Source organism: Sus scrofa, chromosome 6 (genome assembly GCF_054392235.1).
Source record: "Sus scrofa isolate SSC_HxYL_T2T_F1_AM1 chromosome 6, Sscrofa_HxYL_maternal_Yorkshire_Landrace_v2.0, whole genome shotgun sequence".
Taxonomy (NCBI): Eukaryota; Metazoa; Chordata; class Mammalia; order Artiodactyla; family Suidae; genus Sus; species Sus scrofa.
Window position 1 is genome coordinate 73,999,176 of NC_139388.1, and position 69,771 is coordinate 74,068,946.

A 69,771-nucleotide genomic window follows, 5' to 3' on the forward strand; every position below is an offset into this window, starting at 1 on the left:
GAGTGAATAAGTCAGAAAGAGAAAGACAAATATCACATGATATCACTTATATCTGAAATTTAATCAACAGCACAAATGAACCTCTCCACAGAAAAGAAACTCATGGACTTGGAGAATAGACTTGTGGTTGCCAAGGGGGAGGGGGAGGGAGTGGGCTGGATGGGGAGCTTGGGGTTAATAGATGCAGACTATTGCCTTTGGAATGGATTAGCAATGAGATCCTGCTGTGTAGCACTGGGAACCATGTCTGGTCACTTATGAAGGAGCAGGATAATGGGAGAAAAAAGCATGTGTACATGTATGTGTAACTGGGTCACCCTGTTGTACAGTGGAGAATTGACAGAACACTGTGGACCAGCTATAATGGAAAACAATAAAAATCATAAAAAAAATCAGTTGTCTATATATACATGGGTTTATTTTTGGGTTCTTTATTGTGTTCCTTTGATCTATTTGTGGTACCATACTGTTTTGATTACTGTAGCTTCATAGTAATTTTGACTTAGATCATATTAGTTCTCCTATTTCATCTCTCTCAAAATTGTTTTGGTTATTCTAGCTTCTTTGCATTTCTACATAAATTGCAGAATCTGCTTGCCAATTTTTATCCCCCCAAGACAGCCTGCTGGGGTTTTGATTGACATTTTTTTGAATCTATAGATCAATTCAGGGAGGATTAAGCCAAACTTTCATTCCTACAATAAGCTCCACTTGGTCGAGATATATTTTTATCCCTTATAACACTATTCTATTTGCCAAAACGTAGTAATAAGTTTTGTATGTATGTTTATAAGGCATTGATCTGTAGTTTTCTTAGTTTGGTTTTGGTATCAGAGTAATGCTAACTTCCAAAATGAGCTAAAAAGTATTCCTTCCTCTTTAATTTCCTGGAAGAGTTTGTGTCAAATTGTTATTATTTCTTCCTTAAGTGTTTGGTAGAATTCGCCAGTGACTCCATTTGGGTCTGGGGTTTTCTTTGTGGGAAGGTTATTAACTACCTTTCAATGTCTTTATTGATGGAGGACAATACAGGTTATCTTTTTTTTTTTTTTTTTTGTCTTTTTCAGGGCTGCACCCGCGGCATATGGAGGTTCCCAAGCTAGGGGTCTAATTGGAGCTGTTGTCGCCGGCCTATGCCACAGCCACAACCACGCCAGATCTGAGCCATGTCTACAACCTACACCACAGCTCACAGGAACGCTGAATCCTTAACCCACTGAGCGAGGCCAGGGATCAAACCTGCAACCTCATGGTTCCTAGTCAGATTCGTTTCCAGTGCGCCATGACGGGAACTCCTCTATTTCATTTTGAATAAGCTTTGGTACCTAGTATCTTTTGAGGAGTTTGTCCATTTCATCCAAGTTGTCAAATTTTTGGCGGAAACTGCCCACAATATGCCCTTATTATTCCATCGCTTTGCTGTATTCTCTTGGGTAGAAGTGAGTCAGCTTTGTCCAGATCCAGACTATACGTCCACTCCATCAACCACAAATGCACCAGACCATCTTCTAGTTTACTCCAGAGGCAGCTGATGTGTTTGGATGACCCTGGGCTCACCAGCCAACACCATGGTGAGTGTCTGTTTACTGTTTTGATCTTGCACTACTAAGTGGCCCCAGCACCGTGAGACCTGGGCTTCCCTTCAGGACAGGCTTATCTGGGTCCTGGGAAAGGCTGGTGGAGAAGACCTCCGGCTGGGTGTGTGATCTTGGAAGGGAAAGTTAGCCTTCTGGGGAAGAATCACGGCGGGCCCCTGGAACCCCGAATGAAACACTCAGGCTGGATGTAGGACCCGCTGGGACCACACCTTGAACTTCCTGAAGATTCAGTCGCTGCCACAGGGCACTGCAGAGATCCTCCCACATAAAGAGAACGAAGCCTGGTGGGGCCTGCTGGGGGACTCAGCTATCAGATATGTTATAACAACAGTCAGAAAAATAACCCCTGACTTTTGTAAAATGCTTCGTAACTTACCAAGCATTTCCACCTGGTTTATGTAAGGCGACAACCATCAGCCTTAACTCAGAGATGCAGAAACTAAAGCTAAACAAGATTAACTTATTTGCCTAAGGACCAGAAGAGGCAAAAAATTGGGGGTCAAAATAAAGGTGATTCTGGATTTCCGCTGTGGCACAGTGGAAACGAACCTGGCCAGTATCCGTGAGGATGTGGGTTCGATCCCAACCTGCTCAGTGGGTTAAGGATATGGCATTGCCGGTCAGCTGTGGTGTAGGTCGCAGATGCGGCTCAGATCCTGCGTTGCTGTGGCTGTGGTGTAGGCCAGGAGCTATAGCTCTGATTAGACCCCTAGCCTGGGAACGTCCATATGCTGTGAGTGTGGCCCTAAAAAGCAAAAATAAAAATTAAAAAAACAGTGGTTCTAAATGATTTTGGCAATTTTTTTTTTTGACATGCCTCTGCTCGAGACTTGCATTCTGACTCCACCCACCCTCAGCGTGGGCTGGAATGAGTGACTAGTTTCTAAAGAACAGAATGTGGCAGAACGAATGCTATCTATGTGACGTTCAAAGCTATGGGTGTGAGTCTGTCCGCAATTTCGTTTCTCTCTCTTCCTCCGCTCCCGCCTCCCAGGAATCTAGCTACTAAGGTATGATGAAGCCCAGGTCGTGTGTCAATTTTAGCATCAACCATCGGAACGCGAGTAAAGGACCCCTGCAAGGTGCAGTGGGTTAAAGGATCTGGCCTTCCTGCACCTGCAGCATAGGTTGAAGTTATGGCTTGGACCTAATCCCTGGCCCAGGAACTTCCATGTGCTGCGGGTTCAGTCTTTAAAAAAAAAAAAGGCATCCATCCATCACTCAAGTTTTGATGCTGATGTAGAAGCAGAGAATCTATTCTTGCTGATCAATTCTCACAAACCTGCCCATCCCCTACGTCATTCCTCCCAGGGTTAGCGTTGGTGGCTAACCACCCACTTCTCAACCAAATCAGGGACCAAGCATCCCACTGGCTTCCCACTGCTGCCGCCTCGGGCAGGAAACCTCACGGCTGTTACCCTCCCTCAGGACCTGGGGCAGAGAGTTCCCCTCCTCAGAGAAGGAAGCCTTGAAGGGCCACTAAAAGGACGTCTCTTTGGCAGGGAGAGATGGAAGGTGACGGCCAGCATCTGTGACTTCTTCTCCTTTCTCTGGAATCTCTACTTTGTTTCTCTTGGCAAAAATTCGGTTTATCTCCACAAATGTTCGGCCCTTGGTCTCAGGAATGACCTCATAGATGTAAACAGCCGTGAGGAGGCAGATACCCGCAAAGATGATGAAGCTGTAGGCGCCAATGACCTCCTAAGCCAAGAGACCAGAGAACAGGAGGGGGCGGAGGAAGAGAGACACGACAGGGACAGCTCTGGGTGAGGCTTTTGTGAGTCCCACAGGGGTTTCTTGGTGACCAGTTCTACTTTGCTCCCAGAGGACTGGAGTAGCTAGAAAATCGGTTTCTGCTCTCACATCACAAAGGATGCTGCCTTCTAACAACAGGGCCACCATCTCCTCTAAACTTGAACCCCCCCACTCACTCCCTCTCCCTGGCTCTAGCTAGATTTTTTTTTTTTTTTTTTGTCTTTTTAGGGCCGCACCCACGGCATATGGAGGTTCCCAGGCTAGGGGTCTAATCGGAGCTGTAGCTGCCGGCCTACACCACAGCTACAGCAACGCCAGATCCTTAACCCACTGAGTAAGGCCAGGGATCAAACCCGCAACCTCAGGGTTCCTAGTCGGATTCGTTAACCATTGAGCCACGATGGAAACTCCTCTAGCTAGCTTTGACCTTGGCCAACCAGAGCCCCTATATAATCAGCCTTTCAGGGCCTGGCTTCGGGGAGCTCTCTTCAGAAGGCGGGAAACCGGTGTAGTTATAGTTTGGCCCAAGTGGTTCCACGTGTGTCTTATGGACCCTGAACTTGCCCAAGAGCAGTGCCCCGCCTTGTCCCCTCGGCAGTTGTTCCTAGCAGAAGGGGCCCCCCTATTTCCTGAATCTCCTTTGGCTTGGGGCTGGGGCAGGGAGTGGGGGCAAGGGGCGGCCCCTCCCCCCACACTCCCCACGGGCGTCCCCTCACCTGGATGGATGGGAACACGAAGCCCACGATGAAGTTGGTGAGCCAGTGCACAGCCCCGTCCACCAAGAAGGCGGCCGGCCGCGAGGACTGCAGGAAGATCTCTGTCCTCACCACGGAGGGGACAGGACCTCGGGGCAGAGAGCACAGGAGAGTGGACTAGAGAGGGGCACGGAGGGCTCGCGGTCCCAAACCCACGCCCCCCTAGGAGCACAATCTCTTGCAAATGCCAAGGAAGGAAGCGCACATCTCTCAGCCAGCTGCTTTCATCCCCCGGGCTCCTCCGCGGTGCACCCACAGCTTAGCTCCAAGCTGAGCCTCTGAGGGTCTCAAGGTCACACCAAGGCCATTCTCCCCCACATCCTGAAATTCTCAGACGCGGAAGGGGAGCCGAGCTGAACAAGCGCGGGTGCCTGGGAAGTGCTGCCCCCTGTGGTAGATATGGGAATGGCAGGCACCCTGCCTTAGGGCGGTTTCCAAACTTTCTTCATTGCGGAGACTTGCCAAAAATGTTTAAAGCCATTTCCCTCCTTAATCACCAGCCCTCGTGAAGTTTTAATAAGAGAGATATATCTGTTTGTATACAGTATGTCTAGCTAAGTCTTTGTACATAAAAAGCATAAGATTCTGTCTCTTCCCAATCAGTTCCCAGCCCTCAGCAGGAGGGTGGAAATGGCCACGTTGAAAATGCAGTTTCAGTGGGTGGGAAGGGAAAGGGATTCAGAGCCTTGGAATGAGCTGCCCTTGGGCTGTCAAGTGGAAAACGCCTGCAAGCTGGTGAGGAGGGGGCCCTTTCCTCAGGGCTTTGTGTCCAGAGGGGGCAGCGGTGAGGAAGCTACCCATGCTGTCCCCCTCCTCCTGTCCCCCAGGACTGGCAGCCAAGCGGCTCATGTGTCAGTCAGTCCACGATCTGCCCCCAGCAGAGGGGATGAGCCATGTTTTTCCCGGAGGATCCTGAGGCCAGGAGAAGCACAGTGGCTCCCTTCAGTGGGGGCGCAATGGCCCCAAACACACAACCCTGTGCCCAACAGGCTCTCCTGCCTCCACACTGGAGGCATGCTGGGAAACTCCCACTTCAACATCCTTCGACATGACTCTTGGGTGGGTTCATAGCTATATCCCCTGCCTGGCACAGCACAGGTGAAGCAGGTGTTCCCTCAGTGTGTGTTAGTGGAGCAATACCTTTATTTAGGTTTATTGACACCTTCTTCAAAACCAAGATTCTGGAGCTCCCATCGTGGCGCAGCGGCAACAAATCCAACTAGGAACCATGAGGTTGTGGGTTCGATCCCTGGCCTCGCTCAGTGGGTTAAGGATCCGGCATTGCGTGAGCTGTGGTGTAGGTCACAGATGCGCTCGGATCCTGCGTTACTGTGCCTGTAGTGTAGCCTGGCAGCTGTAGCTCTGATTGGACCCCTAGCCTGGGAACTTCCATATGCCGCAGGTGCAGCCCTAAAAAGCAAAATAAAATAAAATAAAATAATTCTGCTGAGAAGATTCTAATCCTAGGAGTCAGAGCTGCCTTTCCCCAAGCAGTGAGAACTGGGTTCAATTCTCAGGAGGACACACAGGGGAGGGGGAGCCTGGGGTCTGGAGGCTGCCTGAGAGCAAGGAGAAGTTCCCTGCCAGCATGTGGACAAAGGGATAAAGCAACAAGGGACTATGGCTGGAGGTGGGGGTGGGGAACCAAAGCCACTTGAGGTGCCCCCCTGGGGTGTGGCTGGCAAGAGTTCCCTCTCTGCAGAGACTCACCTCCTTGCTGGTCAGTGGACCTGAAGCTGGGCACCTCTGGGAGCCTCAGGAAATGGGGGAGGGCAACAGGGCTGTGGCGCTGGTTGGCACTTAGGAAATGTTTTTTTTCTTTTTAATTGTTATTTCCCCAATACCATTTTTTTTTTTCTACTGTACAGCATGGTGCCCCAGGAAGTGTTTGTTGAATGAATGAATGTGGGCTGGAGAAAGGTAAACTGAGCTGAAGGCTGCCGGGTGGGTGGGAACCGGGGAGGAGTGGGGAGAAGGTCATGAGAACACAGTCCAGGGGGAGGGCCGTGGGGGGCAGGTACTCACTGGGCCCTATGGAATGTCCGGCGATGTAGGCGAAGACACAGATGACACTCAGGTATGACAGCTCAGCCACCGCGCTCTGGGGGGAGAGGCAGGGAGGTCTGCAGCCTGGGACTTCTGAGAGTCTGAGGCCAGGACCCCCGTGGGCAGGTGAGCCCACCTTCCTGCCACAGGAAGGAGCCACGCTGGGATTTCTGAGCACCGACGTGGGCCTTCGGAGGGTAAGAGGGGGAGGAAGATGAAGCCAGCATTCTAGCTGGCAGCGGCCTCCGAGAGCCTGATCCAGAGCACCGCAGCAGGAGGAGTGCCGGCTCTTCCGTATTCTCTGCCCTTCACGAAGCTAACCCACCGAACCTTCAGGACACCCCACCCCCACCCCCGGGGATGTCATCCTTTCAATCCTACAAATGTGACCACTGAGAGCCAGAGCACGGGCCAGGAGGACTTCGGGTCCCTCAGGGATCAAGCAATGGCCCACGTCGGATGCTCAGCAGAGACCTGGACTCTACATCATCCCACTGAATCCTTCTAGAAGCCATTGGACCAGGACAGCTGGCAGGCCCCCATCTGTGCTCCCCATCACCAGGGCAGCAGATGGCACAAACTCAGGGCACAGACTTCAACCAAGCTAACTACGCAGGGAACTATTTCATGACAGTTATGAAAAATGCCTAGAAAGAGGGATCGGCAAAGAGCTGGCATCGGAGGTCGACTGGGCATAGCCCCTTCAATGACGTCTCCAAGCAGCAAGATGACAGGTGACCTGGGAGAGGGGCAGCCTCCGGGAATGGGAGGGAAGGATGCTGAATGACTTGGGGCTGCTGAGCAGAGACGTGTGACAAGCTTGGATTCATGATTCAACTGGGACAACTGTGGGCAGAAGCAGGCAGGCAGGGTGGGTCCATTTCAATGCTTGAAGCAAAAGAGGAGATGGCTGTAGCTGGAGGGTCTTCCTGGACCCGGTGCCCCCTGGGCAGCTGCCCAAGACGATTTTTCAGGCAGAGCCCATACGACCGGCCCATAGGTTAGAAGGAGGGAGTGAGAGGAAAAAGAGTGGATGCCACCAAGATTTCCAGAAGGCAACTGGCAATTATCTTTGTGGGCAATCACGAATTTTGTTTACTTCTTTTCACTTGCCTGAAGTCCCTAAACGTTCTAGTTCTAAGAAGAACTTACTTTTTTTTTTCTTTTTTAACCACCCTGAGGCATATGGGGTTCCCAGGCCAGATCAGATCCAAACCACAGCTGTGACCTATGCCACAGCTGGGGCAATGCTGGATCCTTAACCCCCTGTGCTGGGCCGGGAATCAAACCTGCAGATCCCACTGTCCCATTGCACCACAGTGGGAACTCCTTAGGTTGTTTTGTTTTGTTATGTTTTTTGGTCTTTTTAGGGGCATGCGTGGCATATGGAAATTCCCACGGCTAGGGGTTGAATGGGACAGCTGCTGGCCTACAGAATGGCAACACCAGATCCTTAACCAGCTAGGGGAGGCCAGGGATAGAACCTGCGTCCTCATGGATACTAGTTGGGTTCGTTACTGCTGAGCCACGATGGGCTCTCCCTTAGGTTGGTTTTAAAATGAGAACATAAGGTCTTTAGAAAGGAAACTTTGGAGTTCCCTGGTGGCTCAGTGGGTTAAGGATCCTAACTTGTACACCAGGGAGTCGTGGAGACAGACACGGCTGAGAGGGGACCTCCTTCCTCCTCCTCTCTCCCCCTGGCCCCCCCAACCCCCGATCCCTCCCCAGGACCCCCTCGCCCCCCCATGGGCCCCGCCCTTACCCCCCACCCCAAGAGGATGAGGTCAGACCTGGAAGAGCAACGCCAGTGTCAGCACCAGGCAGGCGGAGCCGCAGATGCCATAGCCGACCAGCAGGAGGCGCCGCCGCCCCAGCCGCTCCACAGTACCCGCCTGCAGGGCAAGGGAGGGCAGGGAGGAGCCTCAGTGGCGCGGGACGGGGAGTGGGTGTGCCCGGGATTCTTGGGCTTGGGCCCCCACTCCTTCCTTAGCCCCTTCTGCCCTTGCTGCCTGCTCTGTGGATCACAGGCCGCTTATCCTGATTTCTGTGACCTTGACATTTGTGCCTCAGACTCTGCACCCCTGCCCTTCTGTGTCTCAGGTGTCTGCAGACCATACCTCGGCTCCCTGACACACTGTGTAATAACCATGTTTTCTAGTTAACGCTTTTGATGCTTTGACATCTGGGGGCCTTGCTGACCTGGGAGGGACTGCGGCTCCTACTTTTAGCCAACTTCTAGAAATAGCAAACAACTCAGCCGCAGGCTAGGCCTTCATATGAAACCAACCCAGAATCTACCCCCAACCCCATTGCCACCCCCTGCTCCATCAGGCTTTCATGCCCTGAGCCTGTGTTCTCCTGTCGGGATCATGCAGGGCAGGTACCAGACAACCAGGCACAGCCCTGATGCCCGGAACCCCCTGAAGTCTCTCAAAGTAGCCAGGCCTAAACCTGCTCACCCTGCCTGGCCTGTTTCTTCCCACCAAACCGCAATAAACGCTCTTGTCCACCTAGGTCCCCTCGCCTCCCACCCCCGCCCCCCGGTGCTTCTCCATGTGGCCCTGTGCCCCCTCCCTTGGGGGCTGTGAGCAACAATCCCCCTTTCAAAGGTAACCATCTCCTGATCTGTCATCCTCAGCACACACACAAAATAATAATACAACCTACAGAGTTCCCGTCATGGTGCAGTGGTTAACGAATCCGACTAGGAACCATGAGGTTGCGGGTTCGGTCCCTGCCCTTGCTCAGTGGGTTAAGGATCCGGCGTTGCCGTGAGCTGTGATGTAGGTTGCAGACGCGGCTCGGATCCCGCGTTGCTGTGGCTCTGGTGTAGGCTGGTGGCTACAGCTCCGATTCGACCCCTAGCCTGGGAACCTCCATATGCCGCGGGAGCGGCCCAAGAAATAGCAAAAAAAAAAAAAAAAAAAAAAAAAAAAATACAACCTACATGTTACAGTGGCACCTGCCATGACCTGCAGCTTCAGTTCACCTGAGACCGCCGAGACCCTGGCCTCACACCACGAGGGTCCTCTCACCCACACACTTCCTTTTTCACTTTCAAGACACGCTCCTCCTGCTCAGCCTGCCCCCTCTCGATTATTCCCAGCTCGGGTCATGCTCCCTCCGACCAGCCTCCCTCTCCTTCTCTTTCTAATGCTGTTTTCATTCTACTCCGTGCAGCATCCCCAAGGGCGCCATCGCCAAGGCATCACCTCCCTCCATGCCAGGACCTGGATGGTCCCTTTACACATGCTCCTTCCATTGTCCCAACAACCCTACAGACGGGGATACTCTCTGGCATTCAGTGAGGGCCCCACAGGAGCACGACGGCAATCGGCAATCGCGGTATTGCATAAAAATGTTAGACCTAAGACCAACTTTGCCATCTATGCTGGGTACCCAGACGCTGCTCCTCAGGCAGAGAGGGGGTGCTGGGGGTGCTCCTGTCTTCCTGGCTTGGGTTTATCCAGGTAGGACGAAGAGGAAGAGGTCCCTTGCTGTGCCTGTGGTGTACTCTAGAGGAGGGCTCTGGGGACAGAGGGTGGATCCTGTCCTGGAGGAAAGGGGAGGGGCTAAGGGAATCTGCAGGGGGAAGGGGACGGACAGACTCCAGGAAGGGTGGAGAATGGGGTTAGGAGCCTCACAGCTCCTCCCAGAATCAGATGAGCAATATCTTCTAAAACCCGGTACCTCCTCGGTAACTCAAGGAACAAAATAATGGGGAGTTCCCATCATGGCACAGTGGAAATGAATCTGACTAGTATCCATGAGGACGGAGGTTCGACCCCTGGCCTCGCTCAGGGGGTCGGGGATCCAGCGTTGCCATGAGCTCTGCTGTAGGTAGCAGATGCGGCTCGCATCCCAAGTTGCTGTGGCTGTGGTGTAGACCAGTGGCTACAGCTCTGACTGGAGCCCTAGCCTGGGAACCTCCATATGCCTCAGGTGTGGCCCTAAAAAAAAAAAAAAAAGGCAAAAACAAAGAAACAAAATACTGGTAAGATAACTTAAAAAAGTTCTATAGAAACGGCCATTGTGGTCCCCTGACATTGTAAACCTCCATCAGTTCACTTTTTTTTTTTTTTTCAGCACAGGCATAAGTGGTTCAGATTTGAAATCTAAAACTCTGGCATAATAGTTTTGCGCCACCAATAAATAACACGCACATAGGTGCCATAACCATTGTACAAAGGAAGAAACGTGAGTGTGAAGGTATTTCAGTAGGTTGGTCAAGGTCAGAGAAGTGGTGAGTGTGTTCAAGTCCCTCCAGCAACCCCAGGACCCATGCCCCCCAGCACCTCTCCGTGGCCTGGGGGGTGGGGGGAGGGGACTCCTGTGTGCCTACAGGGCACCAGCTCAGAGATGCCCGGGGGGAAGGACGGGCTGGGCTGCTCACCGAGATGACAGTCATTAGTATGTTGACCACGCCGACCCCCACCGTTATGTACTGGGAGTGAGTGGCCGCCACGCCAGCCGATGCATAGATGGTGTCCGCGTAGTAGTTGATCTAAAACACAAGCCCAAGGGCTGTGAGGGGAGGCGCAAAGGCCCCGCCCATGGCTTACCTTTCCCAACGACAATGCACAGTCCTGAGAGCCTAGGGGACCCTTGGGCCGGAAGGAGGCGGTAGTTGGCAGAAAAGAGCTGTGACCTGGCGCCTCGAGACTCGGCCTGGAGCGGCCTCTCCTCCCCAGCCAAGCCAGCAGCCAGCTCAGCTTCTCTCCTGGCCCAGCCCCAAGGATGTGGGTGACACAGCACTTTGGAAAGCCACCCGTGCTAGGGCTCCTGCCTGGGCTGTGTACCACTCCGTGTCTCCGGTTAAGCGCCCGTGAGTCCCGCAGGCCTGATGCCACCTCTTCCTGACACGTTCCTTGAGCACCAGCTGGGTCACCCATCCAACCTCTGACGTTTCTGGAAGCAGCCCCCCATCCCTGGTTTTGCAGCTCTCCACCCTTCTCCCGATACCATCAACAGACACAATTATAGCAAAAGAACTGTGTTCACAGAGTTCCTACTGTGGCTCAGCAGATTAAAAATCCACCGTAGTTTCCGTGAGGATGTGTGTTTGATCCCTGGACTCGTTCAGTGGGTTAAGGATCTAGGGTTGCCGCAAGTTGCGGCGTAGGTCACAGATGTGGCTCAAATCTGTTGTGGCTAAGACTGTGGCTGTGGCTGGCAGCTGTAGCTCCAATTTGACCCCTAGCCTGGGAATCTCCATGTGCCATGGGTGTGACCCTAAAAAAAAAAAAAAAGGAACTGTTTGCTTTCCACCACTGATGATGGCTGTGCTCCTGACCTGAGCCGTGTGGACCAAGCACCCCCCGCACCCCCCACACCCACCCCCCCGCACCCTCCCTGGGAACTGGAAATGGGTTCCAGGAGGTCCCAGCTCATCTCAGAGGGAAAGGGACTCCTGGCAGGAGATACTTTCTCCGGGGACTGAGAAGCAAGTCTTGCTCTGCAGCAAGAGAAGGACGAGGCTGTTTTGGGAGACAGAGGCTCCCAGGTTTCTTCCCCGCTTCTGGGCTGCTCCCGACCCCCAGCCGCATCCCTGCCCTTCTGTGGTGAGCTGCTTCTGTAAATGAAGTCTGGTTTTGGGTGAGCTGTTTCCAGGGTGCCTCGGTCTTTGCAAAGAGAGAGTGTCCTGGGTACCTGGCGGCCCCGAACCTGGGACCCCGGCTTCTCCCAGCTGCGGCCTTTCCCTCCCACTCCTCCTGGATGCAGGACTCTGCTCCGCATGCTCCGAACTCTGTGATAATACCAACACCACGGTGCTGGTACCAATGCTGCTCGTGAGAGTTGGGTTTGATGGACTCCAGTGGATGGCCGTTCTGAGAGGCAGCCTTGCACGGACATGTCTGGAGCCCCCTCCGGCCTCCACCCCCACCCCGCCTGGCCTGCGTGGGGCACAGGCCGCGCCGTTGCCCGCATCCCTCACCCGCATACCGCATTGATCCCGGAGAGCTGCTGGCCGGCCATGAGCACTATGATGGAGATGAGCTGCCAGCGGACAGGCCGGAAAGTGAAAAGGTTGAGCACGGACAGGCGGCCCTCGGCCTGCTCGGCCTGGGCCTCCACACGCATCTCCTCCATCTCGTCCTCCACATCTGCCCAGCCCCTCAGCCTCCGCAGAGCTGCAGGGAGCAGAACGGGCCTCACGCATCGCTGACAGATGTCGGGGCCCTGCCCCGGCCACAGGTTAACCCTTTTCCCTGGGGTGGAATGACCCCTGGGCCCCAGCCAGGTCCCCAACACTGACAGTGTCCCCGCACCCCGACCCTGGACCAGCTCACAGCAGTCAGCACGGGCCAACCATGATGCTGGCTCTGACCTTGACCATGTTCTCTGAGGGACCACACCCCAGAGCTGCGCTGGGGTCACAGCACCCCATCCCATTGGTGCCTACGTCTTGGAGGGCCTCTCCCCACCCTGGCCCTGCCCGTTCTCTGCTCTGGGCACTAGGGAGGGATGTTTGGCAGGCATGGGCTGGTGGCAGGGAGGTGAACAGGTGAGACACTCTAGGCAGAGCAGCCTATATCTTCAGTACCTTGTTGCGCTGTTTCTTCATCTCTTTTCTGAATCAGAGTGTAACGGGGGCTCTCGGGGAAGAAGGGCAGAGAGAGGAGCTGAAACAGTGCAGGGACTCCCGTGATGGCCAAGAGCACAGGCCAGCCTGGAAGGAACCAACATGGAGAATGTGAGACTAAAGCCGCAGGGAACCCTGGGCTCTGGGCACCTCCCGCCGCCTTCCGCATGTTTGGGCTCTCCTCTTACGGAGCCGCTCACCACATGGTTCCAGCCCTTGGCCAGAGTCAAGGACAGCAGGGACTTAGTCCTTGCCAAGATGGGGCTGCCTAGGACCCCCACAAAGGGGTTCCACATTTGAAAACGGAGAAAAGAATTATAATTTTAAAAAGATTATGCTGTTGGAGTTCCCGTCGTGGCACAGTGGTTAACGAATCCGACTAGGAACCATGAGGTTGCGGGTTCGGTCCCTGCCCTTGCTCAGTGGGTTAACGATCCGGGGTTACCGTGAGCTGTGGTGTAGGTTGCAGACGCGGCTCGGATCCCGCGTTGCTGTGGCTCTGGCATAGGCCGGTGGCTACGGCTCTGATTCGACCCCTAGCCTGGGAATCTCCATATGCCGCGGAAGCGGCCCTAGGAAAGGCAAAAAGACAAAAAAAAAAAAAAAAAAAGATTATGCTGTTATTTCACTCTGCAGGAAGAACTTTGCTTTTCTCAGGAACAATATATGATTTCATAGTGTGATCCCTAGAGAATGTGAAACCATGTCTTGTTCCTCCCTTTATGGATCCATCTCATTAGAGGCTGGGGTCGGGGAGGGGGCTGGAGCCAGCACTGTGGCTGGGTGAGCTCCTTCCGGAAGGTCTGGGTTAAGGGGCAGTATTGCGAGTCAACGTAGTCTTGCTAGCTCTGATGGGAACTGCATGCATTATTTAACTTCTCTAAGCTTCAGTTTTCTCACCATAACATAAAGATGACGACGATGATGGTGATACAATGCCTGCTAAAGGGAGTTCCCGCTGCAGCACAGTGGGTTAAGGATCTGACAGCAGGGGCTCAGGTCGCTGCAGAGATGCAGGTTCAATCCCTGGCCCAGCACAGTGGGTTAAAGATCCAGCATTGCCACAGCTGTGGCATAGGTCTCAGTTGCAGCTGGATTTGATCCCCGGCCTGGGAACTTCCATACGCCATGGGTGCAGCAAAAAAAAAAAAAAAAAAAAAAAAAAAAAAAGCCTCTAAAAAGTGGTGAGAGTGAGAGGCACACACTGGGCATCAGTAGAGGCAGCTCTTGGCAGTAGAGGCTCAGCCGGGCTTCCATGCAGATCCGATTTGTGCAGCTGCACTGGGGCAGTTTGGGAATCCTTAAAACTAATAACCTCGAAAGTTCTTTGTGGCTTAGCAGTTAACCAACCCGACTAGGATCCATGAGGATGTGGGTTCGATCTCTGGCCTGGCTCAGTGGGTTAAGGATCCAGCGTTTGCTGTGGCTGTGGTGTAGGCAGGTGGCTTTAGCTCCAGTTCAACCCCTAGCCTGGGAACCTCCATATGCGGTGGGTGACGCCTTAAAAAGCAAAAAAAACATAAAACAAAAACAAACACCTAATGACCTTTCACTCAGCACCTCCTGGGTTCTGAGTGTTTTCAAGATACTGTGGGGAATCCAAAGACACAAATCCATCCTTGAGGGATTCCTACAGAATTCAGGTAATTGGAAAATGTTTACAAAAACAACCAAAACCAGCTGAGGAAACAGAACCAACCAGAAGGAAATGCTGAGTGCCACAACCACCCAGGTGACAGTGACAGTGGCTCAAGGCCCGCCCGCTCTGCATTCAGTGCCTTTGCTGCTGGACCATTCCTACAGCAGCCAAGTACGCTCTTAGCTTTTTCCCAGCTGAAAAAAACAAAACAAACAAACCCAACTTTCTCTCCAGCTTACTTCCCTCCCAGCTTCCATCCAACCTCACTCCTTCCCTTTAAAGCAAAACCCCCAAGGATCGTGTAGGCTTGTCTCCCATCCTGCCCTCCCAGGCCTAAGCATAGTTTGTCCCCATCGTTCACCCAAACTGCCCTTCGTCAAGGTCACCCGTGCCCAGCAAACCATTCATGGCCCTACCTAAAGGTCACCTCTCTGCCTCATCTGACTTGACCCACCATTCCCAGGGGCACACCTGAGCAGTGCTGGGACCCCAGGACCACGGCCCCCATGTGACTCCAAGGATCCCTCTTCCCCTGGACCTTGGCGAGCCATGGGTACCTGTGGGGTTGCCCAGGATGGCCTGCAAGCTGAAGATCTGTGCTAGGAAGACTCCCATGATGACAAAAACTTCTGTCATTGTTCCCAGCGTGCCTCTAAGGTTCTTGGGTGCTAGCTCTCCCAGGTACATGGGAAGGGCACTGTAGGAGATGCCTGGATGTGGGCAAACAAAAGTCAGAGGAGTAGAGACAGAGTTCCAGCCTCCTGGGGCCCCGGGAGCCTGAGACTTAATTCATCTCATAGTCCCTGAGCTTTTTTTTTTTTTTTTTGCCATTTCTTGGGCCGCTCCTGCCCAAGAAATGGCAAGGAGCAAGAAATGGAGGTTCCCAGACTAGGGGTCTAATCGGAGCTATAACTGCCAGCATACGCCACAGCCACAGCAATGCAGGATCCGAGCCACGTCTGCAACCTACACCACAGCTCACAGCAACGCCGGATCGTTAACCCACTGAGCAAGGGCAGGTATCGAACCCGCAACCTCATGGTTCCTAGTTGGATTCGTTAACAACTGCGCCATGATGGGCACTCCCGTCCTTGAGCTTCTTGGTGGGGTCAGCCACCTCTTACAGCTGGCACAGTACCCTCAACTGGCCCCTGCCTCCCTCCATGGAGATGGAAATAGGCCACGTGGACTGCTTAGTTCTCACTCCTAAGGAAACCCTTCCAGGATCCTCCGATGCCCAGGGGACACACAAGGCATGATTAGGGTATCCTCCCCTTCCCAGCTGCGGAGCTGAGAACGCTGTGTGCCTGGAGAGTGGCACTTAAAGACAAGATTTTGGGAGGTCCTGCTGTGGCCCCATGGGACTGGTGGCATCTCCACAGTGCCAGGACTGAGCTTCAATCCCTGGACTAGCAGAAAGGTTTAAAGAATCCGGCTTTGCTGCAGACGTGGAGTAGGTGGAAACTCCAGCTCAGATCCCATCCCTGGCTTGGGAACTACACATGCCCCGGGGGCAGCCAAAAAAAGAAAGAAAGAATGAAAGAAAGAAAGAAAGAAAGAAAGAAAGGAAGGAAGGAAGGAAGGAAGGAAGGAAGGAAGGAAGGAAGGAAGGAAGGAAGGAAAGAAGGAAGGAAGAAAGAAAGAAAAGAAAAGAAAAGAAAAAAAGAAACAAATCTTTGGCTTTGGATTATCTTCTGATTTTTCTAAAGCACAGCTTCTTAATTGTATCACTTTTTAAATTTTTAATTAGAAACTACTATAGTTAAGAAAACTTCCTGGCCTGCTGAGCGAGGCTCCAAATTCTGTATTCCTTTTGTTTGAAGCCCCTCCTCCTCAGTGTGAATTGTACATCCTCCCTGGAAAAAATCTTGTAAAACTTTATCAGTTTATACTTCAAGGTAGCAGTTCCCATCCTGGCGCAGTAGAAACAAACCTGACTAGGAGCCATGAGGTTGCGGGTTCGATCCCTGACCTCGCTCAGTGGGTTAAGGATCTGGTGTTGCCATGAGCTGTGGTGTAGGTCACAGATGTGGCTTGGATCTGATGTTGCTGTGGCTGTGGCTTAGGCTGGTGGCCACAGCTCCAGATGGACCCCTAGCCTGGGAACCTCCATATGCAGCAGGTGTGGCCCTAAAAAGAAAAGATATATATATATGTATATAAACAAAGTAAAAGTGTGTTTTTGAAAATCCTTCCCTGATAGATTTTGTTAAATAAGGGGAAGGGGAGAGAGAGCATGAGGTTTGCAAGGGACTGGGGATGGAGACAAGAAGACACCCCCAAAGGGGAGTTCCCTGGTGGCTCAGCGGGTTAAGAATCTGGCGTTGTCACTGCTGTGGCACAGGTTCGATCCCTGGCTCAAGAACTTCGCATGCTGCAAGTACATCCAAAAAAGAAGGAAAAAAAGAAAGAAAGAAAAAGATACCCCCAATGGGAAAAGAAGCATTCAGAGCCAGAAAGACCCTTTGCTGGCCCTGCTTCCAGCCTTGGCCAATGTACCTGACTCAGACCCTTCCCCCCACGGGCGACCCTGAGCTCCAGCTTGGGCTTCAGCTGTCACTGCAGGCACCTGCACAGACTCCCAGCATCACTCGAGAAAAGATGATCAGCTCGAAAGCCTTGGCCACTTTGCTGACTCCCATCAGGATGGCGGGGATGATGGCAAAGACGTTGTTGATCAGCAGGGTCCCCTTTCTGCAAGGACAGCAGAGCCCAGAGGGCGGGGGCTGAGGCGGCAGAGGCACTCCTGACGCCCACTCCTAATCTCCAGGTCAGCCGTTTCAGAAGTGCCAGGAATGTGCCTGAGAAGGGCTGCTGGCTGGGAAGGACAGAGCGCAAGGACCAGTGGGCAGAAGTCCCAGCAAGGGGGGGGTTGGGGTCAGCAGGGTGGGGTCTGGGAACAGTCGGAGCTTAATGAAACCAGTGGGGAAGGAAAAAGGCCTGGGCTGCCTCTGCAGGTAGGGAGCTTCCTGTCACTGGTGGTATTCAAGCAGAGACTAGACTAGAGGAAGACTGTCAGGAATGTTGAACAGGGGAGCCCCACGAGTGGTGGGAGACAGAGTTGGATCAGATGATCCCTAAGACTCTTCCCAAGGCTAAAACTCCCATGAGTCTCTGAAGGGGAGAGAGGGAGGGTTTGAAAAACAGAACTGTGCTGGATGCTCCTGCTTGCCCCCGAGGTCCACCCCTACCTTCCAGAACGGGCTCTCTACCCCGTGCTGACTTGCACCAATGGCTCCCTTGGCCCCCTCACCCCATCATCTGGCTCAGGTCTTGCCAAAGGCGAAAGCAACAGTGGATGGGGAAGGAAGACGGTGCCCTCTCTGTAAAGGGGCTGCCGGCTGCGTCACCTGTTCTGAGTTCCCCGTGTTGCCGTGAGCTGTGGTGTAGGTTGAAAACGTGGCTCGTTCCGGCGTTGCTGTGGCTGTGGTGTAGCCGGCAGCTGTAGCTCCGATTCCACACCTAGCCTGGGGCCCTCCATCTGCCGCAGGTGTGGCCCTAAAAAAAAGCCTGAATTATGAAATAACTGCAATACACTGAACGTCTTCTTTATTCAAGTTCATAACAAATGACAAATTAATTGTTAATCAAGTCTCCATAAGAAGAGGTCCTATGGATCCTGCTTTAATAAACAATGATTTTTTTTTTTTTGTCTTTTTGCCATTTCCTGGGCCACTCCCGCGGCATATGGAGGTTCCCAGGCTAGGGGTCCAATCGGAGCCGTAGCCACCGGCCTACACCAGAGCCACAGAAACGCAGGATCCAAGACGCGTCTGCAACCTACACCACAGCTCACGGCAATGCTGGATCCTTAACCCACTGAGCAAGGGCAGGGACCGAACCCGAAACCCCATGGCTCCTAGTCGGATTTGTCAACCACTGCATCACGACGGGAACTCCAACAATGAATTTTTAATTGCCAATATTTTCTTTTATGCATGAAACCTGAATTGCTACAGTTCTTTAAAGATTTGTTCTCTTCAGAGGGCTTCCCATTCATACCCACCCAAACCGCCACTCTTGGCACACCAAGTCCAAGTGTAACGGTGAATTCCAAAGAGCGGGATCCGGCCACACGGAATTCCACGGGCCTCACCCTGAGCCCTCGGCTCCCTCCCTCCCTTCCTGGGAACCTTGACCCGGGCGTCCCTCCTTATCTGCAGAGTCATGGCTTTGCAGCACTGGGCTCAGGCATCAAGATGAGTGAGTTCGTGTAACTCAAGCAAAGTTCAAGACCTCCTCTGCATCTCAAACAAGACACGAGCCGGGGCACGTGGAGGGACTCAGTCTGAACCCCAAGCCTCAGAACAACACCGACCAGGTCGCCCAGGGGGAGGCTGCAGCTGTGACAACTTGGAGCCACAGGGCACGTGACCTTGATTGAAAGCCAGTCAACAAGCATTTTATGGAACACCTGCCAGAAGTGCTGATGAGGCTCCCCACTGATTATCATCAAGACTTTGCTCTCAGAGGCTACACCGCCTCTGCTGGGGGGGTGGGCAGGGGTAGCAACTGAGGGACTGCTGTTCCCGTGCAGCTGACAAGGGGAAGGAATCTCAAGAAACTGAGAGACTTGCTTTAGGGCGTGATGTGTATGCCAAGTGGGGCTGGACTTCAGGCTTTCTGGTTTCAAGGTCACCCAACGCCCCACCGTTGGGGATGCACAATCGCCGAGAGACAGTGTGGTTTCCTAAGGTGGATTCTGAGTGACGGCAGCACCCCTCCTCTTTACCTGCCACATCTGTCAACCAGCAGGCCAACAACCAGCGACCCCACCAAGCCGCCCAGAGGAAACACAGACACAGTGCAGGACCAGAGCAGCAGCATGACCTTCTCGTCCATGAAGGTTCCGTGTCGCTCGAAGAAGGTTTCATTATAAAAGGACTTCAAGACCTGGAAGACATTGTCCCGGCCACAGCCAAGAAGACGGGGTGACTCGTGAGACATGAGGAGGTAATGTTCTCAGCTGCCTCCTGTGACTGCACTGATGTACCTGTGCCCCTGGGACTCAAGGATTCTCTACCATTACGTGGAGGTAAAAAGGCCTGCTGTGTGATGGGGTGAGATAAGGAACTAGACTGCACAAAAAGCTGTTGCACATTCACTGTTAAAAATTCACTTTGGAGTTCTCATCATGGCGCAGTGGTTAACAAATCTGACTAGCATCCATGAGGACGCAGGTTCGATCCCTGGCCTCGCTCAGTGGGTTAAGGATCCGGCGTTGCCATGAGCTGTGGTGTAGGTTGCAGACACGGCTTGGATCCTGCATTGCTGTGGCTGCGGTATAGGCTGGTGGCTGCAGCTCCGATTAGATCCCTAGCCTGGGAACTTCCATATACCGTGGGTGCGGCACTGAAAAGACAAAAATAAATAACATAAGATAGCATAAAATAAAATAACATAAAATAAAATACAGCAGGACTCATATACCCAAATGAATGGGAATAGACACTGGGCCCTGTCATTGCCCTTCCAGGGACTTTCTCCCTGTGACTGTTCTCTGTCTGTCCTACATCAGTGGTCCCTCCTTCTTCTTTTTTTCTTTCTATGGCTTCACTCTAGGCATATGGACGTTCCTAGGCCAGGGATCAAACTGGAGCTGCAGCTTCCAGCCTACGTCACAGCCACAGCAACACCAGATCCGAGCCACATCTGTGACCTACACTGTAGCTCATGGCAACACAGGATCCTTAACCCACTGAGCAAGGCCAGGGCTCGAACCTGTGTCCTCATGGATACTAGTAGGGTTTGTCACTGCTGAGCCACAAAGGGAAAACCTCCTTCTTCTTTTTTTTTTTTTTTTTTTTTTTTGCTTTTTAGGGCTGCACTTGCAGCATATGGAAGTTCCCAGGCTAGGGGTCAAATCAGAGCTGGAGCTGCCGGCCTACACCACAGCCACAGCAACACAGGATCCGCGCTGCCTCTGCAGCCTGCGTGGAACTCCTCCTTCTTTAAATCATCTTTCTTGTCACTATATGAACACGACTCTCACCCTGTAAAAACCTAACACAACCCCCTCATCTCCTTTCACGAAGCTTCATTTTTTGCTCCCCTGGGCGGCAAAAAGCTCCACTCCAACCCCTTCTCCCTTGAACCCACTCCAATCAAGTTTTTGCGCCCAGCTCTCAACTCAGCTGCTGTGGTCAAGGTCAGTCATGCCATTAGGTCAAAGCCAGTGCTAAGCTCTCAGTCCTCATCTGGACTCATCATCAAGGCCTGTCCCTCCCTTCTGACTCACATGCTTCTCTAGGTCTTAGGGACACCCTTTGTCCTTTGCTCCCCCTTACTCCAGTCCTGGCCCCCAAGGGTTTAGTCCTTGACCCCATTTTCTTTGTCATCTGCAAGTGGCCTTCCCAGAGGGAGGGCAGTAGGACCAAGGCCCAAAGGGACTGGGCTGGGACTCCAAGCTGTCCCCTCTCACCCCCTTCCCAATGTGCCTAGAAAGGCTGACACCCCTGGAATGAAGCACCCCAACAAGCCTGGCCATCCCCAGGTATCCGGGGAGGATTAAAGGAAGACCGCGGCTTCCGGGAAGAGACGGCGGCTTCTGGAAGGAAGGGGGTGGGTTCCCCAGAGTGAGATGGCAGCCCTCCCCTGCCCACCTTGTGCCCACCTTGTGTGGCGTGTTGACCACGGCGATGTTATAGCCATACTCGAAGGCCGAGCCAAAGGCTGCACTCAGCGTGGCCAGCACCAGCGTGGGTTGGAGCCGCTGCGGAAGAGGAGGTCCGCGGTCAGGGACTCCTTGAGGCTGGTTTGGGGAGCTGCCCGAAGTGGGGGGAGAGGACCGCAGGCCATGCCCAGGGAAGTGGGGACGGCGGCCCGAGGCTGGGGGCAGTGGATGGTATCATTCCCTGTTCCTCGCAGGCATCCTTCAAGAGGGTTGAGCATCACCTCTGGACCTGGCCCTTGGGTGAAGTAGGGGGATGCGTCTGGGAAAAGGCCCAGCGTGCCCTGTCCTGTGGAGCTTACCTTCCAGGGAGGGGAGGCCAGAAAACCAAACCAAAATGAAACAAAAACAACAGGAACAAATCACGCTCTAAGGGCCAAAAAACAGGTAAAGGGATAGACGCCAGTGGGGGATGGGGTGGGGCGGCCTCTCAGACAGGGTGCTTTTGAGACAAGACCCAGATGGATGAGATGAGCCTGTGAGCATCTGGGGACAGAAGAGTCCAGACCGAACGGAGCAGCAGAGGCCAGAAGGACACGCGTGGCTTGTATTTCCCTCCAGGACAGGCCCCCAGGAAAACCAAGGCTACCCTCCTCCCACCCCTCCACACCCAGGCCAGCTCCAGGGAACTGGCCCCAGGGCCAACAAACTGGGGCAGGGTCTGTGGCTGCCCGAGTCAGCACCCCTCTGGGCTCTACACCCCAGACCCTCTCTCCCCACCCCCTCTGCTTGCCTGTCACCTGCACCTTTGACCCCCACCCCCACCATCAGCTGCCCTCCTGCAGACAGCCCTCAGCCCTGTGCTGCTGGCCAACCAGCCCTGCAGAGAAGAGCAGAATCAGGGCACCCTCAGAGGCTGGGGGAGCAAAATGGGGGTGAGGATCTCCCACACTTCCTTAGATGTGGAGCCCCTCCCCTCGCTTGTGTCTGAGCTGGGATGTTTGGGAAGCTTCCCCCCTCTCTCCCACTGCCCCCTGCGTTCCCAGGGCTGGGGGCTCCCCAGGAAAGGCAGGGGTGTTCTCTCCTTGCTAGAAGCACCTCCCCGCCCTGCACAGTCCCCTCACCTGGTGGCAAAGGGATAGTGAGTTTCTCAGACTTGGCACTTACCCCCTCCCGGGGTGGAGGCGTCCCTGGCTCTTTTTTCTCCATCCTCCTTCAGGAGAGGAACAGGTGCGCTCTGCTTCCCAAGTGACACCTGAGTCCTGCTCTGTGCTGACTGCTTGGGGCAGCGAGGTTTTATTGCCCTTTGGTCTCTGGACCCTGCTAACTTTCCCCAGGAACACTGTTTTCCTTGGACGGGTTGATAAGATAAGATTCCACACACAGCATGAATTTTGTCTTTGCCTCCATCCCGCTTCAAATGCGAAGCGCCCCCAGTTGCACCAAGGAGAAGAAAAACACCACGTGCCCTTGGCCCCCAGAAATGAGGCGTCTCAGAAATCAAGTCAGGCCTGGTTGCCCGGATCTTTGATGCGTCTCCTGTGTTCTCTTTATCTGGGCTTCCTCTTCCGAATTTGGACTCATTGTCCGTTTTGGGGAAAGAGCAAATGAAATACTTTTAAAGAAATACAACTTAATTACTTTTAATTACACTTATTAGTATAAAATAAGTCAAAATATTGAACAAAGCGGCTCATTGCAGAATGAACTCTATTAGCAAAAAAAAAAAAAAAAAAGTAGAAATTTACTGGGAGTTCCCACTGTGGCTCGGTGGGTTAAGAATCCAACAAGTATCCATGAAGATTTGGGTTTGATCCCTAGCCTCACTCAGTGGGTTAGGGAGCCGGCGTTGGCATGAGCTGTGGCGTAGGTTACAGATGAGGCTCAGATCCCCAGTTGCTGTGGTCGTGGCATAGGCTGGCAGCTGAAGTTCTGATTCAACCCCTGCCTGGGAACTTCCATATGTGGCAGGTGCATCCTAAAAAAAAAAAAAAAAAAGAGTAGAAGTTTAATGAATAAATTATGAGAAATCAACTGATTGGAATGCCAGGCTGTTGTTTCAAGGGATAATTATGCAAATTACAAAAGGACATGGAAATAGCTTATGAATGTTACGTTAAGTGACTAAAGCAAAATACTCTCGTGTGCCTGGCTAAAAATGTGGACAGCCACAGGGATACGAGAACGTGGGGGTCCTTATTTCTCCTAACTATCTGCACAGGACAATTTAGCAAAAAAGAAAAAGGAATGAGCCCTGGCCCAGGGCACTTCCTTGCCAAGAAGAGCCTTCACAACCTGTGCTGGGCTAATCACCCAAGGAGTACACTCTGCTTAAAGCAAATGCACCGTTGGCCCTCAGGCAGCCCCCAGCTTCCTCTATTCTGTATTTTAGACTCCACGAGTGGGGGAGTTAGTTTAGGGTCCTCCCACATAGCACCACCAAGTGAGGTGCCTGCAACCACACTGCCTTCCAGGGCCAGGGAGTGGATCTGCTGGCCTTGGGAACCAGACAATTGCCAGAGGCTGGATCTCACGCCCTCTCTCTCCTCTCTTGCAGTTAAGTTCCCTACTGGCTTAGTGGACTAAGGACCTGGCATTGTCAGCACTGTGGCTCAGGTTGCTGCTGTGATATGAGTTCAAATCCTGGCCCAGGAACTTCATGCTGTGGGCACAGCCAACAAACAAATGAACCAACAAAAACATGGCAAGACATGTTTCGCATGCCAGAGTGGGCTTCAGACGCTGCCCCCCAAACTCTTCCACGGCAAAAACCTCCAGCCAATGTCGCCGCCCCCCTGTTCCCGAAGCCTGTCTCCTGGGGGTTCAGTGACATCAGGAGAGAGAGCAGTGCAGTGAGGTTTCCACAAAGAAAAATCTATCCCATTTAAAGGATTGTAATGGATTCTGTGGTCACAGCCTTCCTAGGTGGTAACACGCCCTTTCTTTCAAATCATCTGCTTCTCATTATGAAAGTAGGTGGAAGTTAGTTATCTAGATTTTTGCTCAGGAAATAAAAAGTAGGCCAATGTTAGTTCACCAGATTTTGGTCTGTGCAATCCAGAAGTGTGGAAACCACTGGCAAAAGCTGCTTTTCAGGTGCCTAATAGGGTTATGAACGAGTTGCCACAGGGCTGGCAACGCCTCCCGTTATGCTCGTCCTCACAGCAGCCCAGCCTCCCGCTGCTTGTTTTCACCACATAAAATCCTCTCCACCAAGGCTCATCCATTCAGGAGTTCCTCTGTGGCTCAGTGGTAATGAACCCGACAAGTATCCATGAGGCTGTGGGTTCGATCCCTGGCCTTGATCAGTGGGTTAAGGAGCTGTCATTGCTGTGAGCTGTGATGTAGGTCACACACGTGACTTGGATATCTCATTGCTGTGGCTGTGGTGTAGGCCGGCAGCTGCAGCTCTGATTCAGCCCCTAGCCTGGAAACTTCCATATGCTGCAGATGCGGCCTTAAAGACAAAAAAAAAAGAAAAAAAAAAAAAAAGGCTAACAAGACTCAGCCATTCAAAACACCAGGTGAGCCCTGCTCTGTGCCAGCCCTTGCCCTTGGCACTGTGGAGACACAGCAGTGAACCAGCAGGGTCTGTAGCACTTCTCCTCCATCTCTTTCACTAGCTAACTGCCCTGACCTTGACTGACCTTGATCAGCATCCGAAAATCTCCCATCTTCTGACATTTCCTAGTGGAAGGACTCTTTTTATTTTATCGGCATGCCCAAGGCATGCAGAAGTTCCTGGGCCAGGGATCGAGCCTGAGCCACAGCAGTGACCCTAGCCACAGCAGTGACAATGTTGAATCCTTAATCTCTGGGCCACCAAGGAACTCCTGCAGTGTCTCTTTAAATTGCAAATCAGGTGGGGACAGTCTGACTCAAGTCTGCCAGTGACTTCCCATCACGTAAAGAATAAAATCCCAAACCTTCCTGGTGCCCTGCTCAGCCTCTGCCTGGTACCCCCCTCCCTCTCCCTTTCTGCTCCAGCTCCACTGACCACTCGGCACTCCCTGGATGGCAGCCAGCTGTCTCTCACTTTGGGACACTTACATCAGGCCTGTGCTTCTCTGGTGGCTGCCCCCCGCCATCCCCATTCAGAGAAGCCTTCTTCTGCCTCTGTGGGAAAACAGCATTTTCCCACCTGTCACCCTCGCACTATCCCTTTTTTCTTTTTTTGGTTGCACCCACAGCATGCAGAAGTTCCCAGGTTAGGGGTCAAATCCATGCCACAGCAGCGACCTGGGCCACTGCAGTGACAACGCCGGATCCTTAACCCGCTTGGCCACAGGAGAACTGCCCTATTTTTCTTTATCACACCTTTCACGCTACGCCGTGGTTTTCTTCATTGCTGCAGCCCCAGTGCCTGGAACACAGGGATGCTTGAGAAGTAATATTGCTTTCCCCAAATCTACACCCCTGCTCTCCTGGCTCCAGAACCTTCTGGCCACCCTCCCTCTAGACAGCTGTTGCATGTGCTAGGAGCTCCCCCATCTCAACAGCTCCCCCAATTTTCTAGTCTTCTCCCCAAACCTGCCATTCAGCTCCCCAAACCCTTCACAATTGGCCCCTGTTAGAAACCTGGCAGGGCTGCCCAGTGCCTCACCTGTGATGGCCAAGGGGCTCCTAAATCCTATCCAATCTCTCCCCCTGAATTCGGCCTCACTCAGCCCCATCACTGCTGGCTTTGCTGGGCCCTCACTATTTCTCACCAACCAGTCTCTCTCCCCAAGTCCTGCCCAGTCCCTGTCACTGCTGTGGCACTATCTGAAACTCAGCCATCACCTACCCGTGGATTAGCTAAAGGTCAGGCTCAGCCTGGCTCGCAGGGACCCGCAGGATCCATTTCAGCCTTTCCGGCTTCACTTTCACCGCAAGCCACCTACCTGGCATCCCCTCAACCCCTCCGTGTCTCTCTGGCTGTTCCTCACCTGGAACAACCACCCTTTTCTCCCTCCCTCCCCTTCGTTCCCCTTTTTGTAGTGTATGCAAGATCCTGAACCCGGGGTTGAATTGGAGCTGCAGGTGCAGGCCTACGCCACAGCCATGGCAACGCTGGATCCTTAACCCACTGAGCGAAGCCAGGGATCAACCCCACATCCTCATGGATAATAGTTGGGTTCTAACCCACTGAGCCACAACGGGAATCCCCCCATCTTAAATTTAAAAAATCACAGCTTTGCAACCACCTCACTTCTCACCCCTCCCCTTCTTTCAGCAAGTATTGTCCCAGGGCCTCCTCCATGCCAGGCCCTTCCAGGCAGTGGGGATTCTGGGATAAACCAAACTGGCCCAACCCCTGCCCTCGAGGGGGCTGAGGCTTCAGGGCAGCCAAGCTCCTTGAAGGGGTGAGGAATGTCCTGGGCTTCCACCTGCTCACAGAAAGCTGCACATCTTGGTGATAAGTGATTATATATGTTTTATTGAGTATAAAGAGGCAATTCTACAGTCCCCTAATAATAAAATTTGGGATCAATAATCTCTGACTTGGTTAAAGTCTCCATAGGGACCTGCTTCCCAGCTTCCTAAACATGGCTACAGGTGAATCACACTTTCCAGGACTGGTGTTTCTGGAGATGGATCTGACAAGAGGATGGATTCCACGCTGACCAGGTTCCCGTGGCCCCGGAAGACCGTGGGATCGGAGCAGAGTTCATTTCTTCGGCCATGTTCGATTCCTTCCATCTTGCCATCACGGTAACAATTTTCGTTATAAAAGCTGGTGTTACCAGGAGCCACACAACGGCTGACCCACCATGGCTGAGGGACAGCTGCCCGCCATGCCTGAGGGTTGGTGATGGGTGAGTCTGAAAGGCTTTGAGAACTGCATGGAAGCCCTTCAGACAGTCCAGCGGGGCCTGCCTTCCACACTGGACTTGTCCTAGTTCTGGATTCACAGCCCAGGATGGAAGCGCCAGGCAGATCCAATGCACAGGCACCTCTTCTCGAGTTACAGCCCCACAGCAGAGGGCGGAAAGTCCTTCAGCTCCTTTTCTGGGTGCACCTCTGACACTTTATTCATCTTGGTGAAGATCTGATTGATTTCTATGAAGGTTTTGGACTTGGTCTCAGGAACAACCAGGAAGATGTAGATGGTGGTGAGAAGACATATCACGGCAAAAATGATGAAGCAGTAAGCGCCGAGGCCCACCTGTGGGAGGGGAGCAGTTTCACGTTCCTGAAGAGAGTCTGGATTTACCGCTTGAGGAGTTGGGGCATCTGGGGCCCGCGGGGTCACACTTACTTGAATGAATGGGAAGATCAAGCCCACGGTGAAGTTGGAGAGCCAGTGGACACTGCCCCCCACCATGTAGGCGGCAGGCCGGGAGGACTGCAGGAAGATCTCAGTGATGAACAGTGCTGGGATGGGACCTGGGAGGGGGAAGAGGAAGAGTGGTCTTCTCTTCCCACCGGCCCACAAAGTGTCCTCGAGCACCCCTCCCACCCCCCCAACCACTCCTAGCAAGGGGCCTGAGGCATCCAGCCCAAGGCAGAGCAGCACGTCTCCAGGACTGCTGTTCTTGTGGGGAAGCAATGGGACAAGGCACCTAGCAAGAGTTAGACACAATAGGTGACGTCCTGTCATGTCCCTAAAAGGGAGCCACGACCTCCTGTAAGGCCCAACCACACCAGGCAGCATGTTCCAGCCTAAACAGCCTGCCCTCGCTCTCACCATGCTCCACCTCCCCCCCAAAAAAACCCCTCTGCCCCAAGACAGAGGCAGAGACGCTGAATCTGGCGCTCCCTGGAGCCTCTCTAAAGAGCTCAGGCCAGAAGTTTCTAGGGCTGACCGTACAGGAGATGGGCAACGAAACCCAGGACCAGCTCTTGGGTACGTACTGGGCCCAAGGGCATGGCCTATGACGTAGGAGATGACGCAGACGATGCTGAGGTAGGGCATCCAGGATATTGTGTCCTGTGGAGAGAAGACCAAGTTGGATCACATTTGCTCCTGGGACTGGAGCATCAGAAATTTTGGTTTCCAGAGGGCCAGGGGCTAGGTCACCTCACCCAGCCACCGCCCAAGTTGGGAAGGCGAGCGCCTGGAGCCTCCTTCAACAGGCAGCGCCCCCTGGATGCCACTGGAAGATAAGCTGAAAGTGGGTGGGGTGGTGGGCGGCTGGGGCTGGGGTGGGGACTGCAGGTGGACCCAAGCATCGTGATAATGCGCATGCGTAACAGGGCGCGGGGTGGGCGTTTGCCCCCCAGGCCCCGCCTTCCTCACCTGCAGAGCCAGGGCGGCTGTCAACACGCAGCAGGCGGTAAAGCAGATGGAGAAGCCCAGGAGGAGCAGGAACCTTCTCCCCAGTAGCTCCACCACGAAAATCTGCAGGGAAGGGGCGAGGGAAAGCGGGAGGCTCAGGAGCCCTGCGTCCCACCGGGGAGGAGGCCCCGGTTGCCCCGCCGCACCCCTGCCCAGAGCCGCCTTCCCGGGCAGATCCCCTCCCCGTCCACACAACACTTTCTGAAGGAGCAGCTACAAGGAGAACCAGAGGGGCTGTGTCCTTGAATGGCCAGTAGGCCACCACGCTGTCCTGGCCAGGGGCTCCCTTTGTCCCTCAGCAGCCCTGGCACAGAGAGTGACCCCCAATGTAAGATGTTGGAGAAGTGCCCCCTCACCCGGTGGAAGCTTCCAGAGTGGAGGATGGGGCCCTCCATCTTTGGGAGCCATAGGCTGCCCCCTCCCGCACGACGGAGAGCCCCGAGGCTAGAGATGAGGGGGCCGAGGGGCACGCCGCCACCTTAGATCCAGGCTCCTTCCTGGGCCAAGACCCCCACTCTCCAGGTGCCCTCCCTCCTTGGGGGCTGACGGGGACTCAGCTCCGGGGACACTCACGGCGATGCCGGTCATCAGCACGTTGACAGCGCCCGTGCCCGCAGTCACAAACTGCACATCCTGGTCTCTCACCCCAGCGCTCAGGTAGATCTGGTCTGCGTAGTAGTAGATCTGGAAGGCAAACCCCCCGAGGCTGGTGGGGCCGGCCCGGCTGCCCCTGTCCCCGCTCCGGGCATCCCCGCCGCCTGCCCGCTGCTCCCCCTGCCCGGGGCTGCCCCGGTACCGCGTTCACTCCCGACAGCTGCTGGCCGCCCATGAGGATGATGGTGGAGATGACCTGCCACCGCAGGGACCTCATGCGGAACAGCTTCAGCACCGAGATGAAGCCCGCCGCCTTCTCGGCCTGGTCCTCCTCCCGGATCTCCTCGATCTCGGCGTCCACGTCGTCCCAGCCGCGCAGCCTCCTCAGCGCTGGGGGAGGGAGCAGAGGGGGCGTTGGGGGTGGACCACGCCCCCCGCCCCCCCGCCGGCAAAGATGCCACTGCCTCCATCCCTTTGCGCATCTCACCTGAAAGCCTTACCGTTTTTGGCAGCTGCTTCATCTTTCTTCTGAATCAGCAGGTACCTGGGGCTCTCCGGGAAGAAGGGCAGGCAAAGAAGCTGCAGCGCTGCAGGGATCCCCGTCAACCCGAGGAGGATGGGCCAGCCTGCAGGGGAAGAAATGTGACGGGAGAGCTGGGCGGGCCCCAGCCTCAACCCCTGCCTCCTGCCCGCTGCAGCCCCACAGAGCCCAGCTGGCCCCTCTGGCCTCTCACCCTGATTGGTTTTCTTTGGAGCTGGCACACAGGCTCGGGGGCGGCGGGGGCGGGGGGGGGGGGGGCCTTTGTCTTTCTCACCTCTGTGTCCCCAGCACCTAGGATGGTGCCTAATACATGGTGGGCACTCTAAACACTTAGAGAATGAGCAGTGGTAAATAACCATTCCCCCCCCACACACACACCAGATGGACAACGTGAAAAATTCTGACAATACCAAGTGCTGGTAAAAATAGGGGCAGATGGAAGGTCTCCACATGGGGTACCTTTAGGGGACTGTCAGGCAGGAGCTGGTGATGCTGGACACCCTCTCGTGCTCTGACCAGCAGCCCTGTCCTGATCAGGAACATGCCTGGGCCACCAGAACGCCAGAACAAGAATGGGAAGAGCAGCACTGGTTATAGAAACAAAACCCAGAAACAAGGCGACTGTGCCCACAGTAGAATGGGGACATAAATCGAGGTCCATTCATTAGGCTGCGATGAAAATGAATTAAGTCAGGACAGGAGCCAGTCCCACCAGCACGGTGGTGGGTGCAGAGTCCTTCTCACAATGTGGTTCCGTTGTACTAAGTCCAGAAACACGGAATGTTAACTCGATCTTCTAGAAAAGCGATGAAACTCCAGGGCAGAGCAAGGGTGCAGTGGCTCCCTTTGGGGGGTGGGAGGCTGTGATTGAGGGGCCCACGGGGCACCATTGAGGTTCCAGCTCTGGACCCTTATATATACACAATAAAAATGGTTCAATAAGGAATTCCCATTGTGGCTCAGTGGTAACAAACCCAACTAGTATCTATGAGGACATGGGTTCAGTCCCTGGCCCCACTCAGTGGGTTAAGGATCAGACGTTTCTGTGAGCTGCAGTGTAGGTCACAGAGGAGGCTCAGATCCTGCATTGCTGTGCCTGTGGTTGTGGTATAGGCTGGCAGCTGCAGCTCCGATTCAACCCCTATCCTGGGAACTTCCATCTGCTGTGGGTGGGACCCTAAAAAAATGGTTAAATAAGTGAATGAGGGGTTCGGGCTCCCTCTAGGAGCTGTGAAGGCCTTGCTGTCCCCTTTTCTCCTAGGGCTTGTGGGAGGTGATACCCGCAGATGTCCACGTGCCAGGCACTAGTAGGGGCCCTTCAGTGTAGCTCACTTCCCCGTCACAGCAGTGTCACAAGGCAGCTGTGTTGCTGGGAGGCTCCAGGGCAGTGGCGCATTGCTGCACCCCAGGTCCTTGTGTGACAACCACCGAGCAGCCAGGAGAAAGTCGGACAGCGGTGCCCCCTGCTCCTTCAAAGTCCCCATGACCTGTCCCCCAGGAGGGACTAGAGACTGCCAGCCTGTCTGTCCCTAGCAACTCATTCGGGCCCGCTCTGTGCAAGGGGCCACCAACTCATTCAAGCCTGCTCTGCAGGGTTAGGGCCGTGCGGGGTGGGGGCGGGGGATGGTTCAGAGAGAAAAGACTGGTTCACAGGGAAGGGCCGGGGGGGGTCGGAGGAGGCGTCCTGAGCTCACCTTCTTTGTTGGCAAGGAGAGTCCGAAGACCAAAGATCTGGGCCACGAGGATGCCAACGGTGATGAAGAGCTGGGGCACCACCCCCAGGGCCCCCCTCAGGTTCTTCGGGGCCAGCTCCCCCAGGTACATGGGGACAACATTGGAGGAGAGACCTGCCGGGGGCGGGAGAAAAACACGATCAAGAAACATGCGTCTTCTGGTGGAGACAAGCCGTGTCTTCAGATTCACTACTTCTTTCTCAGCCATCACATCAGTTGGGCTGAAACTTTCTCAAAACGGCAGGAGTAAAGTGAACCCCACCTCTTACAATCGGAGCAAAAAGTCCTCGGACAGTGCCCTTGCTTCCTGACTGGTGTCACCTGGGTACACAGGCCAGCCGGACCTCTTAACCGGCTTGGTCGCCGAGAGGAAAGCCCAGGTGTGGGCTCCCTCCCCTCTTGCTCCTTGGGGAGAAACGCTGTTCAGAAAAGGCCAAGGCCCCCCTGCCCCCCCAGCTTTACCTGCAGAGACGATGTAGTATATAATAAACCAGTGCACAGACACTGAAGCACAGGCTTTCTCGGCTTTCTCAATACGCATCAGACACTTGAATATATACTGTGGACCAACTGCATTCTGAGATTTGTGTGGTGCCTGAACGACTTTTGAACCCCCAATATTTGGACTGGTCCATTTTCCTGTCTTGCGAGTTATCTGACGCCCTTATGAACAGGTGAAACACGTTTATAGGCTCCAAAGTGGTTTCGCATATATCACATCCCATTTAATTCTCCTAAAAGCCCAGTGAGATGCCGGGGGTCTGGGAGGACAGTAGGATGGATTGTTACTGGCCCAAGTAGGGTAAGCAGAGCCAAGGGCCGGCTGCTGCTCAGAGAGACATGGGGTCTGAGAGGGAGGCTCTGGCCATGGGGACACTGAGAGGAAACAGTTCGGGGAGAGGGGAGGCGGGGCTGCTGTTGAGGGGAGGGGATCTGACAGCCCTGAGATCAGAGGAGACTGACCACCAAGTTTTCAAGCTTTGCAGTTCTGCCCAAGGATAGCTCTCTGCCTCCCTGCTTAGTGTTTTAAAAGAGACCCCTTACTGTTCATGAATCAATATCGATTCTTTCTGATTTTCAGAGCAAAGAGGGGCAGTCTTTAGAGCAACTGTGTCTTGTGTGGAGGTGGGAAAGGACCCTGCAGGCCCAGTGCCCAAAGGGTTGTGGAGGAAGCATGCCTCTGATCTTAATTAAGAGCAACAGTGGAGAGGAGCTCCTGCTGTGGCCCAGTGGGTTAAAAATCCAACTGTCTTGGCTTGGGTCACTGCGGAGGCACAGATTGGATCCCCCAACCAGCACGGAGGGTTAAAGGATCTGGTGTTGCCACACCTGTGGCAGAGGCTGTAGCTGTGGCTCGGATTCAGTCCTTGGCCTGAGAACTTCCATATGCTGCAGGTGTGGCCACTAAAAAATTAAAAAAAAGAGGAGTTCCTGTCGTGGTGCAGTGGTTAACGAATCCGACTAGGAACCATGAGGTCGAGGGTTCGATCCCTGCCCTTGCTCAGTGGGTTAACGATCCGGCGTTGCCATGAGCTGTGGTGTAGGTTGCAGACACGGCTCAGATCCTGCGTTGCTGTGGCTCTGGCGTAGGCCAGGGGCTGCAGCTCCGATTAGACCCCTAGCCTGGGAAACTCCATATGCCGTGGGAGCGGCCCAAAGAAATAGCAAAAAAAAAAAAAAAAAAAAAGACAAAAAAATAAATAAATAAAAAAAGAAAGACAAAAAAGGAGCAACACTGGAGAGACAAATATCAGGAGGTGTGTGAAGAGATGGGAGTCCCTTCAGGTTGGTGAAGAACAATCTCATTTTGTCTTTTTCTTTTTTTCTTTTTTTTGGCTGTGCCCAAGGCATGTGGAAGTTCCCAGGCCGGGAATGGTACCTATGCCAGATCCTTAACCCGCTATGCCACCAGGAAACGCCTAGTTTGGTCTTTTTTTTTTTTTTTTTTTTTTTTTTTCGGCTGCCCCGTGGTACATGCAGTTCCCCTGCCAGGGATCAGATCCAAGCTGCAATTGCAACCTAAGCCTCAGCTATGGCAATGCCAGATCTTTAACCCAATGTGCTAGGCTGGGGATCAAACCGGTATCCCAGTGCTTTTAAGACATCTCCAATCCTATTGCACCACAGCGGGAACTCCTCCTCATTTTGTCTTAGAAACAATTCCGCGGGGCAACCACGGCCAGATCATTCTAATATCAGAGTCAGAGAAGCTGCTTTTAAAGTTTAAATTCCAGTCCACACTGTTCTTACCAAAGATGCGGACTCACAGCAAATCAACCATCTGAGCATCTGGGAACCCAAGCTGCACTGACCCTGCAACTCCTTGGTCAGAGTGACTGCTTACTTTGTTTTTAAGGTGTCTAAGTGGCATGGAGCTTGACTTTTCTAGGCTTGTCAGGAGATACGTGAAGGAATGAATGGCAGGTGGATTAAGCTTCCGCTGGAGTTCCCAAGTATGACCTAAGGATCCAGGGGTTCCTGAGACTGTTTCGGGGGTCTCTGAGATCAGAATATTTTCAGAACTGCCCTGAGATGTTAACTGTCCTTTGTATTCCCATTCTCTGACGAGCTTTCCAGAGGTCATAGTCCCTCTATCTCACTGACAGAAGCAGGGTTGAGAGTCTGGCTGTCTTCTACTAAGCCAGACATTCAAGAGATTTGCAAAAACGTAAAACGATGCCACTGCATTTTTTTTTTTTTGTCTTAGAATATAGAGTGATTTTCATAAAGACATCTAATGGGCTTATTACTACTATTTTAAAATAAATTAGGAGCAGGAGTTCCTGTTGTGACTCAGTGGATTGAGAATCTGACAAATATTCATGAGGACGCAGGTTTGATCCCTGGCCTTGCTCAGTTCATTAAACCGGCATGTCCATGAACTGCGGTGTAGGTCCCAGACGTGGCTCGGATCTGGCATTGCTGTGGCTGTGGCACGCAGACTGGCAGCTGCAGCTCCAATTCAACCCCTAGCCTGGGAACCTCCTATACCTTGGATACGGCCATAAAAAGACAAAAATAAATAAACAAATACATAAATAAAATGACTTAGGAGCACCCTTGTGGTGAAGTGAATTAAGGATCCACTGTGGTCACTGCTGTGGCTTGGGTGGCTGCTGTGGCGCAGGTTCAATCCCTGGCCTGGGAACTTCTGCATGGCCGAAATAAATAAAAGGAACTTCTAAAAATTAAAAAAAAATGATTTAATACATTTCTTGGTTGCAATTTCTTTTCTTTCTTTCTATCTTTCTTTTTTTTTTTTTAATTTTATGGCCACACTCATAGCATATTGAAGTTCCTGGGCCAGGGATTGAATCCAAGCCACAGATGCAACCCACACCACAGGTGTGGCAATGCCTGATCCTTTAATCCACTTCACCAGGCTGGAAATTGAAACTGCACTGCAAGAATGACTTGAGCCACTGCAGTCAAATTTTTAACCCACTGTACCATGGTGGACACTTCTTGGTTGCAACTTCTAATGTGATAAATATTGATCAATATGGAGTTCCCGTCGTGGCGCAGTGGAAACGAATCCGACTAGGAACCATGAGGTTGCGTGTTCGATCCCTGGCCTCGCTCAGTGGGTTAACGATCTGGCGTTGCCATGAGCTGTGGTGTAGGTCACAGATGCGGCTCGGATCCCGCGTTGCTGTGGCTCTGGTGTAGGCCAGTGGCTACAGCTCCGATTAGACCCCTAGCCTGGGAACCTCCACATGCCACAGACACAGCCCCAAGAAGACAAAAGACCAAAAGAAAGAAAAAAAAAAAAATTGATCAATATAACGCATGTGAGTGAGAGCTCCCTGGACTCCTCAATAATTTTAAGAGCGTAAAGGAGTCCTGAGGGCAAAGAATTTGAAAACTGCTGACATCAAGTCATGCTTATGTAAGAGCAAAGGTTGTTTTTGTTTTTTGTCATTTTTGGCTGCCCTGCAGCACATGGAGCTCCCAGGCCAGGGATCAGATCCGAGCCGCAGTCAGGACCTAAGCCACAGCCTGCGGCTATGCCGGATCTCTAACCCATTGTGCCCGGCTGGGGATCGAACCTGCGACCCAGTGCTCCCAAGACACCGCCAATCCCATTGCATTACAGCAGGAACTCCAAAGGTTGGGGTTTTAAGCTGTGATTTGATACCTATTAGAGCCTAACATTCTTTTTTGGAACCAACTCTGAATCACTGGATGTCAATAGAAAGGTGACAGCACCTGCCTGCTACTGAAAACTTCCAGGAATCATCTGTTTTTCATAAAGCTGAGCCTGGCTGCAGGGGAAACCTGCAGAAGCAGAGCCCGGTGCCTCGGGGCTCCAGCCCAGATGGCAGATAAATGTCCAGCCCTTCTCAGGAAAAGCCAGCGTGAAGGAAGTTTGCCAGGGGGCCGATCATTCTCTCCTTGAAGTGCCTCTTCTCTCTTCGAGATGCTTGTTTTCCTCCTTATCTCCCAGCCCTGCAGTTCCTCACCACTCCCCCCAAGACCAGCCTCTCTTTACCCCCATATCGTCCGGTAACTTCAGGCAAGGGGTTTGCTGACATCCAGCCAAATCATCCCTTTGTCCTGATCCGCTTGTTCGGAAGGAGAAAAAGAGTCACTTGCAGAGCCTGGTGGGGGGTGGGGGGTGAGGGGCCCTGGGTGCAGCCTTTCCAGGGGGCCCTTGCGTTTGGGTGCCCGCCCTGCAGGTGCCCAGCCCTGAGAGTGGGCACCTTGCTCGCCTTGACGGCCCTGGGAAATGCGGCCCACAAAAGAACGCCAAGCTGGAGGAAGGCCAGGGCATGGCCTGAAGCACATCTCTTCTGTCTGAAGCTGTCTTGGGGGAGGAAGCTCGGCCAGGGCAGCGTGGCTTTGGAGAGATTACTCTCATTAACTCTTTGCTGGCAGAGGGATTCGTACACTGGACTGTTTCTCCAGCTTTTTGGACCACAACCCACAGTACAAAATACAGAAATTCATTTTGTATCCAACTTGGTTCTCACTTGGGCAGATAGATAAAGAACTGAAACAAAAGTTTCAAAAGACAAGCCTTACTTTTACAGCATGTGATAGCCTCCCCTAGTTTTTTTTTTTGTTTTTTTTTTTTTTTTTTGTCTTTTTGCTATTTCTTTGGGCCGCTCCCGCGGCATATGGAGGTTCCCAGGCTAGGGGTCGAATCAGACCTGTAGCCACCAGCCTACGCCAGAGCCACAGCAACGCGGGATCCGAGCCGCGTCTGCAACCTACATCACAGCTCACGGCAACGCCGGATCGTTAACCCACTGAGCAAGGGCAGGGACCGAACCCGCAACCTCATGGTTCCTAGTCGGATTTGTTAACCACTGCGCCATGACGGGAACTCCTTTTTTTTTTTTTTTTTAAAGAAAATACTGGGGTGTCTCTGCTGTGGCACAACGGGATTGGCGGCCTCCCTGGAGCACTCAGACGCAGGCTCCATCCCTGGCCCAGCAAAGTGAGGTCAAGGATCTGGCGTTGCTGTAATTGCAGCGTGTAAGTTGCAACTGCAGCTTGGAGCTGATCCCTGGCTCAAGAACTCCGTATACTGCAGAGCGGCCAAAGAAACAAAGAGAAAATGCCGGAGTTCCTGCTGTGGCTCAGTGGGTTAAGGATCCAGTGTTGTCATTGCAGGGGCTTGGGTCACTGCTAGTGGCATGGGTTTGATCCTTGGCCTGGGAACTTCCATATGCTGCAGGTACATCCAAAAAAGAAAAAAAAAAATATTGCTCACCAAACAGATGTCACCACCCACTAAGTGGTCCCAACCTATAATCCTATAATTTAGAAAACGCTGAAATAAAGGATTGGTTGGAAGGATCCCTCTGATATATATATACTTTTTTTTTCTCATTTTTTTTTGCCTTTTCTAGGGCCACTCCTGTGACACATGGAGATTCCCAGGCTAGGGGTCCAATCATAGCCGTGCCTACGCCAGAGCCACAGCAACTTGGGATCCGAGCCATGTCTGCAACCTTCACCACATCTCACAGCAACGCCAGATCCTCAACCCACTGAGCAAGGCCAGGGATCGAACCCTCAACCTCATGGTTCACTAGTCAGGTTCGTTAACCACTGCGCCACAACGGGAACTCCAGGATCCCCCTGATCTTGAAGTCCTCTATCTCAGTCTTTAAGGAACAGCCTTCATGGCAGGAAACGCTGCAGTGAAGATCTGCACACGTGCCCCAGACGCAGGGGCTCAAGCATCTATTCACAGCAGTGGGGCAGGAACGGCGTGGACCACATGCCTCAGACTGGTTCAGACCCCAGGTGCTTGGTCTCCTTCCCTGGACGATCCCGAATCACAGAATTACCTGCACATATTCCCACCAAAAGTCTGGACACGATGATCATCTCAAAGGACTGGGCGACTTTGCTGCATCCCATCAAGATGGCAGGCACGATGGAGAAGATGTTGTTGAAGAGCAAGGTTCCTTTTCTGCGGAGGACAAACCACCGGCCAGTGCGGCTTAAGCATTCGCGCATTCCAAATGTTCACTCCGTTACAGTGGTGCTGTTGTGTCCTAAGCGTGGCTGTTGACCTAAGACTCAGACGTGTCAAGTGCATGGCCTCTGGGAGGAAATGTACATGACCCCCACGCAGAGGGCATCCGTGGGGAAGCGAGGGAAAGGCTTGCATGTGAAATTCGGTAAAGCGTTCTGCAAACATCACCTAACATGCTTTTAGTGTAATCCTGAAACCCAGCTGGGGTAAGGATGCCCACGGGAAAGGTTTAGGCCAACAACACTTAGCAACATAGATGCGAAAAATCCTAAATGAAATATTAGCAGATTGAATTCAACAGCATATAGAAAGGTCTTTCAAGGAGTTCCCGTTGTGGCGCAGCAGAAACACATCTGACTAGGAACCATGAGGTTGAGGGTTTGATCTCTGGTCTCTCTCAGTGGGTTAAGGATCTGCTGCTGTTGCTGTTGCCGTGAGCTGTGGCGTAGGTCACAGACACGTCTTGGATCCTGTGCTGCTGTGGCTGTGGCGTACACCTGCAGCTTGTAGCTCCGATTAGACCCCCTAGCCTGGGAACTTCCGTATGCCGTGGGTGCAGCCCTAAAAAGCAAAAAAAAAAAACAAAAAAAAGAAAAAGAAAAGAAAAATCTTTCCAGGTTAAAAACACCATATTAAAGATTATAGAAGGGGAGTTCCCATCGTGGCTCAGTGGTTAACGAATCTGACCAGCATCCATGAGGACGAAGGTTCGATCCCTGGCCTTGCTCAGTGGGTTAAGGAGTTGGCATTGCCATGAGCTGTGGTGTAGGTCACAGATGCAGCTTGGATCCTGCATTACGGTGGCTGTGGCTGTGGCACAGGCTGGCAGCTGTAGCTCTGATTTGACCCCTAGCCTGGAAACCTCTATATGCTGCGGGTGTGGCCCTAAAAAGCAAAAAAAAAAAAAATTCCTACTTAAGAGTGGAGGGGACTTGGGAACTTGGGCCCTAGAGAGCCAGACAAAGGCAAAGGGAAAGACTCTTTGGAGGGGCTCCCTGGGAGTCCCTCAGCCAGGCCTGCTAAGGGTGGAAAGCACCATTTCTGGATGCACAAAACAACCCACCACATGCAAGAGGCTGCACATACAAACAGCACAGCTTCAGACAATAGGACTAGATAGAAGCTATAAAATATGTCTGTTTCTGGCTGCTCCTGAGGTGTGCGGAAATTCCTGGGTCAGGGATTGAACCCAAGCCTCAGAAGTGACAACACCAGACCCTTAACCCACTGAGCCTGCCAGGGAACTCCTATAATAGGTTTTTTAAACTATATAATGTCCTAAATGAGTAGCGTCCTAAAACAAGTAATTAAAAGGGTACTATATGAAGAACAATAAACTATAGAAGACAAAAACTATCCAAAACAATAGCAAAAAAAGAGACAGATTTTAAAAAACAAATGAATTAAAACTTCTTGAAATGAAAAATATAATTATTGAAATAAAAAACATAGGTGAATCAGCTGAGGAGAGAATTAATGAATAGGAAGGCAGATGTGAGGAAATTACATAGAAAGTGACAGAAAGAGAGATAAGAAGATGGAAAATATGAAAGAGATGGAGGATTATAGTATCATTAGTCACAATTGCCAGAAGGTGCAAGCAACCTAGATGTTTTATCAACAGATAAATGGGTGGACTAAACATGGTATATTCATGCAACAGAATGTCATTCAGCCTTAAAAAGGGAAAGAAATTCTGACGTGAACTACAACATGAATGCACCTCGAGGGCCTGAGGCTAAGTGAGATAACCCAGTCACAAAAAGACAAATCCTGTTTGATTCCATTCATAACAAAGTCCCTAGCGCACTTAAATTCAGAGACAGAAAGCTGATCAATGACTCAGGAGAAGAGAAAGGGGAGCTCTTGTTTAATGGGTACATGGTCAGTTTTGCAAGATGAAACAGAGAGACAGGTGGTGGTGATGGTTGTATAACAATGTGAATGTACTTAAGGCCAAAAATCTGTACCCTTAAAAGTTGGTTAAAAAGGAACATTTTATGTTATTTATCTATTTTACCACAATTTTTAAAAAATACATTTTTTAAGAAGTCAAAAAGGCAACAGCAACATGAAAAGCATGGGGGAACTTCCAGAAGAAAGAATATAAAAAACAGAGGATAGAGAATATTTGTGGAGGACTTCCTGTCATGGTGCAGTGGAAATGAATCCAACTAGGAACCATGAGGTTGCAGGTTCGATCCCTGGCCTCGCCCACTGGGTTAAGGACCAGGTATCGGTTGCAGACGTGGCTCAGATCCTGCATTGCTGTGGCTGTGGTGTAGCCTGGCAGCTGTAGCTCCAATTTGATCCCTAGCCTGGGAACCTCCATATGCCACAGGTGCAGCCCTAAAAAGACACACACACAAAAAAAATTGTGGAAATGATGGCTGAAAAATTTCCAGAACAGATGACAAAGACCTAAAACCTCAGACAAGGAACTGCCATGAATTCTGGAATAAATACACCAGCCACAGCTTACTCATGAAAGGGCAGGTTCAATAGGGTAAGGATGTCAGTTTTCCTCCAACTAAATTACCCAAAACAGGAGTTCCTGTCCTGGCGCAGTGAGCTGTGGTATAGGTCGCAGACTCGGCTTGGATCCCACATTGCTGTGGCTGTGGTGTAGGCCGGTGGCTATAGCTCCGATTAGACCCCTACACTGGGAACCTCCACATGCCGTGGGTGGGGCCCCTAAACAGACAAAAAAGACAATAAATAAATAAATAAAGCAACAGATGAAAAAGACCTGTGCCTGGTATAACAGAGTGCAGTGTGGTCGTTAACTTGCACATGCTCCCAAGTGAAATCCACCTGCCCCATGTAATCTTGGCTAAATTACAGCAGCCCTCTGTGCCTCCTTTTCCCATGTTTGAAAAGGGGATGGGGATAGTGTAAGGATTAGAGGAATTAATATCCCCTAAAAGCTCTTAGGCTAGAGCTTGGCACATAGGAACCCATTAATAGATTGTTAGCTGCTATTGATATTTAAAGAACACTGGTAAATCTTTAAGAAAACCACGAACAACTGAACAGCATTTACTATATTTTCATGCAGGCAGTTGGATTAGAAACCATCAGCTCCATCTGCAGACCAGACCTCACTTAAGGAGAAGCGTCCGGCAGATCTGACGGTGACTAGATTGTTGTCCTGCCCCCGGGGCAGGCCACAGGGAGAATTATGAGTTCAACACGAGCCTCCCGGGAGGACTTCGGGATCTTAGATTCTGAATCTCAGTGTGCATGTGTGTGTGTGTGTGTGTGTGTGGTTCTTGTTTAGCTACCTGGTGGCATATGGGGTTCCCAGGCCAGGGATTAAATTCAAGTCACAGCTTCAGCAATGCTGGAATATTTAACTCATCACACCAGCCCAGGGATCGAACCTGCATCTCCGCAGAGACCCAAGCCTGCTGCAGTCAGATTCTGAACCCACCATGTTACAGTGGGAACTCCATAGTGTATCTGTCTTTATTCTCAGATTTTTTTTTTTCTTAAAGACTGGAGAAGGAACCAAAGTCTGGCATTGGCCTTGACTCTTTTTTTTTTTTTCCTTTGGCCATACCCACGGCATACAGAGCTTCCCAATCAAGGGACTGAAACCACACCACAGCAGTGACAATGCTGGATACTTAACCCGCTGAGCCACCAGGGCACTCCATGGCCTTGACTCTTGACCTCACTAGGTCTGTGGCGGAGAATGAGAACTTGACCTTGCCCGGCCCATCCTCGAAGGGAGGGGGTTGGAGGGGAGGAACGCTTAAATACTGTTCATACCCACGGGATTTACCAGGGGAGTGTGAAGGCTGAAGTCAAATACTGAATCTCTAATGTTTCTACAATTAGGGGCCAAGATTTAAGTTCTGCACTTGGCATTCAAGACGCGCAGAGGGAGGGTGGCCCTGAGAGCACATGGTTTCACATGGACATGAATCCCAGCCATTTCAGAGTTTTACAGGAGTTTAATGTGGGCTAAATACTGCATATTACTTGATTCAAGGAACAAGAACAGAGCAGTTAGCTTGAGTTCCTTTAAGAGGCAGCGTTCAAGAACATTCAGCTATGGTCTACGTTGTGCTTGATGTCTTGGCTATGCTATCTGGCGCTTGACTCTTCTAAAGGCCAGAAGGAGGCGTTCCCTTAGTGGTTCAGCAGTTAACGAACCCAACTAGGATCCATGAGGATGCAGGTTCGATCGCTGGCCTTGCTCAGTGGGTTAAGGATCCGGTGTTGCCATGAGCTGTGGTGTAGGTCACAAACATGTCTTGGGTCCCTGTTGCAGTGGCTGTGGTGTAGGCTGACAGCTGTAGCCTGGGAACCTCCATATGCCGAGGGTACAGCCTTAAAAAAAAAAAAGGCAAATAATAATAACAACAAAAAAGGCCAGAAGGACGTTTTGGGAAGGACAATTTCAAGGTAGGAGAAGATGAGAATGGGAGCGAGTCCTGATCTCTGAAGCACTAAAGCCCAAGACCAGCCCCCTCCACCCACCTCCATCCCTGAGAATTTCATCGTCTCAGTCCCCAAACACTTGGCCAGTGTCTGGTCTTCTCAGCCACATTAGGAAACGAAAATCATCACAGCAATGGTCCTTATCAAGGTTTCCTGGAACGGTTTCTGCTTTAGGCCCGGGTTTTAAGCACAGATGGGGCTGATCCATTTCAAGGAGTTGAAAATTCACCTCCTCTTTCTTACCTGCCTAAGTGATTCACCAAAGGGCCGACCATGAGGGAGCCGATGAAGCCTCCGAAGGGGAACATGGACACAGACACAGACCACAGCAAGGTCAGGGAAAATTCGCTCATGTATTCCCCGATTCTGTCATAGTAGGTCTCATTGTAAAAGTCTTTCATGAACTGGAGGGCGAAGCAAAACAGCACATCAGAATAATTGGAGGTGCTTTTGCGGAAAGAACGACGCCCATTGTGGGTGGGGCCACCCGGTGGGATGAGCTGGGCACGTGGGTATCAAACATTTTTGTGAGGATTAACGGCGATTAGCAGGGGGCCCCCTGGAACTGAGAGGCCTCTAGGAGGCAAACGGCCCAGGAGGTTTCGCACCCCGGGAAGAAGTGAATCCAGCCTTCAATCATGGAACCCATGTTGGGCCATCCCTGCCTCCGCTATGGATCACAGGGCTGCCCAAGATCAGGGGCCCCTCAAACCTTGCCTCCCCCAACTCCTGGAGGCCAGCCCACCACGTGCCAGCCCGGCTTGGCTCTCCACCAGAAGCTGAGGCTTGGGGATCTGGTGTGTCCCCATGGCCCTGTGCCTGCAGGTCCTTTGGGCTTGCGCTCACTCTGTGTCTGGTGGGTGCCCCTCTCCTCCCTTGAGACCCCCCTGGGTGCCCTCAGCAAAGAGGTGAGTCCCACCCTACCGCCCCCACCCCGGGCACTCCAAACCCACTTCCCTGCTCAGTGGGGGCTTCGTCTCCCCCACTGCAGCGACCTACCCCAGAAGGCGAGTTAATAGCGGCCACGTTGTACCCATACTGGAAGGAGGAGCCGAAGGCAGCTATCAGCGTCGCCAAAGCAAGCACCAGTGTCAGCCTCTGCGGGAGGAGAGATCTCAGCTTTAGGTCAGGAAGCAGCCCAGGGTTCGCGGGAGCTCCTGATCGACTCCACTCAGCAACTGGTAGAAACGTGGATGTGATCTGAAGATGCGTGGCCTTTCAACCCCGCCCCACCTGCTAACCTACCCTCCCTGAGGCCTGGGGTAAAACAGGCTACTTTCACTGCACTCAGGGACCAAGGATCCTTTGCTACAGGGGGTGGGGGTGGGGAGTCCCGTACGCACTGTGGGAACAGCCCCCCCCAGTCTGTGACAACCTAAAAGTCTCCACACATTGCTCAGTGTCCCCAGGGTGGGTGGGGAAGCACCCTGGGTCAGAGAGAAATGCAAGGATCACCCTCGCCAACCCCCCCACCTGGGGTCTGACTTGCCTCTGACAGTCCTGCTCTGGCTGCATTGGCCGAGTGCTGCAAATGCACCCGAGCGCTGTCTTATACACAGACTCCTTGAAAAATCAAAGAGAAAAACACACGAAAATGTGGAGTTCCCCTTATGGCTCAGTGGAAACGAACCTGGCTATTATTCATGAGGACTCCGGTTCGATCGCTGGCCCCTCTCAGTGGGTTAAGGATTCCATGTTGCTATGAGCTGTGGCGTGGCTCAGATCCTGTATTGCTGTGGCTGTGGTTTAGGCCAGCAGTTTCAGCTCTGACTCAAACCCTAGCCTGGGAACCTCCATATGCTGCACATGCAGCCCTAAAAAGACGAAAAAAAAAAAAAAATTGGGTTTTTTTGTTTTGTTTTGTTTTGTTTTTAGGGCTGCACCCACCACATGTGGAGGTTCCCAGGCTAGGGGTTGAATCAGAGTACAGCTGCCGGCCTACACCACAGCCACAGCAACACAGGATCCGAGCAGTGTCCTTGACCTACACCACAGCTCATGGCGAGGCCAGATTCTTAACCCACTGAGCGACACCAGGGATTGAACCTGCATCCTCATGGTTACTAATCAGATTCACTTCCGCTGCGCCACGACGGGAACTCCAACAAAAATTTTTAATTATTTAGGGCCACTGATCAACTTCTTTTAGCCCCTGGACTTCTGCTATAAGAGACAGAGAGCACAGTGAAAAAAATCTTTAAATGTAGATTTCGAGGAACTCTGACCACGTTCTGTGACACTGTCCCCTCTGACATTCAGGAAACCAAACCCTCATTTAATTAAGACAATCTTCAATGACAAGTGGGAATTCATTAGTAAGGGAATGAAAAGCAGGGGGGACAAAAGAAGCAGAAAGAGCTTTGCTTTTAAAATCTGCAGATCCCGGAGTTCCCGTTGTGGCGCAGTGGTTAACGAATCCGACTAGGAACTGTGAGGTTTCACGTTTAGTCCCTGGCCTCACTCAGTGGGTTAAAGATCCAGCGTTGCCGTGAGCTGTGGCATAGGTCTCAGACTTGGCTTGGATCCCGCATTGCTGTGGCTATGGCGTAGGCCGGCGGCTACAGCTCCGATTGGACCCCTAGCCTGGGAACCTCCATATGTCGAGGGAGCAGCCCAAGAAATGGCAAAAAGACAAAGAAAATAAATAAATAAAATAAAATAAAATCTACGAATCTGGAAGTTTCCATTGTGGTTCAGCGGTAACGAGCCTGACTAGTATCCACGAGGTTGTGGGTTTGATCTCTGGCCTTGCTCAGTGGGTAAGAATCTGGCATTGCCAGGAGCTGTGGTGTCCGTTGCAGACAAGGCTCAGATCTGGCGTTGCTGTGGCTGTGGTGTAGGCTGGCAGCTGTAGCTCCGATTCAACGCCTAGCCTGGGAAATTCCATATGTGGCAGATGCTGCCCTAAAAAGAAAAAAAAGAAAAAGGAAGAATCTACAGATCTCAGTTGAATTTGCTCACTGCTACTTTCTAGCTCAACTCCTATGATCTTCAGTTTCCTCCTCTTTTGCGTGAGATAATAACACCCCTGGGAGTTATTGCAAGGGTTAGTTACAGGAGCATCTGGTTGTGTAGGTGAGTAAATCCACTGCCTGGAGTGAGCCTGGGCGTGGCTCTCTGAACCCACTGCTGAAGCACCTCACTCCTGTACTCTGACCCGGGTCCCAGGCACATGGGACTCAGCCCCTCCAGTGGCCGCTGAGGTCCTCGTGTCCCCCTCTGGGCAGCATCCTTCCTAATCCGAGCAGGACCCCTTGAGAGAAGCCAGTAGGAGCAGGACAGGCAGAGAAACAGCGGTCACCCCGGCCTTGTCGGGTGCCCAGGAGGGGACAGCCCAGTCCAGTCCATGAACACCCCCTCCGCAGAGCAGGCTCAGGACCTGTAGGAGTCCTGGTCAAGGGCAGAACCACAGATGAATTTACAAATGGTTAATTCCCAGGAAGTTTCTGGTAAGGACGTTAAGAGCCACAAAGCCGCCCATCAAGGAACAACGGGCTCTGGTTTCCAGTCCCTCCTCAGACCCCACCACCCACTCAAGCCAGTAGGGACAGCAGATGACAAAAGTGGGAGGAGCAGGTGATGCTGCCCAGGGGGAAAGGCGTTTCCAGAGCTGTTGCTGTGCCGAGTTTTCTAAAGGCAGCAGGTGTGCAAGTAGGCACCCCCGCCCTCAAAAACCCCGCCTGAGATGTGGCGACTCTCCCCTCCTCAAGTGCTCTGAGTCTTCATTCATTCACTCATTCAGCATATTGTGGGAGCGCCTGCTGTGGTGCCACGGGATTGGCGGCGTCTTGGGAACCACTGGGACTTGGGTATGATCCCGGGCTGGCACACTGGGTCAGGGACCTGGCATTGCCACAGCTGCGGCTTAGGTCTCTACTGTGGTTTTGCTCGGATCCCTGGCCCGGCCGTTCCACACGCCTCAGGGCAGCCAAAAATGACTACCCTCCCCCCCAGAAAAACCCCATGTTTGCACCCACCGTGAGCCAGGTGTTGGGCTAGGGACTAGGCTATAGTAGAGAACAGATATTCTGTCCCCTGTAGCTGTGCCACTGCTTGATTTGGTGGAAGGGAGGACGGGAAGAAGAAAGGACGGGGCGTGGGGAGGGAAGAAATGTTGACGAAAATTTCTCCTATTTTGCCTCTCTTCGCAGTAAATGATTAACTACAAATGCTTCATTCATCCTGCAGGTGCAACTCCGACACTCTGCTTTGATGGGTCCTAAGGTTTGAAGTCCTTAGCAAAGCTCAGCTGGGGAGCTGGCTGCTGCTGGAGGCTCATGCCCCAGACAGGAGGGGAAGGGCGGGGATCCTGCCAGGCAAGGGTACAGCCAGCTCCCAGATGGCTTTTATGGGATCCCACTGAAAATGATCAGAAAGCCCTCGGGCTGTCTGTCGAGGCTCTGAGGCTGGAACACATAATTCAACTTCTCTTCCTTGGCTTCCTACGTGCATTCAAGCCACAGGTACTTTCTATGGATCCACAGGAATCAAGGCTCACCCTTGGTTTTGAAAATAGCAAAGGCCTTCTGGGTGAGTTCTCACTGAACTTGCTGGTCCAAACGCTTACATTCTGATGAAGCAAAATTGTTTTTAAGGCAGGAAAAGACTAATTTTCTCTGCCATTTGAGCCACTATGCCCTCCCCATTAGTGTGCACTGTGTATCTGCATTATCCATTGCCTAGATCCCCCTAGAAGACATAGGAATGCCCACTTGAGCCACTGTGCCCTCCCCATCAGTGTGCATTGTGTATCTGCATTAAACATTGCCTAGGTCCCCCTAGAAGACACAGGAATGCCCACTTGCAAAAAAAAAAAAAAAAAAAAAAGCCATCCTCCTGGCACCAGCAAGATAAACCCTCAGGAGATAATATTCCTTTCCCAACCCTGTAAGAGGTCACAACTCACTACCCACCTTGTTAGACTATTTAAACTGTCAATGTTACTTTGATATATATAACCCTTCGTCTCAAAAATTCCTATGACTGTGCTTAGATTGCTAACAGGTGGAAGGAACAGTCTTCAGAGATTTCTTTTTTTTTTTAATTTCTTTTTTTTAGGGCTGCACCTGTGGCATATGGAGGTTTCCAGGCTAGGGGTTGAATTGGAGCTACAGCAGCCGACCTATGCCACAGCCACAGCAAGACCACGACTGAACCGCATCTGTGAACTATGCCACAGCTCACGGGCAATGCTGGATCCTTAATTCACTGAGCAAGTCTGGGGATCGAACCCTCATCCTCACGAATACTAGTCGGATTCTTAACCTGCTGAGCCACAACAGGAACTCCGGCAGAGCTTTCTGAAAGACTATCTCCCAGGTTATAATCCTCAGGTTGGCTCAAATAAAAAGTTCCATTTCTGTCTTAAATTGACTACTGATTAAGTTTTCATGGCCAATGCATTAAACAAACATTCATTGACAGCCAGCTATAATCTAGGTACCACGCTACAGTCTGGCAGGCAAAACAGCTGCCCTCAAGAAGACTGTGGTCCCGGGAACTATACTTAATATTTTATAATAACCTATAAGGAAAAAGAATCTGGAAAAAGGAGTTCCCATCATGGTGCAGTGGTTAACGAATCTGACTAGGAACCATGAGGTTGCGGGTTCGATCCCTGGCCTCGCTCAGTGGGTTGGGGATCTGGCTTTGCGGTGAGCTGTGGATGTAGGTCACTGATGCGGCTCGAATCCTGCGTTCCTGTGGCTGTGGCGTAGGCCGGCGTCTACAGCTCTGATTAGACCCCTAGCCTGGGAACCTCCATATGCTGCAGGTGCGACCCCAGAAAAGACCAAAAAAAAAAAACCAAACACCACGATGTGATACCACTTCTCACACATTAGGATGGTTAAAACCAACAAGGCAGATAATGACACAAATTGTAAATCAACTATACTTTCAAAAAAAAGATAATAATACACGCTGATGAGGATGAAAGCTGGAAGCCTCTCACATTTGCCCCAGGGAAAGTCAAACGGTGAAGCCATTTTGGCAAACAGTCTGGCAGGTCCTCAAAAAGTTAAACACAGAGCAACCACAGAACCCAGAAATTGCACTCGTAGGCGTGCACCCGAGAGAATGAAAATACACGTTCACACACTTGATCACAGTTTTCCAGCGGCATTTTCATCACAGCCAGAGGCGGAAACAAGCCAAATGCCTAGGAACAGATGAACGAGGATAAGCGAGATGGGGGATACTCGTCCAATGGGGTATCACTTGGCCATGAAAAGGCATGAAACACTGCTACTTGCTACAAAGTGGGTGAATCCTGAAGATGGGCTAAGTGAAGAAGCCAGCCTCAGAAGGCCACCTATTGCCAGGATCCATCTATGTGAAATGTCCAGAATATGCAGATCCACGGAGACTGAAGATAAACCCTGATTACACAGGGCTGGGGGAGAAAAGGAGGGGAAATGTGGAGGGAAAGAGTGGGTACAGGGTCCTTTAAGGGTGATGAAAATATTCTTAAATTGGAGTTCCCATTGCGGCTCTGCAGGTTAAGCACCCGAAGCTGTCTCTGCAAGGATTTGGGTTCCATCCCTGGCCTTGCTCAGTGGGTTAAAGATCCGGTGTTGCCTCAAGCAGCGGCATAGGTCACAGATACAGCTTGGACCCGGTGTTGCGGTGACTGTGATGCAGGCCGGCAGCTGCAGCTCCCATTGGACCCCTAGCCTGGGAACATCCATATGCCGCAAGTATGGCCGTAAAAAGGAAAAATAATTCTACAATCAATTATGGTGATGGTTCTATAACTCTGTGAATATATACTGAATTGCATATGCTAAATGGGGGAATTGCATGCTTCATGAGTTGTAGTCTCAATAAAGTTACTATACAAAAAAAGCATGTAAGAGAAAGGCAGAGCTTAAACTTTCTTTTGATTTCTTTCCTTTTTCTTCCTTCCTCCCTCCTTTTCTTCCTTCCTTCCTTCCTTCCTTCCTTTTTCTTTCTTTCTTTCTTTCTTTCTTTCTTTCTTTCTTTCTTTCTTTCTTTCTTTCTTCTCTCTCTCTTTCTTCCCCTTTCTTCCTTTTTTTTTTTTTTTAAGCTTTCCAGAGGTGGGGGAAAAATAATTTGGGACTGGGCTGGATTAGGGCACGAGGGAGAAGAAGGGGCCAAGGAGGATTTGCAGGTGTCTCCAACCACCTTGTTAAAGTGACAGGCGTGGAGTTCCCATAGTGGCTCGGCGGTAACGAACCCAACCAGTAGCCATGAGGATGCGGGTTCCATCCCTGGCCTCGCTCATTGAGTTAAGGATCTGTCGTTGCCATAAGCTGTGGCGCCGGTCACAGACGAGGTTCAGATCCAGCGTTGCTGTGGCTGTGGCGTAGGCTGGTGGCTTCAGCTCTGACTCGACCCCTGGCCTGGGAACCTCCATATGCCATGGTGTGGCCCTAAAAAGACAAAACATAATAAAGTAGAATAAAAGAAAATGAAAAAGTAACAGGCGGCTCAGTGGCCTCCTGGCATGAATGAGGGAGCTAGCTCTCCTCAGGGGCCAAGGGGAGCTGCCCCTGTGAGCTGTGCTCTGGGGAGAAAGCAGGCGCCTCGTGGCCACAGTAAACGGGCTTCCTGTTTTCCAACATGCTGAGACCATGGTCTAAGACTAGTTAACATAATGCCCTTGAGAACGCTCTGAGATTTAGTAAAATAACCGCCTTCAGGTCTCCAGTCCTGACAGACAGGGCGTGATTCAAGGATGCCTGGAAGAAAGCCCCACCCAAGCTGCCTCTTAGGAATTTGTCTCCAATTTCCATTCCTACCACCAGAGAGGCTGCCTGCGTCTAAGAGGTTTCCTTGTCTGGCCTCTCTGGGTGGAATGCACAGATCCCTGGAAAAGTGAGTGGCGATGAATTAACACTGTAAAGTCATGTCATCACACTGTGGAACGAACCCAAACTTTCACAAAGAGTCCTTGAGGTTTCGGCGGAGGGGAGAGAGGCGAGACAAGCACCGTAAAGTTTCCCAACTGGAGCTACTTTGTTTCGTGGCTGTGGGGGTCGAGAGCAGGGCTGCGGCAGCGCAGCTCCCAAGAGCAAAGGACGAACCCCCCTCCTTTCTTCTCCCCCACCCCAATACGGTCTGCAGCCAGGTCCTAAACGCCTCTGTGTCGCTGTTCCCTCATCTGGGGAGAGGGGACAGTGATCCTGCCTTCCTCCCAGGATCGATGTGGGGAAGGAGTTCTTGAGGGTGAACCACTGAGCCCCAGAGCTGGCTTCAGGAGGAACGCATTGCATCACAGCTTTGCTATGATGGCTAATTACTAACACTGACGACTGGGGGAAGCTACGTGCTGAACGACACTCGGCTAGCTCGTGAGGGAGGCCTTCCACCAACACTTCTGTGCTCTTCTTTCTTTTTTTTTTTTTTAGGGCCACACCTGAGGCGTATGGAGGTTCCCAGGCTAGGGGTCTAATTGGAGCTGTAGCCGCCGTCCTACACCACAGGCACAGCAATATGGGATCCAAGCCGGGTCTGTGACCTACCCCACATCTCACGGCAACACTGGATCCTTAACCCACTGATTGAGGCCAGGGATCAAACCCGCAACTTCATGGTTACTAGTCAGATTTGTTTCCGCTGAGCCATAATGGGAACTCCCCCCTGCCTTTTCTTTTTGTCTTTTCAGGGCCTCCCCCGTGGGATAAGGAGGTTCCCAGGCTAGGAATCTAACTAGAGCTGTAGCTGCCAGCCTACAGCACAGCCGCAGCAATGCAGGATCTGAGTCGTGTCTGTGACCTACACCACAGCCCACGGCGGTGCTGGATCCTTAACCCACTGAGCAAAGGAATCGAACCTGTGTCCTCATGGATGCTAGTCGGGTTTGTTAACCGCTGAGCCATGATGGGAACTCCAAAAAATCATGTGTTTTCATTTCCCAAAGCATTTTCCCCCCTAATCCATTTTCTTTCTTTCAGGCCAAGAGTCCTTTTTCCCAGCACAAAGACACCAGGTTTTTGTCTTTCCTCTTTTCATCTGAGGAACCCAATGGCCAGGGGGGCCATGGTTGCACAGCCACCAGCACAAGAGGGGCCTCCCACCAGCCTGAGCAGCCCAGCATCTGCCCCGAGCCGCCCTTCCCCCACGTCTCCTGGGCTCCTAAATCCCCCCTTGGCTTCGCTTTGTGATCGGCAGCTTCACCGCTGGAATAGTCCTGCTTTGATGTCTGCCAGGAAACCCAGCACTATTCACCCCATGAGGCAGGTCCGCCCTCAGCCACCTGGGAAGGGCCGCCTGCATCCTTCCGGGCCCGGAGAAAGCTTCCTTCCTTATAGAATCGGACGGGCAGGGAGCTGTGATCACGGCCCGCACGTTCTGCATGTAGCTGCTTAATCACCTCCTTTTAAAATGGATGGTTCCTTTGCAGGGGCCGCCCGGCGCGGGGGCCCGGGCGGGGGTGTTTCCTGTTCTTTCACTGCTGCACCTGGGGGCACAGCTGGGCGGTGCATTCCTCTCCCCCTCCCCCCCAACCGCGGCGGTCCTGCCACCTCACGGTCCTAGGAAAGAGAGGAGATAAGATTTGACCTGACACTTTGTTATCAGGAGGTCAACAAGACAGCTCTGTGCAGTCACCTCTAACGCGGTCAGGCTCCTTGGCCAGAGAGCTGCTGGCCTCCAGGGAGTAGGCAGCTGGGATGCTGCTAGACTTTCTACCACACCAGGCCGCCCCCCGCCCGACCCCAGCTCCGCAGCAAAGAACCACCTGGCCCCAAATGCCAGGAGTGCCCTGCTCCAGAGGATGTTCAAAAAGAATGAACAGGTCATTTACACACATCATCTCAGTGAATTGTTTCTGCAGCCCTCGGCAGTGGTAATGGTTATTGTCCACTGAAAAACACTCCACCTGAAAGTTGAGAGTTATGTTTTATTTGGGGCAAAATGAGGACTTCAGCCCAGGAGACAGATCGCAGGTAGCCATGAGAGAGGAGCTGGGATGTCTTGGAGATTTTGCAACAAAGGACAGGGAGCAGGAACAAAAGAGGCCTGGGCTCCCTGAGACCATTCCTTTGAAATGCACCTCCGCTATCGGGGCCAGGATCCTGAGTTCTCACAGCCTGCAGGACGCATCAGCTCTCACCCTCGGAGACATTCTTTATCCTTAACTACAAGCGGCGAGGCTGAAACACCACCCAAGGAGGAGAAGGGGGGACATCAGGATGGGATAAAGGTGAGGGGGAGGTGCAGGCAGCACACACCTGTTTCAATGCGCACACCCTTCTTACAACAGTTTGTTGCTGATCTCCTCAAAGTTACTACCAGTCACAAGGAGCAGACATCACCACAAAGGATTTTAGTGTTTTTCTAGATATGAGGAGATACAAGCATTGGGCTCATAAAATCTCCTGAAAATATCTGACTATCTGAAGGCCTGTTCTTCCAGTTTCCCCAGAGCATAGAGGTGCCTCCCTCCTGGTCCCCAGCCTGAGCTCTGCTCAGGGGATGCTGCGGGTGTGTAGCTGCCGTGGCTCATGTTTTACTCCATGCAAAGGCGGATGGCAAAGGCCAAACTTCAGTTCACATTATTATTTCCATTTTATAGATGAGAAAACTGAGGCACAGAGCGGTTAAATAACTCGCTCAAGTTCCCACAGCTAGAACAGGATGGAGCAGGAATGAATCCTAGGTACTTGTACCTCCCAAACCTCTCTCTCCCTTTTTTTTTTTTTTTGGCCGTGTCCATGGCAAGTCTAAGTTCCCAGGTCAGAGCTCGAACCCACGCCACAGCTGCAATGAGCCACAGCAGTGACAACGCCAAGTCCTTAAGCTGCTGACCCACGAGGGAACTCCTCCCCAAACTTGCTCTCTGTCTATGAGCTACAGCGCACGTACCCAACCCTGCCTATGGTGAAGGTCTTAGATCCATATGCAAATAATTAATGTGCACAAAAAGTACCTCCCACCGTCAATATAAGCAGATGCTGTTGTGATGAATAAAATGCCTATTTCTTAAAAGTGTTAATAGAGTCACATTATGTTTCTGTCCTTATGTGTGTTCCTCAGTCAAGAGACTCTAAAAGTACAAGGCAATTCTATGGAAGGCAGGGGTGAGAGGGGAGAGGGCCAGAAAAATCTTTTGTCTCTAAAACAGAGGAGTCGCATTATCTAAAAAGGTAGGGAATCTCTGCTACAGATTTGAGGTAAATTCAAATCCTGCAACATCTTTTCTGAGCCTTTCTTCTTTGCATGCTGGCTCTTTACATGCTGAAAACGTTCATGAAAAGGCTCGGAAGCCAAAATAAAAACAAAGCAAACACATCTCACTAGCCATGTGTAAGGATTTTGCTGCAGTGCCAGAAGCCCTTCACCTCAAATGCTTATGGTTAAGGACATTGTGACAAATTCTCCTTTGAGTCTCATCAACTCGGCGGCAGGTACTTTTTTTCCTTTTGGCTGCACCCACAGCATGCAGAAATTCCCCAGACCAAGGATCGAACCGGCACCCCAGCAGCGATCCGCGCTCCTGCGGTGATAACACCGGATCATTCACCCCCTGCCTGGGCCACAAGAGAACACCCCGGTTCCAGGTAGTTTTAAAAGCTGTTTCAGGAGAATGATTTGCAAAGAAGCTCTAAATCCGAACGTCTCTAAATGTCTCTCAAGTCCCTGTAGAAGTCCAGCTGCGGGGTGAACTCCGAGGGGCAGGTCCCCGCAATGGTCCGCCACGGCACAGAGCTCCCCAAAGCATCCCCTAGCAGCGATCAACTGGTCCTGCGGGTGGGCTGCTCCCCCCCCTGCCTCCCTGGACAGCACACTTACCCCTTCCCTCTTGACCGGCTCCTGGGGCTCCATCTTGGGTCTGGACGTGCAGAGTTCTGCTTATTTCCCTTCAGCCAAAATAACAAATGCACTGGATGGCGAGAAAAGACATTCTGGCTGTACTTTGGCCGGGCCAGGTAACAGCCAATAGCATTTTTATAGGCAGTCTCAGCCAGAATAACCCTTTCGGGAACCTAGAGGTGGGTCTTGTTTTCGCTTCTTCTTTCAAACGAGATGTCTGGGGTCTGGCTCAGCAAGCGGGCACCCCCCAGGGACCGCAGACCAGACCGCAGGCACCGTGCCTTCCTGAGTTGGGACAGTCTGCGGTATTTCCTTACTGCCTGCGAAAGCCTCCACTGGTCGGGCTCGTGGTGAGTGACTGGAAGGGTTATTTCTGTCACAAACACATGGAAAGCAACAGGTGCCACCGACCCCACAACACACCAGGTAACACGGGGGCAAGGCATAGGGTCATCAGAGGCTTCTCCGAGTGGCCCCTGCCAGGAAGCCTGCAGCCACGCCTCTCCAGCAGAGAGTCGAATTTTGCCAGATTTGACCCTAGGCACCACTTTCTCAGAAAGCTGATTTTCCTTTTTAAGGAACTCAGGGTTGGCTTAGAGATGCGATTTTCTGTGCAATCATCACTCTTGCAAAAGCAGTAAATATTTCATTTCCTTTTATCTGCAGGGCAGGGAAAGTGAGTCACCGCTGTTTGACTGGGCCCTCCACGCATGGCCGGGCCACCGTCGGCCCCCTGCACTCAGCACGTGTTCAGCTGCCCTGGGGCACACAGGCTCAAGTGGCCAAAATCCAGAGCAAAGTCCCACAAGACCCATTGGGTTTCATCTTTCCTGGGCCCATTCCCTGCTTTATTTGCTGTGGTCCAAACCAGTTCCTGGAGTCACCTCTTTCCCTAAGCCACCTTCAAAGACAGTTAAGGGGGCCCCACTCTGTGTTGGGGGCTGGTCCTGGCATCCATGGAATTGTGACCAGGCGCCTCCGTGCGGCAGGCTTGGAGGAGGGGGGACAGTGTAATTAGCCTGTGTGCGCTGCCGGTGGTCTGTGCTTTCTGATTCAGAGAGGGATGGGGACCGTGGGGGTGGGGTGGCACCATTTCCTTCCCTGTCCTTTCCCTTCTGTGTCACAGCCCTGACACAAGGATTTCCAACTAAGGGTTGGCCAAACCCGAGGTTTCCAGTTATTTCGAAGAGTTTTGAAAAATTCTCCAAAGAAAATGCGCTTTAGTTGGGGGCAGGGGTACAGGATGCTGGGGACAGAGGAAAAGGGTTCAGGCGGCACCACCAACGACAAAAAAAAAAAAAAAAATGTCAAAAGGCTGCCAAGTCAGAGAAGGGGACGGGGACACCCTGGCCCCCAGCCTCACCCGCCCCTCCAGGAGTGGAGGTGGGGGCCCAGGGCCGGAGGGGGCTGTCCTGTCCCCAGTACCTGGCTCAGGCAGGTCCCAGGGCCTCCAGGACGCAGCCTTGGGAGTCACCAACGCCTCAATGGCCCCGGAGCGCAGCGCGGGGGTTGGGGGTTGAGAACGCGGGGAGGCTGCCACCCGCGCGGGGCCGCGGAGCCTGGGCGCCCGGCTGCTGGATGTTCGGCCGCCGCGGGGCCGCCCAGGCGTCCGTGCCAGGTCCCCCTCCCCTCTGCCCTGCACCTCCTCAGCCCAGGACCGTCGAGCCCTGCGGCGGGCGGAGCGGCACCGGTCCCTGCCTCGGCGGCCTGGCTGGGCAGCTAGGGCTCCGGTGGGCCTGGAACAGTCGGGAATGGGCCCAGAGGCTCGGGGACTAACCCCTACCCAGGTCCTCTGCGTCCCCTGCCAGGTCCTTCGCAGCCCGGGGCCCGGGGCCCCGGGCACAGCAGCCTCTGGGTCTCAAGCTGCCATCAGTCCCGATGGGGTTGGGGGGAGGGAGTCCTTTGAGCGCCCATAGATCTCTGGACTCAGAATGGAGAATGGCCGCTGGTGGGAGGCAGGGACTGTCCCTGCTGGGGGTCCTTCAGGAACCTAGCCTGGGCTTGCCCACTGCAGGGGTCTTTTCCTGATCTTTCCATGTGTATATATCACCCATGGGAGCTGAAAACCCGGGGCAGGGGTGGGGTCTCATTGCAGGGGTGGAGTCTCATTGCAGGGGTGGGGTCTCATTGCTGTCCCGGGGCCCTCGCCCTCCTTCCCGCCCTGCCCGCGTCTTTGTCTCCTCTGGACTGAGGGAACCTGCCATTTGAAACCTGTTTTCACCATGGGGTTTAAAGGGACAATAATAAACAACACTGATTAACCCAAGGACATTTTGGCTAATTACACTCAGCAGGCCAAGGCGTGTCCCAGGACCGCGTACCACTGTTTCCAAGAAACTGACCTGTGTTTGAAACTACCTCTGATGCAAGCCAAAGAATGACTTTTAAAGGGAAAGGACAGCGGCCAGACCCAGGTTCTCCCAGCACTCCCCCGATTCCATTTCCCCTCCTCGCATACAGTTTGATTCGTGACAGGGAAATTATATTAGAATTTTGTCATTGAGGGAGAAGAGGCCCTGAAGCCAGTTTGCCTCATTTGCGGAGGGCTGTGCATTAGGCCCCTCTAACCTCTCCAATGGGAAAAGCTCTTGCTAAGAACCCGTGCTTGCCCAGGATTCTGACAGGAGGATTTGGGTCCCAGAACTCGACTCCCAAACTGTTAATGTTGGCATAAAATGTAAGTGCATTAGCCCACAATTTTTTTAATTAAAAAATTATTAAAGTGTAGTTGAGTTACAACATCGCACCAATCTCTGCTGTACAACACACTAACTCAGTCCTACATGTGTGTGTCCCCTTTCTATGTTATCTTCTATCAGGTTCTATCCCAAGAGACTGGATAGAGTTCCCTGTGCTACACAGCACGACCTCATTGCTTATCCATGCTAAATGTCATTGCCTGCATCTATTAACCCCAAACTCCCAGTGTATCCAGCTCCCTCCCGCTTCTTCCTTGGCAACCACAAGTCTGTTCTCCATGTCTGTGAGTCTGAAGTTTCTGTTCTGTAGATAGGTTCATTTGTGTCATATTGTAGATTCCACATATAAGTGATATCATAGGGTATTTGTCTTTCTCTTTCTGACTTATTTCACTCAGTATGAGAACCTCTGGTTGCATCCATGTTGCTGCAAATGGCATTATTTTGTTTTTTTATGGCTGAATAGTATTCCATTTGTTAGCACACAATTTTTGAAGATTTATCAGAATCTGAAAACAGTGGGTTTTTTTTCCTAGGGTGTGAGATTATGAATGATTTTAATCCTAGCGTATATTTACCCTTCCATTTACTGAGTCTACTACTGTACTAGAGGGGGAATACAACAGGGTGCAAAAATAAAAGTTGTCTGGTCCTCATGCGGCTTAGACTCTAGTTGAGAAAGCAGACTTTAGTCAGATAAATGCATTGAAGAATATATAACTATTAAAGGGATTCTAAAGAAGGGGGGCTGGGGACTGGTCAGGGAAGTTTTCCTTAAAAAAAAGTGAACTTGAGCTGAGATGGGAAGGATGACTAGAGCTTACCTTAAAAGGGGGGGTGGGTAGGTGGGGGGGTAGTGGAGAAAGTCTTCCACAGGGAACAGTATGTGCCAGGGCCCTGTGGTAGAAGAAAAAGTGCCAGTCGGGGCAGCTGAAGAACACAAAGCAGAGAGGAACAGCAGATGGAGAAGCTGGGGTGGGTGGGCAGGACCAGGCTATGTTTAGTGCTTGTGGACCATGTCAAAGAGCTTGACTTTGGTTCTAGGTGCAGAGAGAGGCATTAAGGGTCTTGGAGAATGACCAGATTTGTGTTTTTATTTTTATTTTTTTTTAATTTTTTTTATTATTATTATTTGTTGTTGTTGTTGTTGTTGTTGTTGCTATTTCTTGGGCCGCTCCCGCAGCATATGGAGGTTCCCAGGCTAGGGGTTGAATCGGAGCTGTAGCCACCAGCCAATGCCAGAGCCACAGCAACATGGGATCCGAGCCGCGTCTGCAACCTACACCACAGCTCACGGCAACGCCGGATCCTTAACCCACTGAGCAAGGGCAGGGACCAAACCCGCAACCTCATGGTTCCTAGTCGGATTCGTTAACCACTGCGCCACGACAGGAACTCCAGATTTGTGTTTTTTAAAGTTCACTGTGGCTGCCTAGAGGGAATCAGATGAGGGACAAGAGATCAGTGGATTTGGGGGAGAGCAGAGTTCTTGGTCGCAAATCAGGTGAGGAATGATGATGACCTGGACTAGTGCCGTGGAAGAGACTAGAGAAATCCAGGGGTGTGAGAGATACTTAGGTTGCAAAATTGACACAACTTGGTGATTGACACCAAGGAGCATTCATAGTTTGTTTTTGTTTTTTGTTTTTCTATTAGTGGTGTAATAAAACAAAACAAAAATGGTCTCTCTGAAAGAGACGTTTTTCAGAATTAAAAGGAAAAGTTGATATAGGAAAAATTAACCAGGATGTAAGATGTTGAATTAGCATCACAAAGCAGGCTGGCAAGTCCCTGGGCTGATCTGAGACCAAAGGAAAAATTAACCAGGATGTAAGATGTTGAATTAGCATCACAAAGCAGGCTGGCAAGTCCCTGGGCTGATCTGAGACCAAAGATACCAAGACTTAAGGTCGCTGCTGGTTTCGTCGCTACTAGGAATGTTCTGGAAGGTTAAAGCTTTGTGGTGGGCCTCTATCTACAGACCGTAGTGGCTCCACTGACCCCTTTCCCATTTGACCAGTCCCTCTTCAACGGTAATAGAGTTGGGGGCGGGACTTGCGCGGCTGCACAAAGGAAAGACTCCCTTTCCCATCAGCCTTGCAGTTGGCATGGGCTTACGACAAATTCCTTCTAACAGAATGTACTTGAAGGGGTCCTGGGCTGGCTTCTCAGAACCCTGCTGTCTCCTTTGTCCCTTTTGATGTCCCGCTGCCTGGAATACAGGTGCCGTCAGCTTGGACCATGACATTGAGGCTACACAGGACAGTGCACAGAGATAGAAGGAGCTTGGCACCCTTACCCGGTGGAGTGCCGTCCAGCCCAGACCATTGCCTGGACTGTCCATGAAAAAAAAACTCTCCTCTTTTTCGTGTTCTGTCACTTACAGCTGAACCTAATCCCTCACTGACATAACCCTCAGACATTTGTCTGAAGTTCTGCTAGGACAGAAAACGGGAAGGGATTGAAGAAGCTGTGAAGACATTTTCATATATGTCTTTGTTTTTAGGGCTGAACTTGCAGTATATGGAAGTTCCCAGGCTAGGGGTCTAATGGGAGTTACAGCTGCTGGCCTACATCAGCAGCAACACCAGATACAAGCCGAGTCTGCAACTTACACCGCAGCTTTCGGCAATGCTGGATCCTTAACCTACTGAGCAAGGTCAGGGATCGAACCCACATCCTCTTGGATACTAGTCAGGTTCATTACCACTGAGCCACAACGGGAACTTCTGTTTGTTTTAATTGATGATAGCCTAAATCATATTTTATTAAAAATTTTTAAATGTTGAAGTATAGTTGATTTACAATGTGTTAATTTTTGCTGTATAGCAAAGTGACTTCAGTTATATGTGTTTGTGTGTGTGTGTGTGTATATATATATATATATAAAACTTTTAAAAATATTCTTTTCCATTATGGTTTATCATAGCGATGTTGGAAAGATGTTACCGGAATCCAGGTTCTTGTTCATATAGCCAAAAAATGAAGTTCACGAACACACAGGCAGCGAGCAAGAAAAGTTTTTATTACAGGAAGGCAAATAGCTCCCAGGGCAGCTGGGAGGGGGGAGAAAAGGGCCCCCCCCATTGTCTTATAGGGATTTTTATCCCTTAAAGATGGGGGGGTACCAACCTGGGGTCCAGAGAGATGTGGTTTTCTCCCATGGTCCTTGCCTAGTTACCTATATCAGTCCTTGTCCAATAGGGGGTCTTTGGGGTGGAAATGTCCCATAAATCTCATGGTTTCTTTGCCCTTTTCTTCCTGTAAACTGAGTCACGGGGGCCTAGAGATTAATGTCCATCTGGGCATAGGTATACTTCCTAGAGAAAACTAGGCCTGTGGGGATGTAACTCCCTGATGCCCTTAAGCCACAAATGCTAATCAATGGCCACATCAAAGACTGCATCAAGCCCGGCTCCTATACTGACTACCTGAGTAATTATTCTGTTTCAATCGGATATTTGTTGACTAAAAAAACACACCACCTGAAAGTTGAGAGTTATGTTTTATTTGGGGCAAAATGAGGACTTCAGCCCAGGAGACAGATCGCAGGTAGCCCTGAGAAACTGCTCAAGGCGCTGAGCTAGGATATGTTGGAGTTTTTGCAACAAACATCAGGGAGCAGGAACAAAAGAGGCCTGGGCTCCCTGAGACCATTCCTTTGAAATGCACCTCCGCTATTGGGGCCAGGATCCTTAGTTCTCACAGCCTGCGGGACGCATCAGCTCTCACCCTTGGAGACATTCTTTATCCTTAACTACAGGCAGCGAGGCTGAAATACCACCCAAGGAGGAGAAGGGGGGACATCAGGATAGGATAAAGGTGAGGGGGAGGGGGAGGCAGCATGCACACATTTCACAAAAGTTTGTTGCTGGTTTCCCGAAGGTTACTACCGGTCACAAGGAGCAGACATCACCAGCAAGGATTTTAGCACTTTTTTAGATATGAAGAGATGCATGCATTGAGCCCATAAAATCTCCTAAAAACATCTATCTGAAAACCCGTTCTTCCACTTTTCCCAGAGCCCAGAGCGCCTCCCTGCGGATGTCTACCCTAAGCTCTGCTCAGGGGATGCTGCGGGTGTGTAGCTGCTGTGGCTCATGTTTTACTCCACGTAGAGGCGGATGGCAAGTGCCAAACTTCAGTTCACACATTGAATACAGTTCTTTGTGGGATATAGTGGGACCTTGTGGCTTATCCTCTCTGTGGACAATAGCTTATGTCTGCTAACTCCAACCTCCTGCTCCATCCCTTCTCCAACCCTTTTTCCCCCGTGGCAACCACAATTAGGGTCTCTATAATTGTGATTCTGTTTCTGTTTCATAGACAGGTTCATTTGTATAATTTTTCTTTTTTGTTTTGGCCTTTTTAGGGCAGCACCCGAGGCACATGGACGTTCCCAGGCTAGGGGTTGAATCGGAACTACAGCTGCCAGCCTATACCACAGCCACAGTCAGGCTAAGATCTGACCTGCATCTGCAATCTACACCACAGCTCCAGGCAACACAGGATCCTTGACCCACTGAGTGAGGCCAGGGATCAAACCCAAAACCTCATGGTTCTGCTGCACCATGAAGGGAACTTCAAGCCCTGTTTCTTCTTGATGTGCCACGTGATAGAATGTGGGGTTCTTTAGGAACGCATGTGGCATTAGAGCAAAAGCACTGGCGTGTACCTCAGAGGGCACAGAGGCTGCAGCCGGGAGCCGCGTGTGTGCGGATGGCTTGATTGGAGGGAGGAGGGCAGGAGGGTGGGAAAGCACTGGGTCATCCCTATTTTAGGTTTAGATAAGGAAGGGGTAATTAGCAGGTCTCTGGCATGCATCCAACTATCCACACAGGCAGCACGCCTGGGGCAGGGATCCCATAGGTTGACCCAAGACTACTACCCAAGCCCAGTGCCCAGAGGGGCCACCCCCCGACCTGACCGAGGCCTGGTGACTTCCAGCCACAGGAACCCAGCTCTGCCACGTGAAGGAGGAAGGAGAGAACATGCTTGATCCAGGCTAAGTTTCTTGCTCCATGGGCTAGTTCTAGACTCATTATTGAATCAGGCCTAAGATTTTATCAGATGCTTTCAAGGCAGAAAGGCTACTGATCATGCTGACACGCCTGGTGAGTAAACTTGGGAGACGATACAAGGTCCCTATGTTTTCTTTGCAAGAACAGAATTTGACCTCACCTATCAGTGCAATCAGGGGAGTGACCCTTGAGAATCACGGACAGAATGCATGAAAGCCAGGGGGTCACAAGCCTCCTGGGGATCCAGGTGGCTTCTGTTGGTTACACATTACTCTGGGGAGACACCTCTTTTTTTTTTTTTTTTTTTTAAAGCTGGTAAAAAACGTATAACAAAATGAACCATTTTTAGGTGTACAGTTCAGTGGTGCTGAGACTATCCACTGTTGTACAACCAATCTCCAGAACGTTCTCCTCTTGCCAAACTAGGCCCTGTATCCATCAAGGAACAACTCCCCTCCAGCTCTGGCAACGTCTGTTCTACTTTGAACTGGACTGCTTTATTACCGTGTTTTCTTTTTTTTGGCCACGTCCACAGCACATGGAAGTTTCTGGGCCAGGGGTTGAAACTATGTCACGGCTGCAGCCCAAGCTACAAAAGTGCCAATGCCGGATCCTTAACCTGCTGCACCGCAAGGGAACTCCCTTTTATTTTTTAAAGAGATTTATTGGAGTGTAATTGATTTGCAACATTGTGTTAGTTTCAGGTATACAGCAAAGTGACTCAGCCATCGACAGATACACAGCCACTCTTTTCTAGATTCTTTCCCCATCTGGGTTATTACAGAATATTAAGCAGAGATCCCTGTGCTACACAGGAGATCCTTGTTAGTTTTCTGTTCTATATACAGCGGTGTGTGTGTCAATCCCAAACTCCCCAAGCAGCCTTTCCCTTGCAACTGTAAGTTTGACTTGGAGATCTGTGAGTCTGTTTCTGTTCTGTAAATAAGTTCGTTTGTATCTTTGTGTGTGTGTGAACTTGACTATTTTAGTTGTTTCATTATAAGTGGAATCATAGAGTGTTTGTCTTATTTCACCTGGCATAATGTCCTCAAGATTCGTTCATGTCTTGAGCAAGGACGTGGAGACATTGGAACCCACGTGGTCTCCGGGTGGCGATGGAAAATGGGGCAGCTGCTGTGGAAAAGTTTGGTGGTTCCTCAAGAAGTTAAACATAGAATTACCATATGACTCAGCAATTCTATTCCTAGATTTTTTTTTTTTTTTTTTTTTTGGCGGCACTCTTGGCATATGGTAGTTCCCGGGCCAGGGACTGAACCCTCACCTCGGAGCAACCTCCTCCCCAACTAGAGACAATGCCAGATCCTTAACCTGCTGCATAGCAGGAACGCCTAGGTGTGTTTTAATTCCCAAAGATTTAAAAACCAGCAAGCAAATATATGTATAGAGTATTCATAGCAATACTACTCACAATAGCCAGAAGGTGGAAACAACGCAGGCATCCACCAGTGGAGAAACAAACTGTGATATACACACACAACGGATGGGGCAGCTGTAGAGAGAAATGCAGGGCTGATACAGCTACATGAGCCAGGAAAGCCTTAGGCTAAGGGAAAGAAGCCAGGCACAAAAAAGTCACATAGTGTATGATTCTATTTATACGATAAATCCAGAAAAGGGAAATCCGTGAAGACAGAAGGCAGACGGTGGTCGCCAAGGGCTGGGGGCAGATTGGAGTGGGGAGTGACTGCCTCGGTGGGTGTGGGCTTTCCTTTGTGGGGGGATGAAAATGCTTTGCAACTAGATAGAGTGGTGACTATACAACACTGTGAATGTACTAAACGCCACTGAACTGTACATTTTAAAAAAGTTATTTCTTTGTTTGTTTGTTTTTTTAGGGCCACACCTGCATCATACGGAAGTTCCCAGGCTAGGGGTCCAATCAGAGCTGTAGCTGCCAGGCTACACCACAGCCACAGCAACGCGGGATCCGAGCCCCATCTGTGACCTACATCATAGCTTGCGGCAACGTTGGATCCTTCACCTGCTGAGGGAGGCCAAGGCATCGAACCTGCGTCCTCATGGATGCTAGGTGGGTTCGTTAACCGCTGAGCCACGAGGGGAACTCCAAAAGTTTCACTTTACATTATGTTTATTTCTCCTTAATTCACAGAAAACAGTTAATTAACACGACACTGAACGCACAGCATTAGCAAGAGACTAAACGCTGCCTTACTCCATAATTGTATGGACGAGCCCATCTGTTTCTGCCTCCATGGTTAGTGGTTTCATGTCAACAGTGTTAAAGAATAATTTTCCCAAAAAGGTAAAAATTAGGACTCTTTTTTTCCTTTCAGTTTTGATGAGATGTAGCTGACACAGAGCACATAAACTCATAGAATAGGAGTTTCAGGGCTGCAGAATCATGATTTCGCTTCACATACATCACGAAACGTTCACCACCAGAAGTTTAGTGAACATCCATCATCTCCCATCGTTTCCTTGTGATGAGACCTCTTAGGATTTGCGCTCAACCACTTTCATATATAACACACAGTGTTAATTATATTTATTATGTTGTACATCCCATCCCTAGGACTTATTTCTTTGTTATATATTTTAATGATTTTTGTTTTTCCCATTATAGCTGGTTTACAGTGTTCTGTCCACTTTCTACTGCACAGCAAGGTGACCCAGTCACACATACATATACACATTCTTCTTCTCACATTATCCTCCGTCCTGCTCCAGCACAACTGACTAGATATAGTTTCCAGTGCTATACAGCAGGATCTCATGGCTGATCCATTCCAAAGGCAATAGTTTTGCATCTCTTCACCCCAGATTCCCCTTCCATCCCACTCCCTCCCCCTTGGCAACCACAAGTCTGTTCTCCAAGTCCATGAGTTTCTTTTCTGTGGGTAGGTTTATTTACGCCATGTATTAGATTCCAGATATAAATGCTATCGTATGGTATTTGTCTTTCTCTTTCTGACTGACTTCACTTAGTATGAGTGTCTCTGGTTCTGTCCATGTTGCTGCAAATGGCGTTCGTTTTTTCTGGTTGAGACGCATTCCTAGTACTTATTTCTTTTATAATTGGAAGTGTGGCCTTTTTGGTTGCCTTCCTCCTGTTCCCCCTCCTCCTGCCTCTGGTAGCATAAATCCGATCTCTCTGTCTACCAGTTCGTCCGTCTGTTGTTTTTGAAGTATAATTGACCTGCAACACTATGTGAGCTCCTGGTACACAACGCAGCGATTCCATGTCTGTACACTTCAACACAATCCCCATAATTCGTTACCCTATGCCATCACACAAGCCTATTACACAGTTTTGGCTATTTTCCCCATACTCAACATTTCACGCCTGTGACTCATTTATTTTGTAACCTGAAGTTTGTACCTCTTAATTTCCCTCACCTATTTCCCTCCTCCTCCCACTCCTCTCCCCTCTGGCAGCCACCTGTTTGCTGTCTGTATCTATGACTCTGATTTTCTTCTACTATGTTTGTTCTTTTCTTTCTTTCTCTTTTGGCCGCCCCGTAGCATATGGAGTTCCCAGGCCAGGGATCAGAACTGAGCCACGTTATGACTTAGGCTGCATCTGAGACAGTGCCAGATCCTTTAACCCCATATCCCCAGCTGGGGATCGAACCTGCACCCTGGTGCTGCAGAGACATCACCCATCTTCTTGCACCACAGTGGGAACTCCTATTTTGTCTTTTAGATTCCACATATAAATGAAATTATAGAGTATTTGACTTTTTCTATCTGACTTATTCCACTTAGCATTAATACCCTCTAGTTCTATCCATGGTATTGAAAATGGCAAGAATTCAGGAGTTCCTATTGTGGCTTGACAATAATGAACCAACTGGTATCCGAGAGGTTGTGGGTTCAATCCCTGGCCCCACTCAGTAGGTTAAGAATCCCACATTGCCATGAGGTGTGGTGTAGGTCAAAGACGAGGCTCAGATTTGGCCTTGCTGTGGCTGTGGCATAGGCCAGCAGCTGAAGCTCTGATGTGACCCCTAGCCTGGAAACCTCCATACGCACGAGTTCAGCCCTAAATTTAGAAAGAAAAAAAAAAAAAAAAAGACTTCATTCTTTCTTTTTTTTTTTTCTTTTTAGGGCTGTACCTGTGGCATATGGAAATTCTCAGGCTAGGGGTTGAATCAGAGCTGTAGCTGCCAGCCTACACCACAGCCATAGCAACATGGGATCCAAGCCGCCTCTGTGACCTACATGACAGCTCACGGCAATGCCAGATCATTAACCCACTGAGCGAGGCCAGGGATTGAACTTGCATCCTCATGGATACTAGTCAGGTTCATTTCCACTGAGCCACGATGGGAGCTTTCAAGATTTCATTCTTTTTAATGGCTGAGTATTATTCCATTGTGTGTGTGGGGGGGGTGTGCCACTTCTTTATCTATTTATATATATCATGGTTGCTTTCATATCTTGGCTATTGTAAATAATGCTGCAATGAACACAGGATGCAAATGTCTTTTCAAATTAATATGTTCAGTTTCTTTGGATAAACAACCAGGAGTGGGATTGCTGGATCATATGACAGTTAATTTTTTGTTTGTTTGTTTTGCTTTTTAGGGCCGCACTGAGTGTGGCCAGAGATCGAACCCACGTTGTCATGGATCCTAGTCAGGTTTGTTAACGGCTAAGCCATGAAGGGAACTCCAGTTAATTTTTCAAAGAAACTTCCATACTGTTTTCCATATGGCTCCACCAATTTACGGTTTCACCCGACTGTGCAAGGGTTCCCTTTTCCCCACATCCTCAGCCACATTTATGTCTCGTCTTTTTGATAATCTCTGAAAGATGTGAGATGACAGCTTGTGTTGGTCTCGATCTGCACTTTCCTGGTGATTCGTAATGGCACCTATCTTTTCCTGGGCCTGCTAGCCATCTGCATGTCTGTTGAAAAGTGTCTATTCATGTCCTCTGCCCTTTTATTTATTTATTTATTTATTTGTCTTTTTGCCATTTATTGGGCCACTCCCGCAGCATATGGAGGTTCCCAGGCTAGGGGTCAAATCGGAGCTGTAGCCTCCAGCCTACGCCAGAGCCACAGCAATGCAGGATCCGAGCCGCGTCTTCAACCTACACCACAGCTCACGGCAACGCCAGATCAGACCGTTAACCCACTGAGCAAGGGCAGGGACCGAACCCGAAACCTCATGGTTCCTAGTCGGATTTGTTAACCATTGCGCCACAACGGGAACTCCAAAGCCCTTTTTTTAATTGGGATTTTGGGGGGTTGCTTTGTTGAATTATATGAGTTCCAACATCGGTTACCTATGACTTACAGAACTGCAAGCTCACAGAGAGTACAAAGGCAGAGCCCTGAACCAGCAAGAAGGAGGCCATAAGCAAATGCACGACTTTCCACTGAAGCACACATATTATTTCCCTGCGGCTGTTTGAAAATTTGGCTTTCGTGGGAGCATCACAGGTATCAGCAAATGTTGTGAATCAATGCCACCCACCCTAGTCCGGTCGGTCATTGAACACCTACAGTGCCCCACAGAACATAGCTCCACCTGATGCCCCAGGACCAGATCTTGCATGTCCAACCTGGGGTCCTTTTTTTTTCTGCCATGCCCTCAACATGTGAAAGTTCCCCTGCCAGAGATGGAACCCATGCCACAGCAGTGACCCAAGCCATTGAGGGACAATGTCACGTCCTTAACCCACTGTGCCACCAGGGAACTCCTCCAACCAGGAATCTCAAGGAGCATGTTATGGAAGTCATCAGCCACATGGGTGCCGTCCAGCCACTCAAGTTTGCCTCAAAGCCAAACCATGGAAGCTACAGCCCGCACTCTTGAAGCCCCCAGAACCAGAGTTCCCCCAAGCCTCGCTGATCTGTGGACCAACAGCAGTCACCTCACTTGGGACTTGTTACAAATGCAGGCTCTTGGACTCCGCCCCAGACCTGCTCACTCAGAACCCCAGGTGGTCTGGCTCTCATGAAAGTCAGAAGCACTGCTCTGTGCTTCTCCTGAATGTGGCACCAAGGCTTTCTCCCTTGACACCCAGCGCCAAGGTCTCCAGGATCTGTGCCCAGCCAGGCCAGACTTACCCCGTAGGCTGACACGGTGTCCGAAGCACTTTCATAGTCATCCATCTGGGTGATGGTCAGCTAACTTCCCACGGCACCTGCTCTCCGACTCTCCACACTCCCCGTCTGCTTTTCCTCCTGGGGCGGCGGGGCAGAGACAGGAAAGAAGACGGGCTGCTGGTGTTGGAGAAGCTCTCCCAGATGCAACAGGCTCAGGCAAATCCAAGGATTCACGGTGTGCTGCAGAGGGCAGACGTTACCAAAAAGCTTTGAGGACAGAAGGGTCTGCTCCCAAGACTGAGACAATGGTCCTGAGAAATTCCCCACATGTGTGTTCAATAGGGGCTGCCCAACAGGAGTGTGAGACTTTTCCCTCCCAAGGGCCATCTGGAGCTGGGCCTGGGGCACTAGAAACAGAGGGGAGGGAGCGGCTGTGGGGGTGGGGCCGGGAGTCCTAAGGCTTCAGTAACAGAAGCACGGCTACCTGATCGTAATCCCAGCTGGGGCCTGTAAGAGCTTTTCTCTGGCTCAGTCATTGTACTAAGCACTGGGTCTTGTTTCAGTCTCATTATTATCTCCATTTTAGATGAAATCGAGACTAAGAGAGGTCACAACTCTTTACCCAGAGCAATTAGGCACGGCCCAGCCATGGTTGACCCAGTTTCTCTCCTTCCAGAACGTCATTGTTTTTGTTTGTTTTTGTCTTTTGTCTTTTTTTTAGGGCCGCTCCTGCGGCATATGGAGGTCCCCAGGCTAGGGGTCAAATCGGAGCTGTAGCCACCGGCCTACCCCACAGCAACGCCAGATCCGAGCTGCGTCTGCAGCCTACACCACAGCTCATGGCAACGCCGGATCCTTAACCCATGGAGGGAGGCCAGGGATCGAACCCGCAACCCTCATGCTTCCTAGTCAGATTCGTTTCCACTGCGCCACATTGGGAACTCCCCAGAATTTCCCTGTTCACACGACAGGTGGTTGGGCTCCCCTGTCTCCTCTGACCCCCTTCTTTGGACCACGGCTTATCTGCCAAGACATGGTTGGGTAAAGACAGGGCTGCCTTTACCAGCATCACTTTACCCCTCTGAGGAGAGGGGCCCAGAAAGATATAAGTTGCAAGTGTCTACCGGAAAAAAAAAACCCACAATGTAAGTGCTGTGAGTTGAGTTTTATTCAGAGTCTTACTGAGGACTGTGGCCCGGGACACAGCCCTTCAGAGAGCTCTGAGAAACTGTTCCAAAGAGGTCTTGGAGCAGCTAGTATGTATATGATGGGTTTTTTGGTTTTTTTTTGGACTGGGAAATACATGTAGTCAAGCATACAGCTTAGTAAGAGATTACTGCTAATCACTAAAACCAGATATCTCCAGTTAGTGATTTTAGTGCTTTGCTATTTAGAGGAAGGTGCAAGAAAATCTGGGGTCATCAAAATTCTTCCTTAGATAAGCATCTTAACCCCCTGGGGCCGCGGTAGAATGCTTCTTCCTGAATTCCTTTCAGGCTGCACTACATATAGGTCAGGGGCCAGTGACAGCATCCTGTCGGAACTGGATAGTGGACAACCTTGTTTTGTTTCTACAAGTCACTTCGAGATCTTGCCAAGAACTTCCAAGAAACGCTCAACATTCTTCCACAGAAAGCGTCAAGTAACAGCTCACGCCCAAAACTCTTTCAGTCCTTCACCTCTGGATCCTCATTTCACTGTGCTTAACAAACCCAAAACTGTGATATCATGGTCCCTGCTCAATCCTGAGGACGCTGAAAGACACGCCTTAAACCAGACTTCAAAAATGCCACCAAGCTTCCCACTAAATGCCCCTCCCCACTGAGGCCCAACGAAGGCCCTGTTGGCAGCACTTTTCTAACCCTGCAGGCAACACCCGGCTTTGTCTAATCCACACGGGAACCCAGGCAGTCACTTGGGGCTCTGCTGAGAAGGGCGACGTCATCTGACCCCAAATGTAGTAAAGAGCTCAGGAACTATTAGCCGTGAGCTACTAACAGCCACCTGTCCCCTGTTAGCAACTAACACCAGACAAGCCTTTTCTTCATGGATTCGGCTCCAATAGGTGATTCTGAGGTTGTTGGTTTTTGGGTTTTTTTTGTGATCCACATGCTTCCTTCAGAAAGTGGTTCACCTCTTCGCCCAAACTTGTAAGTTTTTGAAGGTGAAAGCCTTA

The 69,771-nt window shown here is 51.3% G+C and overlaps 2 protein-coding genes across 4 annotated transcripts; both read right to left on the reverse strand.

Annotated features, from left to right (window-relative positions):
* Positions 1 to 2,973: 2,973 nt before the first annotated feature.
* Positions 2,974 to 22,255, reverse strand: SLC2A7 (solute carrier family 2 member 7). Its single transcript, XM_021095281.2, has 12 exons — positions 22,154 to 22,255; positions 20,990 to 21,088; positions 19,109 to 19,269; positions 16,946 to 17,070; positions 14,934 to 15,086; positions 12,699 to 12,824; positions 12,098 to 12,285; positions 10,548 to 10,658; positions 7,945 to 8,046; positions 6,134 to 6,209; positions 4,070 to 4,197; positions 2,974 to 3,299 (listed from the first exon to the last, which is right to left on the reverse strand). Exons 1-12 carry the CDS (start codon positions 22,193 to 22,195, stop codon positions 3,078 to 3,080), a joined length of 1,533 nt encoding a protein of 510 aa, XP_020950940.2. The 5' UTR covers positions 22,196 to 22,255; the 3' UTR covers positions 2,974 to 3,077.
* A 4,130-nt stretch (positions 22,256 to 26,385) lies between these two features.
* SLC2A5 (solute carrier family 2 member 5) lies at positions 26,386 to 53,898 on the reverse strand. 3 transcript variants are annotated; one of them, XM_021095282.2, is made up of 12 exons: positions 53,815 to 53,898; positions 43,057 to 43,155; positions 42,301 to 42,461; positions 37,418 to 37,542; positions 31,077 to 31,229; positions 29,342 to 29,467; positions 29,044 to 29,231; positions 28,821 to 28,931; positions 28,209 to 28,310; positions 27,824 to 27,899; positions 27,228 to 27,355; positions 26,386 to 27,134 (listed from the first exon to the last, which is right to left on the reverse strand). In XM_021095282.2, the coding sequence occupies exons 1-12, from the start codon at positions 53,845 to 53,847 to the stop codon at positions 26,934 to 26,936; spliced, it is 1,503 nt and encodes a 500-aa protein (XP_020950941.2). In that variant the 5' UTR covers positions 53,848 to 53,898; the 3' UTR covers positions 26,386 to 26,933. The 3 variants fall into 3 exon arrangements, with proteins under 3 accessions (XP_020950941.2, XP_084815065.1, XP_084815066.1); XM_084958939.1 differs by having other exon boundaries at positions 31,077 to 32,606; positions 37,174 to 37,542; XM_084958940.1 differs by lacking the exons at positions 37,418 to 37,542; positions 42,301 to 42,461; positions 43,057 to 43,155; positions 53,815 to 53,898 and adding an exon at positions 35,241 to 35,568 and having other exon boundaries at positions 31,077 to 32,648.
* Positions 53,899 to 69,771: the final 15,873 nt, after the last annotated feature.

Bases quoted from the DNA above. Each gene is read 5' to 3' on its own strand.
- SLC2A5 (XM_021095282.2), bottom strand. From the start codon at position 53,847: ATGGAGCCCCAGGAGCCGGTCAAGAGGGAAGGG. The intron at 28,311-28,820 runs GTGAGTGTCCCC...CCTTCCCTGCAG, and splicing joins TGCTGATGACCGGCATCGCC to ATTTTCGTGGTGGAGCTACT. The intron at 27,900-28,208 runs GTGAGGAAGGCG...TTCTCTCCACAG, and splicing joins CAGCCGCCCTGGCTCTGCAG to GACACAATATCCTGGATGCC.
- SLC2A7 (XM_021095281.2), bottom strand. From the start codon at position 22,195: ATGGAGAAAAAAGAGCCAGGGACGCCTCCACCCCGGGAGGGG. The intron at 12,286-12,698 runs GTACTGAAGATA...TGCTCCCTGCAG, and splicing joins TGAAGAAACAGCGCAACAAG to CTCTGCGGAGGCTGAGGGGC. The intron at 6,210-7,944 runs GTCTGACCTCAT...CTCTCCCCCCAG, and splicing joins CACTGGCGTTGCTCTTCCAG to AGCGCGGTGGCTGAGCTGTC.